The 72,089-nt window shown below is 47.3% G+C and overlaps 2 protein-coding genes across 2 annotated transcripts; both read left to right on the forward strand.

Annotated features, from left to right (window-relative positions):
• The first annotated feature begins 14,952 nt into the window (after positions 1-14,952).
• Positions 14,953-27,087, forward strand: LOC119315125 (probable histone acetyltransferase HAC-like 1). The gene is made up of 16 exons (XM_037589803.1): positions 14,953-15,722; positions 16,207-16,312; positions 16,407-16,683; positions 17,069-17,569; positions 18,016-19,805; positions 20,301-20,597; positions 20,690-20,968; positions 21,786-21,914; positions 21,997-22,197; positions 22,353-22,495; positions 22,577-22,889; positions 23,017-23,156; positions 25,079-25,157; positions 25,228-25,617; positions 26,012-26,229; positions 26,348-27,087. The coding sequence occupies exons 1-16, from the start codon at positions 15,514-15,516 to the stop codon at positions 26,454-26,456; spliced, it is 5,181 nt and encodes a 1,726-aa protein (XP_037445700.1). The 5' UTR covers positions 14,953-15,513; the 3' UTR covers positions 26,457-27,087.
• Positions 27,088-28,705: 1,618 nt separating this feature from the next.
• LOC119315127 (ribosomal RNA small subunit methyltransferase H-like) lies at positions 28,706-31,647 on the forward strand. The gene is made up of 5 exons (XM_037589805.1): positions 28,706-29,092; positions 29,252-29,527; positions 29,616-29,684; positions 30,408-30,600; positions 30,920-31,647. Exons 1-5 carry the CDS (start codon positions 28,721-28,723, stop codon positions 31,312-31,314), a joined length of 1,305 nt encoding a protein of 434 aa, XP_037445702.1. The 5' UTR covers positions 28,706-28,720; the 3' UTR covers positions 31,315-31,647.
• The last annotated feature ends 40,442 nt before the right edge of the window (positions 31,648-72,089 follow it).

Raw genomic sequence — 72,089 nt, forward strand, 5'->3', positions numbered from 1 at the left:
GTCTATGTTGTTGTAGATAAATGGCCCATGCTACCGTTCCTTTGAATTTTAATGCGTTCCTAGAGAAAGCTAAGTTGAAAGATGAAGGTAGCAACTACACAGACTGGGTTCGTAACTTGAGGATTATCCTCATTGATGCACAAAAGAATTACGTCCTGGAAGCACCGGTGGGTGCCAAACCCACTGCAGGAGCAACTCCGGACGTTATGAACGTCTGGCAGAGCAAAGCTGATGACTACTCGATAGTTCAGTGTGCCATGCTTTACGGCTTAGAACCGGGACTTCAACGTCGTTTTGAACATCATGGAGCATATGAGATGTTCCAAGAGTTGAAGTTAATATTTCAAGCAAATGCCTGGATTGAGAGATATGAAGTCTCCAATAAGTTCTACAGCTGCAAAATGGAGGAGAATAGTTCTGTCAGTGAACATATACCCAGAATGTCTGGGTACCACAATCACTTGACTCAACTGGGAGTTAATCTTCATGTTGATAGTGTCATCGACAGAGTTCTTCAATCACTGCCACCAAGCTACAAAAGCTTCGTGATGAACTATAATATGCAAGGGATGGACAAGACAATTCCCGAGCTCTTCACGATGCTAAAGGCTGCGGAGGTAGAAATCAAGAAGGAGCATCAAGTGTTGATGGTTAACAAGACCACTAGTTTCAAGAAGAAGGGCAAAGGGAAGAAGGGGAACTTCAAGAAGAATGGAAAGCAAGTTGCTGCTCAAGTGAAGAAGCCCAAGTCTGGACCTAAGCCTGAGACTGAGTGCTTCTACTGCAAAGGGACTAGTCACTGGAAGCGGAACTGCCCCAAGTATTTGGCGGATAAGAAGGATGGCAAAGTGAAAGGTATATTTGATATACATGTTATTGATGTGTACCTAACTAATGCTCGTAGTAGCTCCTGGGTATTTGATACTGATTTTGTTGCTCATATTTGCAACTCGAAACAGGGGCTACGGATTAAGTGAAGATTGGCTAAGGACGAGGTGACGATGCCCATGGGAAATGGTTCCAAAGTCGATGTGATCGTGGTCGGCACGCTACCTCTACATCTACCTGCGGGATTAGTTTTAGACCTGAATAATTGTTATTTGGTGCCAGCGAACATTATATTTGGATCTTGTTTGATGCGAGACGGTTATTCACTCAAACCAGAGAATAATGGTTGTTCTATTTATATGAGTAATATCTTTCATGGTCATGCACCCTTGATGAGTGATCTATTTTTATTGAATCTCGATAGTTGTGATACACATATTCATAGTATTGAAGCCAAAAGATACAAGTTTAATAATGATAGTGCAACTTATTTGTGGCACTGTCGTTTAGGTCATATCGGTGTAAAGCGCATGAAGAAACTCCATGCTGATGGGCTTTTGGAATCACTTGATTATGAATCACTTGATGCTTGCGAACCATGCCTCATGGGCAAGATGACTAAGATCCCATTCTCCGGAACAATGGAGCTAACAATAGACTTATTGGAAATAATACATACTGATGTATGCGGTCCAATGAGTGTTGATGCTCGCGGCGGGTATCATTATTTTCTGACCTTCACAGATGATTTGAGCAGATATGGGTATATCTACTTAATGAAACATAAGTCTGAAACATTTGAAAAGTTCAAAGAATTTCAGAGTGAAGTGGAAAATCATCGTAACAAGAAAATAAAGTTTCTACGATCTGATCGTGGAGGTGAATATTTGAGTTATGAGTTTGGTCTTCATTTGAAACAATGCGGAATAGTTTCGCAACTCACGCCACTTGGAACACAACGGCGTAATGGTGTGTCCGAACATTGTAACCGCACTTTATCAGATATGGTGCGATCTATGATGTCTCTTACTGATTTACCGCTATCGTTCTAGGGTTATGCTTTAGAGACGGTTGCATTCACGTTAAATAGGGCACCATCTAAACCCGTTGAGACGACACCATATGAACTGTGGTTTGGCAAGAAACCCAAGTTGTCGTTTCTTAAAGTTTGGGGCTGCGATGCTTATGTGAAAAAGCTTCAACCTGATAAGCTCGAACCCAAATCAGAGAAATGTGTCTTCATAGGATACCCAAAGGAAATTGTTGGGTACACCTTCTATCACAGATCCGAAGGCAAGATATTCATTGCTAAGAATGGATCCTTTCTAGAGAAGGAGTTTCTCTCGAAAGAGGGAGGAAAGTAGAACTTGATGAGGTAATTGTACCTTCTCCCGAATTGGAAAGTAGTCCATCACAGAAATTAGTTCCAGTGATCCCTACACCAATTAGTGAGGAAGCTGATGATGATGATCATGAAACTTCAGATCAAGTTACTACTAAACCTCGTAGGTCAACCAGAGTAAGATCCGCACTAGAGTGGTACGGTAATCCTGTTCTGGAAGTCATGTTGCTTGACCATGACGAACCTACGAACTATGAGGAAGCGATGATGAGCCAAGATTCCACGAAATGGCTTGAGGCCATGAAATCTGAGACGGGATCCATGTATGAGAACAAAATATGGACTTTGGTTGACTTGCCTGATGATTGGCAAGCAATAGAGAATAAATGGATCTTCAAGAAGAAGACTGACGCTGACGGTAATGTTGCTGTCTACAAAGTTGCGAAAGGTTTTTGACAAGTTCAAGGAGTTGACTACATGAGATTTCTCACCCGTAGTGATGCTTAAGTCTGTCCGAATCATGTTAGCAATTGCCGCATTTTATGATTATGAAATTTGGCAAATGGATGCAAAACTGCATTCCTTAATGGACATCTTAAAGAAGAGTTGTATATGATGCAACCAGAAGGTTTTGTCGATCCAAAAGGTGCTAACAAAGTGTGCAAGCTCCAGCGATCCATTTATGGACTGGTGCAAGCCTCTCGGAGTTGGAATATACGCTTTGATAGTGTGATCAAAGCATATGGTTTTATACAGACTTTTGGAGAAGCTTGTATTTACAATAAAGTGAGTGGGAGCTCTGTAGCATTTCTGATATTATATGTGGATGACATATTCTTGATCGGAAATGATACTGAATTTCTGAATAACATAAAAGGGTACTTGAATAAGAATTTTTCAATGAAAGACATTGGTGATTATATATTGGGCATCAAGATCTATAGAGATAGATCAAGACGCTTAATTGGACTTTCACAAAGCACATACCTTGATAAAGTTTTGAAGAAGTTCAAAATGGATCAAGCAAAGAAAGGGTTCTTGCCTGTGTTACAAGGTGTGAAGTTGAGTCAGATTCAATGCCCGATCACTGCAGAAGATAGAGAGAAAATGAAATTTATTCCCTATGTTTCAGCCATAGGTTCTATCATGTATGCAATGTTGTGTACCAGACCTGATGTGTGCCTTGCTATTAGTTTAGCAGGGAGGTACTAAAGTAATCCAGGAGTGGATCACTGGATGGTGGTCAAGAACATCCTGAAATACCTGAAAAGGACTAAGGATATGTTTCTCGTTTACGGAGGTGACAAAGAGCGTCGTAAACGGTTACGTCGATGCAAGCTTTGGCACTGATCCGGATCACTCTATGTCACAAACCGGATATGTATTTATATTGAATGGTGGAGCTGTTAGTTGGTGTAGTTCCAAGCAGAGCGTCGTGGCGGGATTTATGTGTGAAGCGGAATACATAGCTACTTCGGAAGCAGCAAATGAAGGAGTCTGGATGAAGGAGTTCATATCCAATCTAGGCGTAATACCTAGTGCATCGGGTCCAATGAAAATCTTTTGTGACAATACTGGTGCAATTGCCTTGGCAAAGGAATCCAGATTTCACAAGAGAACCAAGCACATCAAGAGATGCTTCAATTCCATCCGCGATCAAGTCAAGGAGGGAGACATAGAGATTTGTACATACAGATCTGAATGTCGCAGACCCGTTGACTAAGCCTCTCTCACGAGCAAAACATGATCAGCACCAAGACTCCATGGGTGTTAGAATAATTATTGTGTAATATATATTATTGACTCTAGTGCAAGTGGGAGACTGAAAGGAAATATGCCCTATAGGCAATAATAAAGTTGTTATTTATATTTCCTTATATCATGATAAATGTTTATTATTCATGCTAGAATTGTATTAACCGGAAACTTAGTACTGTGTGGATACATAGACAAACAGAGTGTCCCTAGTATGCCTCTACTTGACTAGCTCGTTAATCAAAGATGGTTAAGTTTCCTAGCCATAGACATGTGTTGTTGCTACCTCTTGAGCATGCATTGGTTTTTCCCTTGAAGAGGAAAGGGTGATGCAACAAAGTAGCGTAAGTATTTCCCTAAGTTTTCGAGAACCAAGGTATCAATCCAGTAGGAGGCCACACGCAAGTCCCTCGTACCTACACAAACAAATAAGAACCTTGCAACCAACGCGATAAAGGGTTGTCAATCCCTTCACGGCCACTTGCAAAAATGAGATCTGATAGAGATGATAATATTTTTGGTATTTTTATGATAAAGGTTAAAAGTAAATATTGCAAAGTAAAAATAGATTGGAAACTTATATGATGGAAAATAGACCCGGGGGCCATAGGTTTCACTAGTGGCTTCTCTCAAGATAGCATAAGTATTACGGTGGGTGAACAAATTACTGTCGAGCAATTGATAGAAAAGTGCATATTTATGAGAATATCTAGGCATGATCATGTATATAGGCATCACGTCCGTGACAAGTAGACCGACTCCTGCCTGCATCTACTACTATTACTCCACACATCGACCGCTATCCAGCATGCATCTAGAGTATTAAGTTCAAAAGAATAGAGTAACGCATTAAGCAAGATGACATGATGTAGAGGGATAAACTCAACCAATATGATATAAACCCCATCTTTTTATCCTTGATGGCAACAATACAATACGTGCCTTGCTGCCCCTGCTGTCACTGGGAAAGGACACCGCAAGATTCAACCCAAAGCTAAGCACTTCTCCCATTGCAAGAAAGATCAATCTAGTAGGCCAAACCAAACTGATAATTCGAAGAGACTTGCAAAGATAACCAATCATACATAAAAGAATTCAGAGAAGATTCAAATATTGTTCATAGATAATCTTGATCATAAACCCACAATTCATCAGATCTCGACAAACAAATCGCAAAAAGAGTTACATCGAATATATCTCCAAGAAGATCGAGGAGAACTTTGTATTGAGATCCAAAGAGAGAGAAGCCATATAGCTAATAACTATGGACCCGAAGGTCTGTGGTAAACTACTCACACATCATCGGAGAGGCTATGGTGTTGATGTAGAAGCCCTCCGTGATCGATTCCCCCTTCGACGGAGCGCCGAAAAAGGCCCCAAGATGGGATCTCACGGGTATAGAAGGTTGTGGCAGTGGAAATAGGTTTTCGTGGTGCTCTTCGATGGTTTCGGGGTACATAGGTATATATAGGAGGAAGAAGTAGGTCGGTGGAGCCACGAGGGACCCATGAGGGTGGGGGCGCGCCCAGGGGGGCAGGCGCGCCTCCCTGCCTCGTGGCCTCCTCGTTGATTTCTTGACGTCCACTCCAAGTTCTTTGGATCACGTTTGTTCCAAAAATCACGCTCCCGAAGGTTTCATTCCGTTTGGACTTCGTTTGATATTCCTTTTCTGCGAAACACTGAAATAGGCCAAAAAACAGCAATTTGCACCGGGCCTTGGGTTAGTCCCAAAAATAATATAAAAGTGTATAGTAAAGCCCATTAAACATCCAAAACGGATAATATAATAGCATGGAACAATAAAATATTATAGATATGTTGGAGACGTATCAAGCATCCCCAAGCTTAATTCCTGCTCGTCCTCGAGTAGGTAAATGATAAAAACATAATTTTTGATGTGGAATGCTACCTAACATATTTCTCAATGTAATTTTCTTTATTGTGGCATGAATGTTCTGATTCGAAAGATTCAAGATAAAAGTTTAATATTGACATGAAAATAATAATACTTCAAGCATACTAACAAAGCAATCATGTCTTCTCAAAATAACATGGACAAAGAAAGTTATCCCTACAAAATCATATAGTCTGGCTATGCTCTATCTTCATCACACAAAGTATTTAATCATGCACGACCCCCGATGACAAGCCAAGCAATTGTTTCATACTTTTGATGTTCTCAAACTTTTTCAATCTTCACGCAATACATGAGTATGAGCCATGGACATAGCACTATGGGTGGAATAGAACGGTGGTTGTGGAGAAGACAAAAAAGGAGAACATAGTCTCACATCAACTAGGCGTATCAACGGGCTATGTAGATGCCCATTAATAGATATCAATGTGAGTGAGTAGGTATTTCCATGCAACGGATGCACTAGAGCTATAAGTGTATGAAAGCTCAACGAAAGAAACTAAGTGGGTGTGCATCCAACTCGCTTGCTCACAAAGACCAAGGGCATTTTGAGGAAGCCCGTCATTGGAATATACAAGCCAAGTTCTATAATGTAAAATTCCCACTAGTATATGAAAGTGACAACATAGGAGACTCTCTATCATGAAGATCATGGTGCTATTTTGAATCACAAGTGTAGTAAAAGGATAATAACATTATCCCTTCTCTCTTTTTCTCTCATTTCTTATTTGGGCCTTTTTTGGCCTCTTTCCTTTCTTTCTTTTTTATTTTCTTTTTTCTTTCGTCCGGAGTCTCATCCTGACTTATGGGGGAATCATAGTCTCCATCATCCTTTCCTCACTTGGGACAATGCTCTAATAATGATGATCATCACACTTTTATTTACTTACAACTCAAAGATTACAACTCAATACTTAGACCAAAATATGACTCTACGTGAATGCCTCCGGCGGTGTACCGGGATATGCAATGAATGAAGAGTGACATGTATGAAAGAATTATAAAGGTGGCTTAGCTACAAATACGATGTCAACTACATGAGCATGCAAAGCAATATGACAATGATGAAACGTGTCATAATAAATGGAACGGTGGTAGGTTGCATGGCAATATATCTCGGAATGGCTATGGAAATGCCATAATAGGTAGGTATGGTGGCTGTTTTGAGGAAGGTATATGGTGGGTGTAAGATACCGGCGAAAGGTGCGCGGTATTAGAGAGGCTAACAATGATGGAAGGATGAGAGTGTGTATAATCCATGGAGTCAACATTAGTCATAAAGAACTCACATACTTATTGCAAAAATCTATTAGTTATCGAAACGAAGTACTACACACATGCTCCTAGGGGGATAGATTGGTAGGAAGAGACCATCGCTCGTCGCCGACCACCACTCATAAGGAAGACAATCAATAAATAAATCATGCTCCGACTTCATCACATAACGGTTCACCATACGTGCATGCTACGGGAATCACAAACTTTAGAACAAGTATTTCTTAAATTCACAACTACTCAACTAGCATGACTCTAATATCACCATCTTCATATCTCAAAACAATTATCAAGTATCAAACTTTTCTTAGTATTCAATGCACTTATATGAAAGTTTTTATTATACCCATCTTGAATGTCTATCATATTAGGACTAAATTTATAGCCAAGGCAAACTACCATGCTGTTCTAAAATACTCTCAAAATAATATAAGTGAAGCATGAGAGATCAACAATTTCTATAAAATATAATCACCACCATGCTCTAAAAGATATAAGTGAAGCACTAGAGCAAATTTGTTTAGCTCACAAGATATAAGTGAAGCACGTAGAGTATTCTAATAAATTTCGATAGATGTGTGTCTCTCCAAAAGGTGTGTACAGTAAGGATGATTGTGGTGAACTAAAAATCAAAGACTCAAATCATACAAGATGCTCCAAGCAAAACACATATCATGTGGTGAATAAAAATATAGCTCCAAGTAAAGTTACCGATGGACGAAGACGAAAGAGGGGAGGCCTTCCGGGGCATCCCCAAGCTTAGGATTTTTGGTTGTCCTTGGATTTTACCTTGGGATTCCTTGGGCATCCCCAAGCTTAGGCTCTTGCCACTCCTTGTTCCACAATCCATCAAATCTTTACCCAAAACTTGAAAACTTCACAACACAAAACTTAACAGAAAATCTCGTGAGCTTCGTTAGCGAAAGAAAACAAAAACCACTTCAAGGTACTGTAATGAACTCATTCTTTATTTATATCGGTGTTAAACCTACTGTATTCCAACTTCTCTATGGTTCATAACCTCCGATACTAGCCATAGTTTCATCAAAATAAGCAAACAACACATGAAAAACAAAATCTGTCAAAAACAGAATGGTCTGTAGTAATCTGTATCAAACACATATTTCTGGAACTCCAAAAATTCTAAAATAAATTTCTGGACGTGATGAATTTATCTATTAATCATCTGCAAAAAGAATCAACTAAATATCACTCTCCAGTAAAATGTTGTAGCTAATCTCGTGAGCGCTAAAGTTTCTGTTTTTTACAGCAAGATCAAAAAGACTTCACCCAAGTCTTCCCAAAGGTTCTACTTGGCACAAACACTAATTAAAACATAAAACCACATCTAAATAGAAGCTAGATAAAATATTTATTCCTAAACAGAACCAAAAATAAAAGTGGGTTGCCTCCCAACAAGCGCTATCGTTTAACGCCCCTAGCTAGGCATAAAGGCAAGGATAGTTCTAGGTATTGCCATCTTTGGCATGCAATTCTTCAATAAGACACCTATAACCCTGAGGAGTTTCCTTCTTTTTATTACTTGTCAAACTCCTAGGCAATAAATTGAGAAAAATCATTTGTAGCAAAAGGTTCCTTAATGATAGCGAGAAAGTTGGGGTGAACACTTATGGATTTGAGATCCGCATTTCCCTTACTAGAAGTTTCACCCTTATTTTTAGGAACATACATTAATTTGGCAATTTTAGCATTAGAAGGTTTTGGACTATTTTTCACAGAAGAAAAGGCAGACCCTATGTTGGTAATAATATCCTCAGTTTTATCAATTCTAGTGGAATCTTGATCTATCTTTTCGTTAACCATAGGTTCCTTTTCTTTAAAATTTTTAAGAGCAACTCCTACCTTAGATCCGTATTGGGCAATTTGGTTGTGGATCTTTTTATCCAGATTTTCAATCAACTCTACGATGGCAACTTTATTTTCAATAATTTCAAGCCTTTGCATCACATGTTCCAAAGTTAAAATAGTTCCATTAACCAAGAGAGGTGGTGGGCCAAACAAATCTATCATAGCATTATAAGAATCAAAAGTATGGCTACCCAAGAAATTTCCTCTGGTAATGGTATCAAGAATATATCTATTCCAAGGAGTGATGCCTAAATAAAAATTGCGAAGAAGAATGGAAGTAGATTGCTTCCTAGTAGATCTATTTTGCGCATTGCAAATTCTGTACCAAGCATCTTTTAGATTTTCCCCCTCCCTTTGTTTAAAATTAAGAACTTCATTCTCGGGAGACAAAGGAGTAGATAAGGGACTGGCCATGACGGCACACGGGACACAAGAGGCAAAAAAAGGGGCGAACGGAAAGAGAGGGCGAATAAAACGACAAGGGTGAAGTGGGGGAGAGGAAAACGAGAGGCAAATAGCAAATAATATAATGCGAGGGATAAGAGTTTGTGATGGGTACTTGGTATGTCTTGACTTGTGCGTAGACTCCCCGGCAATGGCGCCAGAAATCCTTCTTGCTACCTCTTGAGCATGCGTTGGTTTTCCCTTGAAGAGGAAAGGGTGATACAACAAAGTAGCGTAAGTATTCCCCTCAGTTTTTGAGAACCAAGGTATCAGTCCAGTAGGAGGCCACACGCAAGTCCCTCGTACCTACACAAACAAATAAGAACCTCGCAACCAACGTGATAAAGGGGTTGTCAATCCCTTCACGACCACTTGCAAAAGTGAGATCTGATAGAGATGATAATATTTTTGGTATTTTTATGATAAAGGTTAAAAGTAAAGATTGCAAAGTAAAAAATAGATTGGAAACTTATATGATGGAAAATAGACCCGGGGGCCATAGGTTTCACCAGTGGCCTCTCTCAAGATAGCATAAGTATTACGGTGGGTGAGCAAATTACTGTCGAGCAATTGATAGAAAAGTACATAATTATGAGAATATCTAGGCATGATCATGTATATAGGCATCACGTGCGTGACAAGTAGACCGACTCTCGCCTACATCTACTACTATTACTCCACACATCGACCGCTATCCAACATGCATCTAGAGTATTAAGTTCATAAGAACAGAGTAACACATTAAGCAAGATGACATGATGTAGAGGGATAAACTCAACCATTATGATATAAACCCCATCTTTTTATCCTCGATGGCGACAATACAATACGTGCCTTGCTGCCCCTGCTGTCACTGGGAAAGGACACCGCAAGATTCAACCCAAAGCTAAGCACTTCTCCCATTGCAAGAAAGATCAATCTAGTAGGCCAAACCAAATTGATAATTCGAAGAGACTTGCAAAGATAACCAATCATACATAAAAGAATTCAGAGAAGATTCAAATATTGTTCATAGACAATCTTGATCATAAACCCACAATTCATCGGATCTCGACAAACACACCGCAAAAAGAGTTACATCGAAAAGATCTCCAAGAAGATCGAGGAGAACTTTGTATTGAGATCCAAAGAGAGAGAAGAAGCCATCTAGCTAATAACTATGGACCCGAAGGTCTGTGGTAAACTACTCACACATCATCGGAGAGGCTATGGTGTTGATGTAGAAGCCCTCCGTGATTGATTCCCCCTCCGACGGAGCGCCGAAAAAGGCCCCAAGATGGGATCTCATGGGTACAAGGTTGCGGCGGTGGAAATAGGTTTTCGTGGTGTTCCTCGATGGTTTCGGGGTACGTAGGTATATATAGGAGGAAGAAGTAGGTCGGTGGAGCCACGAGGGGCCCACGAGGGTGGGGGCGCGCCCAGGGGGGCAGTCGCGCCTCCCTGCCTCGTGGCCTCCTTGTTGATTTCTTGACGTCCACTCCAAGTCCTCTGGATCACGTTTGTTCCAAAAATCACGCTCCCAAAGGTTTCATTCCGTTTGGACTCCGTTTGATATTCCTTTTCTGCGAAACACTGAAATAGGCAAAAAACAGCAATTTGCACTGGGCCTTGGGTTAGTAGGTTAGTCCCAAAAATAATATAAAAGTGTATAGTAAAGCCCATTAAACATCCAAAACAGATAATATAATAGCATGGAACAATAAAAAATTATAGATATGTTGGAGACGTATCAGTTGTCATTTGATGAACGGGATCACATCATTAGAGAATGATGTGATGGACAAGACCCATCCGTTAGCTTAGCATAATGATCGTTTAGTTTTTTTGCTATTGCTTTCTTCATGACTTATACATGCTCCTCAGACTATGAGATTATGCAACTCCCGAATACCGGAGGAACACCTTGTGTGCTATCAAATGTCACAACGTAACTGGGTGATTATAAAGATTCTCTATAGGTGTCTCTGATGGTGTTTGTTGAGTTGGCATAAATCGAGATTAGGATTTGTCACTCCATGTATCGGAGAGGTATCTCCGGGCCCTCTTGGTAATGCACATCACTATAAGCCTTGCAAGCATTGTGACTAATGAGTTAGTTGCGGGATGATGCATTAGGGAACTAGTAAAGAGACTTGCCGGTAACGAAATTGAACTAGGTATGATGATACCGACGATCGAATCTCGGGCAAGTAACATACCGATGACAAAGGGAACAACATATGTTGTTATGCGGTTTGACCGATAAAGATCCTCGTAGAATATGTAGGAGCCAGTATGAGCATCTAGGTTCTGCTATTGGTTATTGACCGGAGATGTGTCTCGGTCATGTCTACATAGTTCTCGAACCCGTAGGGTCCGCACGCTTAACATTCGATGACGATTTGTATTATGAGTTATGTGATTTGATGACCGAAGGTTGTTCGGAGTCCCGGATGAGATCACGGACATGACAAGGAGTCTCGAAATGGCCGAGACATAAAGATTCATATATTGTAAGGTTACATTCGCACACCGGAATGGTTCGGGTCGTTTCGAGTGAGTTTCGTAGTACCGGGGGTTGCCGGAACCCCCCGGGAAGTTATTGGGCCTCTTGGGCCTAGTGGTGGAAGAGAGGAGGCCAGCCAGGGAGTGGTGCGCGCCCCCCTAGCCCAAACCGAATAGGACTAGGGTTGGGGGGGGGGGCGACCCCCTTTCCTTCTCTCCTCCTCCTCCTTCCCTCCTTCTCCTACTAGAAATAGGAAAGAGGAGGGGAATCCTACTTGGACTGGGGAGTCCTAGTAGGATTCCCCACACCTGGCGCCCCCCCTTGGGCCGGCCACCTCTTCCCTCCCCTCCTTTATATACGTGGCCAGGGGGCACCCCATAGACACACAAGTTGATCTTTTAGCCGTTTGCGGTGCCCCCTCCACAGTTACACACCTCGGTCATATCGTCGTAATGCTTAGGCGAAGCCCTGCGCCGGTAAACTTCATCATCACTGTCGCCACGCTGTCGTGCTGATGGAACTCTCCCTCGACCTCAACTGGATCAAGAGTTCGAGGGACGTCACCGAGCTGAAAGTGTGCAAATCGCGGAGGTGCCGTACGTTCGGTACTTGGATCGGTTGGATCATGAAGACGTTCGACTACATCAACCACGTTACTAAATGCTTCCGCTTTCGGTCTACGAGGGTACATAGACACACTCTCCTTACTCGTTGCTATGCTTCTCCTAGGTAGATCTTGCGTGATCGTAGGCAATTTTTTGAAATACTACGTTCCCTAACACTAATCCCATATTAAATTGAAAAGATACAACTTCTACACACTAAAATTCACTTCAATCCATGTTGCCATCGCTTCCACAAATAGTCCCCCTACAGAAGTCCACACCTTTTCGGCCAGAGAGAGAGAGAGGTAGACATATGTGATTGATAGTGAACCTGCTAAACGCTAAACCGCGGCTTCTTTCGGCAAAAAGTTACAAAAGGGGACGGTTTCTCCCCGGCACGCATCCTTGACGCCACGATACACGACAACCTCCTTGTCCATACTAGCACAAAACGTAACAGACACGAAAACAAATCACATGATATGCATTGCATATTACGTTGACAATGCAACCACGTCTAGTAAGATCCTGATGCCTGTGTCTTCACATATCCTGTTGTAAACTCACATTCGTCCAATTTATTATCTTCTTTCCTCATTGAAGATCTAAATCCCATATTAAATTTAAAAGATACAACATCTACACACCAACATTCACTTCGGTCCACGCGGCCACACTTCCGAAAAAAAGGACCCCCCCTACAGAAGTCCACGCCTTTTCGACCAGGGAGAGAGAGAGGTAGACATATGGGATTGATAGTGAACCCGCTAAACGCAAAACCACGGCTTCTTTTGGCAGATTGTTACAAAAAGGGGAGGTTTCTTTCCCCCCTTGCATGCATCCTTGACACGACAATACACGGCAATCTTCTTTTCCATACCAGCACGAAACCTAACCGGACACGAAAAGAATCTCATGATATGCATTGCACATCACGTTGACAATGCAACCACATCTAATAAGATCCCGATGCCCATGTTTTTACATATCCTGTTGTTAACTCACATTCGTCCAATTTATTATCCTTTTTCTGTGTTGAAGATCTAATTCCATATTAAATTGAAAAGATACAACTTCTACACACTAAAATTCACCTCACTCCATGTTGCCATCGCTCCCACAAATAGGACCCCCCCCTAAAAAAGTCCACACCTTTTCGGCGCGCGCGAGAGAGGTAGACATATGGGATTGATAGTGAACCCGCTAAACGCTAAACCGCGACTTTTTTCGGCAGAAAGTTACAAAAAGGGGATGGTTTCTCCCCCTCGGCACGCATCCTTAACACCACGATACACGGCAGCCTCCTTGTCCATACTAGCACGAAACGTAACCGGACACGAAAGGAATCACACAATATGCATTGCACATCACGTTGACAATGCAACCACGTCTAGTAAGATCTTGATGCCCATGTCTTCACATATCTTGCTGTGAACTCGCATTCGTCCAATTTATTATCTTTTTTCCTCATTGAAGATCTAATCCCATATTAAATTGAAAGATACAACTTCTACACACCAACATTCACTTCGGTCCACGCTGTCATCACTTCCGCAAATAGGACCCCCTACAGAAGTCAACGCCTTTTCAGTCAGGGAGAGAAAGAGATAGAGATAGACATACATGATTGATAGTGAACCAGCTAAACGCTAAACCGCGGCTTCTTGGGCAGAAAATACAAAAAACGCGGGGCGGTTTCATTCCCCCTACACGCATGCTTGACATCACGATACACGACAGTCTCCTTTTCCATACTAACACGAAACATAACCGGACACGAAAGGAACCGCATGATCTGTATCGCACATAACTTTGGCAACACAATCACGTCTAACAAGACCTCGACGTCTACGCCTCCGCAAACTCGCATCCGCCCAATCAACCGTTTTTGTTTTGCACCCGAGATCCAATCCCACGATAAAATAAATAAATTTAAAGAGACACAACTCATCAACACAACCAAAATCCACTTCACCCCAACCCTAGCGCCACGTCCCCAAACCGGGGCTCCTGCAAAAAGACCCCCGTCTTTCCAGCCCAAATGCAAGAACCGGGAGCGCCCCCTTCCCATTTCCCAATAGGGGCCTGTGTGCTGGTCTCTCGCTCGCCAGCATCAGCATTGGCGCACGTGCGGCAAGAAAAAAACCCGCTCGACCCGCTGCGCTGCCGCTGCAGCTGCTGACTGGACTGGGCCTGCCCTCCCTCACTCACGCCGCACGCACGCGCACCAGCAGCATATACCGGTGCGCCTTGCCGTTTTCGCCACACCACACCACACCAGACCAGATCATCCGCCCTGCGCCGCCGCGGCCCGGGCCCACCCCGCAGCGACCGCCCTCCCTCCCCACGAGTCCGCGCAGATCCGCGATTGGTCGACGTCCCACTCCTCCCTCCCCTTCCCTTCCTCCTCCTCGAGCCCTCCCCCTGCGTCGACAATTCCCCGTCCCCCGTCCCCCGCTAATCCCAAATCCCCAATCCCCCGCGCCGCCGCCCCGCTCGCCGTCGTACGGATTCCGCCCCCGCGGCCCCGGCCGGCCCCCAATCGCCGTTTGCCGTGGAGGCGGGGTCCCCTCGCGGCGTCGGCAGCCCGCCCCGCGATTCTAGGGTTTCGGGCGGGGTTGCCCCAATTTGCCGGCCCGGCCCCGTGCCTCGTTCCCGCGGGTGCTTCCGTCCGCCCCGCGCGGGTCCTGATCGCTCGCGCTCGCGCTCGCGCCTGCTGCTCGCTGCCGCTCTGTCCACTGCTGCCGTCTGGTATACAGTGCGCTCCGTATGCTGAAAAATTGGGCTGGGTTTTGTGCCTGATTCAGAGAGGGCTGTCTGGTTAAATTCTCGCTGACCGACCCTCCAGCAGGAAGAAATATTGCAGCTTTCGAAGGGTTTCCGGCGCGTGGTGCCCGCCTCGGTAGGGGCTGCCGCTTCTTTCAGCTTGCTCCGCGCCACGCCGCACCTGGAATGACGTCGCCCGCGCTTGTCTGAGGCGCGGCTGCCAGCGACAATGAATGTGGGGCAGGCGGCGCACCTGTCCGGGCAGATGTCCGGGCAGGGGGCGCAGATGAATCAGGTTGTTGGCGGTGGCAGCGGTGTCGTCGGCGCTGACGGCATGCCCCTGCCCCAGCACCAGCAGATGCAGGATGGCGTGGGCCTTGTTGCCCCGGGGGTCGATCAACAGTTTGCGCTCATGCGCTCCAATATGCGCGACAAGATGTAAGCACTCCACACTGCAAACTTATTTCAGCGCCTGCTCTAAGGAAAGAAAAAAAACTTCTTTTGGTGGCTCGGCTACTTATATTTAGTAGGCGCTAGCGCGGGTGTTAATTAATTGTACTGCGTTAATGCGGCCTATCCTTATCATCAACGTTTATACGGTGAATATTTATTTTGTTCCCAAAATTATAGAGGTGATCACGCTTACTCACGCAACCAAAGTTTATGACTTTCCTTAATTAACAAGAGCCCGCATATAAATTTTGGCACTGGGGCGCAGTTGAATCACCTTCCCAACTAAAATTTTAGGTTCGCCGCCATGGCTGATGGTTCGAATCTGGTAGAAAGTATTGACATGTTTTTTTAAGCCTGATACTTGTTCGTAAATTGGCAGATATGAGTATATAGGAAGGAAGCAGACATCGAATCTGATAGAAAGTATTAACATGTTTTTTAAGCCTGATACTTGTTCGTAAATTGGCAGATATGAGTATATAGGAAGGAAGCAGACATCTGCTGACTGGAGGCGGAGGCTGCCGGAACTCGCAAAGCGGCTAGAGGAAATCTTGTTTAGAAAATTCCCAAGCAGGGTATATTTCTCTATTTCCTTTTTTCTTATTTACTTCTTGTTTGGATCTAGCAAAATTTGATCTCACAGTTCCATCATTTTGGCTGTTTGAGCAGAATGAGTACTACAATATGATGAGGCAACCAGTGGAGCCACAATTGCAGTTTGCTATCAAGGCCTTGAGTGCTCAGAACCAACTAAATCAACAAAACCAACAAATGTCAAGGCAGATGGCATCTTCCTCTGGTTATAGCACAATGATTCCAACACCTGGTATCACACAAGGTGCAAGTGGAAATTCTAGAATGTCTTATGGAACAGACAATATGGGTCTTTCGTCATCTGGTGCAGGCATGGTTCCTCAGAATGCCAACATGGGTACCTCGATGCCTGGTATGGATAGATTAACTTAGCTTCTGCTCATATCATTAGGGCTGTGTTGTACCTTAACTTGAAATTCCCTTTTGGCCATGCTGTAGGGTTTCTAGCCTAAGTAACCAATGCCCAGCAGTATATTCGGCAAAATTCAATCTATGTGGTAGAAAAACACCACATCTTTCGGAGTCTTGCTTAATAGCTTTTTTAAAAAAAAAACATCCACTAAATAGCTTATATATCCATGACCCAATTGGGGCACTTCTTTCGAGGTCTCTGTTGTTTATAACTGGAAGATTATTTGTGAGAAGCTGAAGCATATATGGTTGCCTGCCACTGTTTGTTCTTATTTTTTGCTGGTCCATTTTACATGGCTCTACTTATTCTTAATTGCTCCTTACAGGTACAATGTCTAATGGCTACCAGCATCTAACTACCAGTGCCCCACTAAATTCGACCACAAGTAGTGTCCCATCTACGATGGGTCCAGTGGGTATTCAGCGACAAGTAACTCATATGATCCCAACTCCTGGATTCAGTAATCAACAAAATGTACCTACTAATTCTGACTATTCAAATGGAACTGGATATTTCAATGGTGAGTCAGCTATGACACCACATATGCAGCAGCAGAAGCAATTTCAAAGCAACCAGAGCAGCCATCAAATACATCATATTGGGGGGCACAGTAATTCTGGAATACATTCAAGCATGCTGGAGAATTCTTCTGCATTTGGTTTATCAGATGGACATGTGAATGGTGGAATGGGATTGCATGGGTCAAACACGCAAATTACAAATAGAAATGCAGCACCAGAAGGATATATGAACATATCCTCTTTTGGAAGTTCGCCCAGACCTTTGCAGCAACAGTTCAATCAGCATCCAACACAGAGAATATCAAGTATGTGTGCTGACGTGTCCTATCTTTTATTGCCTTATCATCGTGACTTGTGCCATAATCTTGAAATCATGTTCATGAAGGGTGTATAACAGAAGCTAGTGATGGGTTTATTATTCGTTTGCAATATGTTCAATTTCTAGTTATCCAAGTCATTTGTACAAGCTAACTTTGTTAGAGGATTGTTGTTAGGGAACAGCTAAAAAAGTAAACACAAAGCCTTACTTTAGTTCCTTGCTGTTGGAGTCACTGGCTTCATAATTAATGTGTTTGCTAGAGTCCTTGAACCTATGGAGGTTGAAAGTGTTATTGTTTCCACCGTAGTACCAATGATGTGAGTTTCCATATCGACAGACACACATGCACAGTCATGCATAGCGAAAATGCAAAAGTCATATCTTACCCTCTTTACGATGGCAAACTAAATTGTGTCGTTTTTTGTTGTGCAGCATCAGTTGACATGGGTGGCTCAGGAAGTTTCTACGGTACTGGTTCTTCTGCTTTAGCAACAGCAAATAATCAGAACATGGGTGCTGCAAACTTGCAGTCTAGATCAAGAATGAATTCCATGCTGCTTAGCAATCAGCTAAACATGCAATCCATTCAAGGGCAGCCACAGATAAAAACTGAGGTTTTGGATCAGTCAGAAAAACTCAATTTCCAGCCATCTCAGTTGTCTCATGAACAACTACTCCGACAGCAGCTTTCAATGCAGCAACATCAGGTGCAGCCAAGTTCCCAGTTTGTGCAAAACCAATATCATCTCAATCAACAGATACCAAATTCACAGCATCAGCAGGCTATGCTGAGGAGCAATTCCTTTAAACAGTCTCAACTGAATTCCAGCCATTCTATGCAAGTGTCAGAACAGGGAACTTTGCCACACACCGAACTAACATCTTCACAAGCTACTGAACCTCCTGCACTTCCAAATTTCCAGGGTCAATACCAGCAAAGAAGTGCTCACGATAACGTCAAAGGTGCGCAGGTGTTTGGACATCTTTCTGGATCTCAAAATTTCAGTGCTTCTGGTTCTCACGATTCTCAGCCATTGTTGCACCCTAATCAGCAGCTTGATGTTAGCTCGAATGATGTCAGTTATGTTTTGAAAGGAACACAGACAGAGCAAATGCAGCAGCACCAATGGCGGCCTCAAACAATGGAAAAGGTTCCTATCAGTAGCAATTTATCTCTTGAAAAGCAAATACAGGATGACTTTTGTCAGAGAACAATGGCCCAGGACGGAGCACAACAGCCATTTTCATCTGACTGGCGTGTTTCTGGTTGCACTGTGACCTCAGTTGACCCTGCACTGCCAAAGCTCCCCGCTGGAGGATTGGAACAGCCCACTGGAAATATCAATTACCTCCGTCAGATGAGGTGGTTACTGTTGCTGTTTCATGCAAAAGGATGTTCTTCTCCTCTTGGTAGTTGTAAATTACCTCGTTGTGTTCAGCTGCAGGATTTTGTGAAGCATTTGGACAACTGCCAAAGAAAAGATTGTCCACAGAAGAAGTGCAGTAAGTCAAGAATGTTAATTGAGCATTATAAGACTTGTGTTGATGAGCAGTGTCCTGTATGTAGTAATGTAAAGAAATTTTTGCGCCTCTCAGCTGAACATGCAAGTAAGCAAAAAGTCCCTGAGCCTAGAAAAGTTGCTCAACAGAATATGACTCAAAGAATCATGAATGGGGTAGACAGTGATATAATGGACATTGACCCAGTGTCTGTTGAATCCTTTGATGGTCAGCCATCTGTTCCAAAACGTTTGAAGATGCAGCCTGCGTCACCCAATGTTCCAGAGCATGAAATACTTAGAGCCTCCAATCCTCAGGTGAACCCAGGGTTTGTACTACAGGAATCACATCCCGAGCTGCTTGAGCAGAATAAAAAGACGGCATACATGAAAAGAGAGTTGGACGTAAAGGCTGACATGCGACCTCTGCAGAAGCCCGTAAAGATGGGTTATGGTGCTGATGGAAGTGTGCCTACAGCGAGGCACAATGTCATTCCTACTGTTTCAAATGAGATGAAGTCTCATGTCAAGCAAGAAATCTTGCCGGTTGACAAAGGGACAAGTGAAAATGTTCATGAGGTTAAGAATGAAACAAATGATTCAACAGAGGCCACAGCATTGAAATCAGGAAAACCAAAAATAAAAGGTGTTTCATTGACTGAGTTGTTCACTCCAGAACAAATCAATGCACATATAGAGAGTCTAAGGCTGTGGGTGGGCCAGGTATGTCTTTTACTTGGAATAAACTGCTTTCACATTGGGTATTTTCCCCCCCGGAATTACAAGATCAGTTGTCAAGTAAATATAGGAGATGGGTAGAAAGCCTTTAATTTTCTTGAAATGTGTAATATGTGCTTTAATGTCCTCATTTACACAAGCAAACATCAGAAAGCTTACTGTTTGTTTGTATTTCAAATGGGTGAAAAAATATTTCCCTCCACTTCTGCACATAATGTCTAACTACTACGGAAGCTTGCACAAAAATTACTGCGCTGTTGCTTTACCAATTTTTAATTACTAGAAGTTGAACTATGTCGTACCAAAAGAAAAAAAAAACCTTATCTTCATGAGATAAATGTTGCATGTTCTTTTTTGTGTACATGTGTTTTTGTGCAAGTACTCTTAATCTCATCATGCAGTTGTCATGATGAAACTTGTACTGTAACCCTAATATGTGTTTTTAGAAGGAACAGTTTTACATGTCTTGCCATTTGACAGAGCAAGGCTAAAGCTGAAAAGAATCAACTGCTGGTGTCTTCCGAAAATGAAAATTCATGCCAGCTCTGCAAAGTGGAAAAACTCACTTTTGAACCTCCACCCATATATTGCTCCCCTTGTGGTGCTCGGATAAAGCGAAATGCACCATACTATACTGTTGGTTCTGGTGACACCCGCCACTTTTTCTGTATTCCATGTTACAATGAGTCCCGTGGTGACACCATTGAGGTTGAAGGACAGAATTTTTTGAAGGCCCGATTTGAGAAGAAAAGAAATGATGAGGAAACTGAAGAATGGGTAAGTTCCCTATCTCTGTTCTGGTGGTTGTATAACTATAATTTTGGTTATGCGTGATTTGTACTAATCTTTCTGAATGGTGCGTTCCACAGTGGGTTCAGTGTGACAAATGTGAATGCTGGCAGCATCAGATATGTGCTCTGTTTAATGGCAGAAGAAATGATGGAGGACAAGCAGAGTATACTTGCCCGAATTGCTATAGTAATGAAGTGAAGTGTGGGCTGCGCATGCCTCTACCACAGAGTGCTGTTCTTGGAGCAAGTGATCTGCCAAGAACTGTTCTTAGCGATCATATAGAAGAGCGGCTTTTTAAACGGCTTAAGTGGGAGAGACAGAATCGGGCGAATAATTTAAATTGTAGTGTTGATGAGGTTAGTGAAACTAAGTCTTGTTGGAAGTGCATGCGTACTTGAAGTATGTTATATGGGACCTCAACGTACTTTGGTAGTATATTACCTTATGTCACAAAAATATGCTACCTGAAAGTGTTATCTAAGTGCCTACCCACCATGTAAATCCTTATAAAAATAGCATGCAAATAATTGCAGCCTATTATAATGATTGCCTGGAAAAACAGAAAACAAAATGCCTGTTTAATTTTTTTCAGACCCCATTGCAACCTTTTCCATCAACCAGGATGAACTAGCAGTTTATTTAATTAATAATTTTCCATCAACCTGGTATGTAATGAGGTGTGCCATTTTGGAGAATCGATTAATAGTATGAAATTGCCCATTAATTGCTCGGAAGCTTCAACTATATATTAAAGGCTTACATGGAAAATATACCAAATTGTATTTATATTGAAAGTTTCAAATGCGGTCACATAGTGCAAACTTGTTGCTGATTGTTTACGACCCAATGAAAAGCACAGCAACAAAAAAATGGGCTACAAAATGATGGATGGCTTGAAAAATCAACTAGGATTGATCTTTTTGGCAGTTCAGAGACCCGAAGTGTATATGCGCTTTACTTAACTTTTTTTACTTGAAGTATGTTCTATATCTTGATAATTTATGTGCTACTTTTTTTGACAATGGCTGGAAAAATCAACAAGGAAGTGGTTTAACTTCACTTCCTGTAATTTGGACTACACCAGATACCATTCATTTTGGCATCATTATGAACTATTTTGATAGAAATGTTCCCTCCATCACTTTTAAAGTCTAACTGTTCCATATTTGTTAGGTCGCCGGAGCAGAAGGTCTTGTGGTCAGAGTTGTTTCATCGGTGGATAAGAAGGTTGAAGTTAAACCACGCTTTTTGGAAATTTTTCAAGAAGATAATTACCCGACAGAGTTCCCTTACAAGTCCAAGGTAGGAAGTTGTACCTAAAGTATAAATTATGCTGACAACCGACTCTGATATCCATGATTCTGTTCCTGTGATTGTTTGGCAGGCTGTTCTTTTGTTCCAGAAAATAGAAGGCGTAGAAGTGTGCTTATTTGGAATGTATGTTCAAGAATTTGGTGCTGACTGCGCTTACCCGAACCAACGTCGAGTTTATTTGTCATACCTGGATTCTGTGAAATACTTCAGACCTGAGATTAAAGCAGCCACTGGAGAGGCCTTGCGTACATTCGTCTACCATGAAATTCTGGTAAGTTGCTGTATTTGCTGAATTTTAATCACAGTTGTAAATATTTTCTCTTGCCAGTCTGGTCAGAAAATTCCTGTATGAAACTATTAGATGTGATGCCTTCCTCTTTAAGCTAGCATTTTCTACAATCTTACTCCAGTTATCTATGTGTACAGATAGGATATCTTGAATACTGCAAGCAGCGTGGATTCACAAGCTGTTATATATGGGCTTGCCCACCTTTGAAAGGTGAAGATTACATTTTATATTGCCATCCTGAGATTCAGAAGACTCCAAAATCTGACAAACTGCGGGAGTGGTAAGACCTTTGATTGACACATATGTTACTCTGCTTGCATTGAGCTCCTGGTTGCATGATTTCTGATATCTTCACACTCAGGTACTTAGCCATGCTTCGGAAAGCTACTAAGGAGGAGATTGTTGTTGAGCTTACAAATCTGTATGACCATTTCTTCATTACCATGGGAGAGTGCAAGGCTAAAGTTACCGCTTCCCGTTTGCCTTACTTCGATGGAGATTATTGGCCTGGAGCTGCGGAAGATATGATTAATCAACTGCGTCAAGAAGAAGATGACCGAAAGCTTCAGAAGAAGAGTAAGACAAAGAAAATTATTACAAAAAGAGCTCTTAAAGCTGCTGGCCACACTGATCTCAGTGGAAATGCTTCTAAGGACGCTATGCTGATGCAGAAGGTAAGCTTATGCTCTGGTAATTGTAATACTAGATCTCTCGGAGCCCCCTCTTTTGTGTTTGTGAAATTGCACTTGTTTGTTTCAGTTGGATGACATCTTTCTCATGAATTCGATTTTGATATTGCAGCTTGGGGAAACCATTTATCCAATGAAGGAAGATTTTATTATGGTCCATTTGCAGTATTCTTGTAGCCACTGTTGTCTCCTTATGTCGTCTGGAAAACGCTGGGTCTGCCATCAATGCAGAAGTTTTTACATCTGTGACAAGTAAGTCAATTTCATAAACAATATGACACCTGTGCTATAGAGGCCACGTGTACTTATATACTATTCCCTCCGTTCCTAAGTATAAGTTTTTTTGAGATTCCAATAGACTACGTACGAAGCAAAATGAGTGAATCTACACTCGAAAATACGTCTATATACATCCGTATGTAGTCCGTATTGAAATTTCTAAAAAGACTTATACTCCCTCCGTCCCAAAATAAGTGTCTCAGCTTTGTACTAACTTTAGTACAAAGTTGTACTAAGCTTGAGACACTTATTTTGAGACAGGGAATATTTAGGAATGGAAGGAGTATATGTGATCACAGTTGAAATGAAAGCATGGATTTCGAGTCGCTCGACTAGTCGCGACTAGTCGTCGACTAGTCGACGAGTCGCAGTTCCAGAGCCGACTCAGCCTCTCGACTCGACTCCTGGGATGAGTCGAGTGACTCGCGCGACTAGTCTCGACTAGTCACGACTAGTCGCGGTTTTGGGGTCGAACGACTCGAGGCAGCGCTGGATCCGGAGCACTCTCCCGCCGCCGTGCTGCTGATGCTGCTGCTGTGCTGCCTCGCTGCTGCTGCTGCGCCCTTGCCGCCGCGCTGCTGCTGCTGCTGCTGAAGCTGAAGCGGCAAGAGGAGTGGGCTGGGAGGAGGAGCGGTGGCAAGAGAGCTGCTGCGGGGGAGTTGAGAGATCCATCGCTGGGAGGAGTGGTGGACTGGTGGCAAGAGAGTGGCAGCGAATGTGTGGCGGCTGTGGTGAGGGAGGAGGGAGTGTGGATGGTGGATTAGGTCACGGGAGGAGTATATAGCTACTAGATGGGCTTTTGGGCCACAGGGAAGTGCATAACTAGTGGCCCATCTCTGAGTTGGCCCTGGTTACTGCTGCTGGTGGTGTGCTCCTCCCCTCCTCCCCTGGTTGCTGCTGCTGCTGTGCACTTGTGCTCCTCCCCTGACTGCCTGCTGCTTAACTCACGTCGACTCGTCGCCATGTCGACTCATCGACCGTGAGTCTAGACTAGTCACGACTAGTCTAGAGTCGTCCTCCCCGAGCGACCCGTCGACTCATCGACTCGAAAACATTGAATGAATGCGATCTGTATGAACCAACAAGTTTTGCATTATTGCCCTTTCTCAGGGCCAGGTGCCTCAAATCAAGGCACTTGCATGAAAATTATATTTATATTTTATAAAGCAGCAGTTTAAGTTGTAACATTTAACAAATATGTGCTTAAGGACGCTTTGTTTACCACACAAACTACTGTATCCCTAGTCCCTACACATCTCGTTGTTGACGCCATGCATGATCCCTGTTCTTTCTGTTGCAACAAATTGTATCCATATCATCAAGATACCCAACAAACCAGGAAACGAGAAAACAAGGCAGATCTGCAAATCTGTTTCTCTTGGCACCCACAAAAACTTTCCACGGCCATTGGCTTCTACTCCTTGCCAATCCCCGGTGGCAATATCTCCTCCCCCCACCCTCCTTGATCCTATCAGGCCTCTCATGGAGAGGGGCCGTCTCATCAAACGTGTGGCTTAGGAGCAAAGGCTTAGCAGCGGTCATTGTGCAAGCTATGAAACCAGGACCCTGAAGGAGTCAATCTCTCCAGACCCAAGGTGACTTGCAATGAACCGGGGTGACTCCTGGGAACCCCAGATGACCGCTTAATCTTCCCCTGGAAAAGCAAGGGGGCCTGGTATCCACCCCAACCATGGCATCACCGGCCTAGGTCGGGGTGAGGTGACACCTTAATAACCCAGCTGACTGCCGAGATTGTTATGAAAATAACTACATGTGCTTGAAAATTGTGTATATAAGAGTTATCCTTGGGATGAATTGTTTGTAATTACACAGCTTGCCATGTTAGACAAACCTTTTAAAGTTCTCTTCGTGAATTTAGTATTTTCCTGTTGCAGGTGTTACAGTGCAGAACAACAGCTTGAAGATAGGGAGAGGCATCCAAGTAATAGTAGAGACACACATAAGCTCCATCCAGTAAGTAAACAAGACTCATTTTTCTCTTTAGAGAAAGAGAAAGTTAGTAACATATAACTTGATGTCTTAGGTTGACATTGTTGGGGTGCCTGAAGAGACAAAGGATAGAGACGATATTCTGGAAAGTGAGTTTTTTGACACCAGGCAGGCATTTCTCAGTCTTTGTCAAGGGAACCATTACCAATATGACACCCTTCGCCGTGCTAAGCATTCGTCAATGATGGTGTTGTATCACCTACATAATCCCACTGCACCAGCGTTTGTCACTACATGCAATGTCTGTAGCCATGATATTGAAACTGGTCAAGGCTGGCGGTGTGAAATTTGTCCAGATTTTGACGTGTGCAATGGTTGTTACCAAAAAGGAGCAGTCAATCATCCTCACAAGTTGACAAACCATCCATCAGTTGCCGACCGTGATGCCCAAAACAAGGAAGCCCGGCAAATGCGTGTTCAACAGGTAAGCCCCTTCAGACGATTTCCGCTAGTAAAATTGTTCCTAACCTGCGATTGTTGAAGTTGTGACTTTCTGTTTATTTTCATTAAATAAACTTGACAGCAGTCTAGCTTAAATACCATTCTTTTTTATATTTACGAACGGAGGGAGTAATTGGCAGGCATTTAATTACTGTAATAATTGAGTTAAGCCGGAGCTTTACAAATTGGAAGACATAAATATTCTTCCAGCATTCTCATTTGTTCATCATAATATTGTGGAAACAGTCAACATGTGCATCTTTACTTTTCGAGGCTGCAATTTGTAAAGTAGTTATTGTGCATAAGTCATGTGCTCCACTACAATCCTTTTGTTAAATAGTTCCACCATTGATTTTCCTTTTACCATCATCCTGCAGCTAAGGAAAATGCTCGATCTTCTGGTACATGCCTCTACATGCCGCTCTGGCAGCTGCCAATATCCTAACTGCCGTAAAGTCAAGGGACTATTTCGGCATGGGATGCAGTGCAAGACGCGTGCTTCAGGAGGGTGTGCCCTGTGCAAGAAAATGTGGTACATGCTTCAGCTCCATGCCCGAGCTTGCAGAGATTCAGGATGCAGTGTACCGCGGTGCAGGTGTGTTGGCGCATCTCTCATTTGTCCCGCTAACCTCCCACCACCCCTGTGCTTGTGCATACAGTATTTCAATCGTCTCTGGAGTAACATCTGACCTCCACCTCTGGTAACCATACAGGGATCTCAAAGAGCATCTTAGAAGGCTGCAACAGCAGTCTGATTCCCGGAGGAGGGCTGCTGTTAATGAGATGATGAGACAGAGAGCAGCAGAGGTTGCTACAACATGATTAGTTGCATCTGTACAGGTATACCGTCGTCGAAAGAAGATTAGGAAAGTGCGCAGGGTCTCAGTCCTCTCATCCCCCACACCAAGTTGAAACTTGGGGTCGTTGAATTAGAGGATCCAGGTCGACCGATTGTCCTGGAAGATGGAAGAAGACGCTGGCCATTCTTCGCCGACGATTAACATAGGGGCTTGAAAGCCTGCCATTCTCCGAAGGAAGGGTGAAGGGCGCAGTGCACCACAGTAGGTGGTAACTGTTTGCGCCCTGCTGACTGTGCCGCTGATGTTGTCGATAGGAACCGGCCTGGCCCCTTGGGTGTGGTGATTCTTTCGTTTGACCTGTACTAGTTGGACTAATCTTGTTTTTGCTGCTTGCCTGCTCCGTCGTCGACGTTCATGTATAATAGGTCTCTGGATCCTCTATTGTTGAAAAACAATGGTTGTAGCTGCTGCTGTTTTGTTCCCTCTGTTCTGGTTTCTTGTCACCTCGGTCAGGGGGGGTATAGTAGGGAGAAAGAAGGTAGAGGGATGGGCACTGGACATGGTTCTGTTTATTTATGTCCCCCTCCCATTTTGTAGGACAAGTCTTTATTTTGAAAGTATAAAGGAAAGTAAATCCTGCGTCTTTCTTTGCCCCTCCTTTCTTGCAAGGTAATGCATGATCTTGATTTGTCCAGTCAGATCATCACATTGGAAATTTTGAATGTGGGGATTATTGTGCCATGACGAAAATTAGAGCTGTGCAGAAATCTGTACGGCCATTTGTCTGAAATTTTGCCATCCCAAGCATCCAAATTGTTTTCAAATTGGTTTTACAAATATTTGCAAATTGCGTCGTGCTTGTTTTTTTTTCTAGTGAAGTGCCGTGCTTGGTTAGCTATATGCAGTTATGTAGAGTGCATTGTTTTGGTGCTCAACATGTAGCCCTTTGTTTGAAACATTCAAAAGTTATATTTCAAAGTTTAAAAAATTCTTAAACAAAATCCACATTGACATATGGATATACACTACATGTGTAAAATTTCATGAGAAAACACATGTGTAGAATTTTTGAATCAGTGAAACATTATTTTTGATCTTTTTCTAAAAAGAAGCTTCATGTAGCCTGAGCACGAAAACAAGTTTATGAGTTGCAAAATAGGGCACTCAAAAGCAGTTTTAAGGTAAAAAAGAAGAATTTTAAGAGCATTGGAAATTATGTTTCTTCAACAGATGTAAAATATGGCACCAAAAATCTTCTTCTTCAACCGGGATGATGTATAATACTCCCCCGTTTCTAAATATAAGTCTTTTTTAGAGATTTCAATATATAGTTCATACATAGTAAGATGTCTATATACATCCGTATGTACTTCATATTGATATACTCCCCGTCTTAAAATTCTTGTCTTAGATTTATCTAAATACGGATGTATCTAATACTAAAATGTGACTTGATACATCCGTATTTGGACAAATCTAAGACAAGAATTTTGGGACGGAGGGAGTACATCCGTATGCACTTCGTATTGAAATCTCTAAAAGACATGTATTTAGGAACAAAGGGAGTAGAAAATTATACCAAAACCGGCCCGGATCGGCGCAACGGGGACCCCGAATAGGTGCGTTGGTGGGGCTGTCGCGACCGTCCAAAGCGGCGGGTCGGTGGCGGCAGTGGACCGGTAACGGTGCCATTGGCGGCTGAAATTGAGTTGGCGACGGTCGGGGTGAGAGCCGGAGTGCGGCGAGAGGAAGTTTCACTTGGCGGTTTGGTGTTTGCATCACACAACTTTGGTTTTGCGCAACTGCTTGCGTGCTATATATTTACAGCGCAGGGGGTTGAAGTTCAGGTCTGCCTCAAATTAAGACCACAGAAACATAGAGATATAACAACTGCTGGAGTATTATTTTGGATTGAAATGTTCTAAAAACAGTTTTCTGGGCGGCTGACCTGGAGATGCCATTATATATAGGATTGTGGCAAGATCTCGGTCGAACGAGACTCTCAGTCAAGTGACAGAACATATAAAAAAGAAGAAAGAAAAATTTTAAATTTTTTTTACATGGAGTTTTGTATAATATCTAACGACTATAGCATGGACTGACTTTGATTCAGTAATCCCGTTATATGTATGCATAGACTACGAATTCGAACCAGCTGAGTTTGTTGTATCTGAAAGCTCTGACTAGGCACCGAACCGATCTGAGCCGTCCATCCGTGATCAGACGACGGACGGTCACCCTGCGGCGCACGCTATTTATCCGTTCCTCGCGCGCTCGCGACTCCTGATGGCGACGGCAGCGCGGCGCCTCGTCCCCTTCCACCTCCGGCCGCCCGGCGCGCGCCCGCTCGCCGCCGTTGCGGCGGCTCCCCACAGCCGCAAGCGCGATGCCGTCTCGTGCAAATCCACCGGCAAGACCAGGGCGAAGAACAAGGCCAAGGACACCACCATGTGGCGGCCGCAGCGGCGGGAGCTGGAGGAGCACCTCAAGCGGCGCACCCGCTCCGCCGGCGCCTTCGACCCCGGCCTCTACCGCCGCCACTCCCACTCCCACCACGTCCCCGTCTTGCTCGGGGAGGTCCTCGCCGCGTTCCGCCGCCCGCTCCCGCTCCGCTCCTTCGTCGACTGCACCCTCGGTGCCGCCGGCCACTCCCTCGCCGTCCGTAATCCCTTTCCTTTCGCATCTACCTTTATGTTGTCGTGGGAACAATCTGTTCGTGCTCAGTAGAATCGAATGCCTCTACTCGTTGTGGCTTCAATTTTACGTGCTCATTTGTGCCCATAAGCTGTTTGATGGAATGCGTCTTGGGGGTGACAGATGATGGAGGCGCACCCGGAGATGGAGCTGCACGTTGGCATGGACGTCGACCCCTCTGCGCTGGCGATTGGCCAGCGCCACATCGAGGCTTTCCTTGTTAGTAGGGCAACTGGGGAAGGGGGAGAAGATGCTCTGCAAGGGACACTACGCGCCTATACTCACGTCAAGAATTTCAAGTACATCAAGCATGTTGTTGGTGGCGTTGACGAGAGCCTGGCAGATGGCTCGTCTGGAGTTGACGGTATCCTCATCGACCTTGGCATGTCATCCATGCAGGTAAAAAATAAGTAAAATGTGAGGAAACTGATGCTAAGACTGCTAAGTTTCCCATTGGCTGACCAAATTTTTTTGGTCTGCTGCGCAGGTTAACAGGTCAGATAGAGGATTTAGTGTGCTCAATGATGGTCCACTTGACATGCGCATGGACCCTAAGGTCAGTGTTGATTTAGTCTTTTTTTTCGAGGGTACGCCTTTGGCGTACCTTAGCTTTATAGAAGAGAGAAATATATGTACAAGAGACTACAATTGTGCTAGTTAGGAGTCACAAGCCGACCCTAACTGAGCCTCCACCCCACTCCCACACGCTACTCGACTACTCGGATACTAGTTGTCCTCCAAACGCTCCTGCCATGGCCCAAGTCCTCAAGTCAGTGTTGATTTAGTCTTACTTACAGCCTTACTGGTCATTTCTTTGTTCACTTATTATCAGAATGCACCATGTATGGATGCAATATACTTTTTGCTACTTACTACAATCACGCAGTGTTGCAAACTTGCATGACTAAAGATTAAAACAACTTATATCCAATATTAGTTTGTCTTACTAAAAGATCATTTTATTGGCAGATAGCATGAGCTGCAATTATTTAGATGCGCTCGTAGTCATAATGCCAATCACAGTCTATCTAGGAATTTGTAAAACACAGTTGCACTTAGTTCATTTCTGTTGTGTTTCATTTTGTCTGTATTTACATGCACGAGTTCCATATATTGACCTTGCCATGTCCAAAATATCCAGGAATATTTTTTTGTGTGTTACTTCATGTTTGAGTCAATCTTGGTGAATTAGTAATGTCCAAATGGTACAACTCCACCTTGATATATGTTTTGTGTTACAGTTGTGTACTGCTTCTAACCTATAGCTGAAACTAGACAGGCAACTTTAACAGCAGAAGATATCTTGAACTCTTGGCCCGAGCTTGAAGTTGGGCGTATCCTCCGTGATTATGGGGAGGAAAGCAATTGGCAATCCCTTCAGAGGCGAATTGTTAAAGAACGGAAAACAGGGGGTTTACACTCTACTGGCGAGCTTGTCAAACTTATCCAAAGAACGTGCACCATTTCAGGAGGTATGTATGAAGCTATGATTATGATAATACTTTGAGGTTTCCTTCTATTATTGTGATAACACCATGCAAGTTTATATATATATATATATATATATATATATATATATATATTGTTTTGCTCGATAAACTCTTGTGGAATTTACAAGAAAATAATGATTTCTTATTGACCATTTGATCCTTTGATTTATGCAAATTTCTTCTTGCTACTTTGTAAATGTCCTGTAGTTTATACATAACTTCTCTACAAAAAAAAAGAAGATTGCTATTTTTGCAAGCCGGAGATAATTAAATAAGAATCTCACAACAAGTTTATCTACAGGACGGCAAGGCTGGATTAAAACTGCAACAAGGGTATTCCAAGCCCTTAGGATTGCAGTTAATGATGAGCTCCAAACTTTAGAAGACGCACTCCATTCGTGTTTTGACTGCCTAGCACCAGATGGCCGTCTTGCTGTAATCTCATTCCACAGTTTAGAGGACAGAATTGTCAAGCAGACATTCCTGGAGCTTATTCGTGGGGATGAAGCAGAGGATGATGAGGAAGACTTGGTATGCGCTGACATCGACGACGAAGATGAGCCATGGTTTAAGCAGAGAGTGCAAGGGACCAACGGCACTGTCCTGACAAAAAGACCGACAACCCCTTCACAAGAGGAAGAGAAACTAAATCAAAGGTGTAGAAGTGCAAAGCTCAGAGTTATTCAGAAGGCCTAAACGGAATAACACTGGATACAAATTTGTGAATGATTGCTGAGGAGATTATCGAGGCCGCAAAACATGCGACTGTCAGTTTCTCATCTGCTCACCAGGAAGCAAACACTTTGAAATCGCCTGAAACTTGGTTCAGGGAGGTGAATAGGAGGTCTTTGCTCCCCCCAAAGATGGGAACATGGAAGGTAGAGGGTTAGGTTAGTCCAGAAGTAATAATCTCACCGTGTTTGTACTTTGTACCATTTTTCCAACTTCACTCGTGTATATTGTACTCTGTTTGCCACCTTCTCTTGCAAGATGCGACCAATTTTATGCCATCTGCAATTCTGCATTCGACATCTGAATTCTTCGTCATGTTCCCAGCGACCTGGGTGCTTGTTGTGTTGCTTCGTTTCATATGAGAGTTCTGTACCACTCGGGGGCTAGGTACCCGCGTGTGCCACGGGACACTGTCACGCTGGTGGAAGTGCGTGGCTGGTCCGGCTGGAGCACCTTGGCGAGCCTGAAGTCGGCGATTTTCACCGTGCCGCCCCATCTACAAGGATGTTCTGCGGATTGACGTCGCAGTGGATCCCAACCCGTCCGAGTACTACAACTTTTCCAGAGTGTTAGGAATCGTGTGTCTCATAAGTGGCCAACCAACTCATTACATATGGCTTAAAATGGTAACCTGGGTGGTGGAATTTGCGTATAAACCACATGGATAAACCACACACTCATGAATTTGGTGTAGGGCGTATTGCAATCATCTAGAATGAATGGCTTGAGAAGAACCGATGCAATTTTCAGGGACAGTCCATGGAAGGTTCGATATCTGGTGTATAGTGTTGGAGTATAATGTCCGGCGTATAATGTCCGGCCCTCTCTCTCAGATCGATCAGATGGATGAACTGGTTAGGTGCATAAACTTACAAGCAACAGGTTCAGGGTTCAAAATCCAGTAAAACGCAATAAATAATTGCGGCCTGCCCCCGCTTCCGCTGCCCACGTCATATAGCTTCAAAGGAGCATAGACGTGAGGGGGAGTGTTGGAGTATAATGTCCGGCCCTCTCTCTTGTTGAGGACCTCCTAGAGGAGGTTAAGCTTTTGTGTGCCGGTGTATTTTTTTCTTTGGCTCTTTATCATTTCGGTTCTGGTGCATAAACTGTACATTGTTCGATATTCAGTACCTACACAAAAATACTTTCATACATGTTGATTCTGGCAAACTTTGGATTGAAAATGTACTAATTATTGTAAAAGTTTCCTAAAAATTGAGCAGACGAATTACTACCCAAGTATCAGAATATGGCTGCATTTCTTGCCTAGGGAAATCAAATAAGATTTTATCTGTAAATGTTTGTTGAGAAACCTGACTCAACCTCTTATCCTATCACGTTTAATCTTCATTTTGTCAATAACTGCAGTGAAAGGAAAGATACACTCTAAGAACATCATTCTCAAAACACATATCTTTATTCGTTATGGGAAGAAACACAAAAAAGCTATGGTCTAAGCATATGCAAATTAACCCGGTTAGTATTTTCAAAAGAACTGTAACTGATCAGAATTGCTTTCTTACCTAGGAGTATTTCGTACAAGACTACAAGGATATGCTTTTACACGAACAATGCCATTATGGGGTTTCTTTTCCAAAAGGAATAAGATATTCACCAGGTTATATGTGTGTCGGAGTAAATAGCCATGGGTAGCCTAGCCGGCTTCCCCTGGCCCTTCTGAAAAAATTACGAGCCCGTCTGGCTCTCAAGAATCCAAGACCTGGGGCCGCCCTCCCCTTGCCGGCTGTTGTCCAGGCCGGCTTTCGGGAGGCGGCCCGACTTTAGCCCTCATGAAGAAAGCCACGGGAGGGCCGGCTTTGAGAAGCCGGCCATGAGAAGGCCGACTCCAAGAAGCCGACTCCCGCAAATTGGTCAAGACCATGCCCTCGAAGTTTGCATCCACTTAACGGTGACGAGATGGGACGTGGCTACAGTGAAGCCTGCCGCCCCCAAATCCCGGGGCATGACCGGCACAGTGCGCCGTACGGGTGGCCACGACCCGCCCGGCGCAACACTGTTGCCATGACGACCCTGACGCCATCCACGACGGACTACCGGCGCGGTCCACGGGCGGTGGGTCCCTTCGGGCAGAGAGCCACCTGAAGGCGGCCGCGCCTCCCCCCAGTCGGCTCAAGAGATAGCCGGCTCCCCGTAGTCGGCTTGCCACCCTCCTCGAAGGAGACGCCTCATTAAGGAGACAAGACACGGTGAGGCTACAGTAATCGCCCACCAGGCGGCGGTACTGTAGCCACTCCTGCCCCGACAAAGCCCACGCTATCAATGTGGAGCAACAGTAACCAGCCATCGACCGGGCCCTGGACGGTGGGGCCTGCCTGTCGACCAAGGAGCCGGCAGCCGGCGGGTCCCACCAGTCGGCGGGCCCCAGCGGCCGGGGCAGAAGCCGGCGAGCGCAGTCACAGACGGCTGGGCCCCGCGCCCAGTCGGATTACCATTGTACCCCCGGGGGGTAGGCCTATATAAACCCACCGGGGCACCCATGCAAACGGTTCGAGCCCTAGCTAATTCTAGACACCATACGAGGAGAAGAAGCAAGCTAGCCGTGCCCTTCTTCCTCCTCCCACCAAAAACAGCTGAAGGAGCATTGTGTAGCCACCTGTGCATTTTTAGTGATCATGCGGAGACCCCGCAGAGCAGCAGTAGGGGTGTTATCTCCACGGAGAGCCCCGAAGCTGGGTAAGATCCGCCGGCGTGCATGTCTTCGCCTCATCCCGTTTCCAGGCACCGGCGATGTCTTACTGGCTCCCACAATGATAAGCCACCCGTTGGCATATGTCGCACCTACCACCCGACATTTGGCGCCTACCGTGGGGCCAGGTGCACCATCGTCCGGAGACCTGTTCTGGACGGGAACCCTCTTCCTCCCCAGCGAGCATAGCCAGCCCGGCACACCCGATGGCGCTTGCCACGACGCGCTGCAAGGCGTCACCAGCATCTGCGCGGCGAGCAGCCTCGCCGATCTCCTCGACGAAACCCTCATCTCCGACGAGCTCGCCTCCGATGCGGGCACCGACCACCTCGCCAACCTCCTCGGCCAGCTCCACGTCTCCAGCGAGCCCGCTGCGGATCTGGAGTCGGTTGGCTCCACCGACCCGATGCCTGTCGATTCGACACGGCCTCCTTCGACACCTTCCCCACCAACGTCGCGATCTACAACGACCCGCTTCCTCAGACCGACGTCCGCGATACTGTCACCACCGAGGTGATGGTCATCGGCCACGGCGGTCCGGCTGACGAGAGCGCCCACGACGCCCCGCACGCGGCGGCCCACGACCTGTCCATCCCCCTCCCGGCTGATGCCGACGATGAAGCACTGGAGGCACGCCGCCTCGCCCTCCTCGCAGAGGGCCGGAGGCTGGCTTCCGTGAGACGCCTCGCTGAGGCCTACCAGCGTGAAGCTGACCGCGCCGCCTTCGACACGCCGGCCCCGGGCGGGCCAAGCCGGGCTGGCGCTGTCAAGCAACGCGGCGCCGTCATCGCCGACACGCTGGGAGTCGACCGCCCGGTCTATGCCACTCCGCTCGAGAACTTGCGTGCCACCCAAGCGGCCGTGGACGAGTTGGACGGCTTGGAGGCCGAAGACCTCCCCCACATGACCCGGCGCATCCAGCAGCTGATTGACGCGGCCGCACAGCGGCACGAAGCTGACGCCCGCGCGGGAAGCCCTCCCCCGCGCCGAGATCACGGCGCAACGTCCCGGACGCCGACTACGAGCAACACCCGCGTGCGGCGCGAGAGAGAACCGGCTGCCAGCCGGAGCCGGACCCGAATCTCCATCGAGCGAGACGCGGATGGCCATCCCCAAGCCATGGAATGGCGGGGAAACCCGCCTCCGCCTCGACCCCGTGGAGAGAGATATCCCACCCCGCCGCCAGTGGCGCACCCGACTCTCAGCGGCCAACTAGGTCGCCGCGAAGGAGTCGGCGAGAGCGATGCCCGCCATCGGATCGACCGCCTGGCGTGATCCCTGGCGCTGGAAGAAGAAGCCGATGTCGGCCCGCCTTGTTTCGGCCCCCGCATCCGTGACGAGCCTTTCCCCAAAGGGTTCTCGCTCCCCAGAGACACGCCCAAGTACAACGGCTCCGTGAAGCCGGAAGATTGGCTGATCGACTACTCCACGGCAGTCAGCATAGCCAACGGCAACTGGCGCGTTGCCGTGAAGTACGTGCCCCTCATGCTGCAAGGCATGGCGCGGACTTGGCTCAACAGCCTCAAGCCTCTCAGCATCAACAGCTGGCTAGATTTCACTGAAGCTTTCGTCCGCAACTTCACCAGCACCTACAAGCGGGCTCCCAAGCCCAGGCAGCTCTCCCTGTGCGTGCAGGGCCCAGCCGTGTCCACCCGCGACTACCTCACGCGTTGGGCCGAGCTCCGCAATTCCTACGAGGGGGTGCACGAGGTGCAAGCCATCGAATACTTCACTGCCGGGTGCCGAGAAGGTACCCTCCTCAAGCACAAGCTCCTCTGCGACGAGCCGGCTACCCTCGACGAGCTTTTGGACATAGCCGACAAATACGCCACCGCCGACTCTTCAATGAAGACCGAGCTCCGGGTAGACGCAACCGAGAAAGTACTCAACCCGGCGCCCAAGACGCCGGCAGGGGATTCCGACCGACGCCCACACCCGAACGATCACAAGCGCAAGGGCCCTGCGCCGCCTCCCGCCAGTCAGCAGGTGGCCGCGGTCGAAGACGCGCCGCCTGAAGGGCAGCCCGCGCCCAAGAAGCCCAAGGGCGGCCGGCCGGCTTGGCAGCCGGCTTTCTCCTACGAGCAAACCCTTGACGCACCGTGCAAATTCCATAGCGGCGCGAAGCCGTCCAACCACATGACCCGGAAGTGCCATTGGCTCGCCTGAATCTCCAAAGGCGAAGGGCTCGCGCCACCTCCGCCTGCCGGCCCGCCGCCTCCGCCTCCGCCGCCCCCGGCCGCTCGGCCCGCAGTCGGAGCCGTGCACGACGAGTTCCCCGACGAGCAAGCAACCTACATTGTCTTTACAAGCCAGCTCAAAGACCGGCGCGGCAAACGCCGAGAACACTAGGAAGTCAGCGTGGTCGCTGCCAACCCCGCCGGACACATGCATTGGTCAGAAAAGCCCATCAGCTGGAGCCGGGCCGACCACCCAGAGGTGATGCCGTCTCCCGGCTCTTACGCGTTGGTCCTGGAAGCCACCCTCGCGACGGATAGGCGCGCTGCCCGCTTCTCCCGCGTGCTGATAGACGGAGGAAGCAGCATCAACATCCTGTACCGTGACACCCTGGAGAAGCTAAATGTCAAGACGAAGCAGCTCACGCCAACCCGGACAGTTTTTCATGGCATCGTACCCGGCTTGTCCTGCGCCCCCATTGGCAAGATCAAGATTGATGTACTCTTTGGGGACAAGGAGCATTTCCGCCGGGAAGCAATCTGGTTCGAAGTGGTGGACCTGGAGAGCCCCTACCACGCGTTGCTTGGCCGACCCGCCTTGGCCAGGTTCATGGCGGTCCTCCACTATGCATACCTCAAGATGAAGATACAGAATTCCAAGGGCATTATCACCGTAGCCGGCGATTACAAGAAGTCTTCTGAGTGCGCTGCCGCCAGCAGCCGGCTGGCCGAGTCCCTTGTGATTGCCGAAGAGAAGAAGATATTGGACCGGGTCGTGGCCCTGGCCGGCAAGCAGCTGAACCAGTCCCCCGACCCCAAGGAGTATGATGCCCATGGATCTTTCCAGCCGGCCAAAGAAACCAAGAAGGTACCCCTTGACCCCGAGCACCCCGAGAGGTTCGCTGTCATTGGGGCGAGCCTGAACAGCAAATAGGAAGGCGAGCTCGCCGATTTCCTCCGTGAGAATCGGGACATCTTTGCATGGTCCCCCAAGGACATGCCGGGTGTTCCGAAGGATTTCACCGAGCACAAACTGCACGTCAGAGAAGACGCGAAACCGGTCAAGCAGCCCCTCCGCCGACTATCAGATGAGAAGAGAAGGATTTTAGGGGAGGAGATAGCCCGGCTTCTGGCAGCCGGCTTCATCATGGAAGTCTTCTTTCCAGAGTGGCTTGCCAACCCGGTCCTCGTGTTAAAGAAGAACAACAAGTGGCGCATGTGTATAGACTACACAAGCCTCAACAAGGCCTGCCCTAAAGACCCCTTTTCCCTGCCAAGGATTGACCAAGTGATAGACTCCACAGCCGGATGCAAGCTGTTGAGTTTCTTGGATGCTTACTCAGGATATCACCAGATAAAGCTAGACCCGGCCGACCGCCTGAAGACCGCCTTCATCACGCCATTTGGAGCCTTCTGCTACCTGACTATGACATTCGGCTTGAGAAATGCCAGTGCCACTTTTCAGCGTTGCATGCAGAAGTGCCTCCTCACGCAACTCGGCAAAAACGCTCACGTCTACGTAGACGACATTATGGTGAAGACGGAGAAGTGCGGCACCTTGCTGGAAGACCTGAAAGAAACATTTGAGAACCTGCGCCGGTTCCAAATCAAGCTCAACCCCGAGAAATGCGTGTTCGGAGTGCCAGCCGGCCAGCTCCTAGGCTTCCTGGTCTCCGAACGCGGCATCGAATGCAACTCGGTGAAGATCAAGGCCATCGAGAGAATGGCGATCCCCACCAAGCTTCGAGAAATCCAGAAGTTCACCGGATGCCTGGCCTCCTTGAACCGCTTCATCAGCCGGCTTGGAGAGAAAGCTCTCCCTCTCTACCGCCTCATGAAGAAGAGCACTCACTTCGAGTGGAACGACCAGTCCGACCAAGCTTTTCGCGAGCTAAAGAAGATGCTGGCTACGCTGCCCGTCCTAGCGGCGCCGACTGAGAAAGAGCCCATGCTCCTTTACATTGCCGCAACCAGGCGGGTGGTCAGCACCGTCATCGTAGTCCAACGCCCAGAAGAAGGCCGAGCCCAGCCGGTCCAGAGGCCGGTGTATTATTTGAGCGAGGTGCTGTCCGCCTCAAAGCAGAACTACCCGCACTACCAGAAGATGTGTTACGGCGTGTACTTCACCGCCAAGAAGCTGAAGCCCTACTTTCAAGAGCATCCCGTCACGGTCGTATGCACTGCCCCGCTGGCCGATATCATAGGCAGCCGGGACGCATCCGGCCGGGTGGCGAAATGGGCCACCGAGCTGGCCCCTTACACAATCTTCTACCAGCCCCGCACTGCCATCAAGTCCCAAGCACTGGCCGACTTCCTCGTCGACTAGGCCGAGACCCAGTACCTGCCGCCGGCTCCCGACTCCACCCATTGGCGCATGCACTTTGACGGGTCCAAGATGCGCACCGGCTTGGGAGCCAGCGTCGTCCTTACCTCTCCCAAAGGCGACAAGCTCAGATACACGCTGCAGATTCACTTTGCCGCTTCCAACAATGTAGCCGAGTACGAGGCGCTCATACACGGGCTCTGGCTTGCCAAAGAACTCGGCATTCGCTGGATCCTATGTTATGGCGACTCAGACTTGGTGGTCCAGCAATCATCCGGCGACTGGGACGCCAAGGACGCAAATATGGCAAGCTACCGCTTCCTGGTTCAACAGCTCAGCGGATACTTCGAAGGATGCGAGTTCCTCCACGTACCACGAGCCGACAACGAGCCAGCCGATGCCCTGGCTCGAATTGGCTCCACTCGGCAAGCAATACCAACCGGCGTCGCTCTACAACGCCTCCTCAAGCCGTCCGTCAAGCCGTCTCCAGAGTCCGACTCCATCTTCGTACCGCCCAACCCCGACGCGGCCGGGTCCAGCTCGAAGAACCAAGCAGGCGACCCCGGGACTCCAGTAGTTGGTCCGGGGACTTCGGCAACCAGCTTGGGGACTGCCACACCTGGCTCGGGGACTGCAGTAGCCGGCTCAGGGACTGCAGTAGCCGGCCCGGTGACTACACCAACACAACAGCCGGCGGCCGACTCTAGCATTTCATCACCCAGCCCGCCCACCCTGGTGGCAGTAGCCACATTGGCAGTAGGAGAAGTCACAGCTCCATCATGGGCTTAGTCCATCCTCAACTTCCTAGTAAACCAAGATCTGCCAGCTGACGAAACAGAGGCAAGACAAGCCCAACATCGAGCCGGAGCATACACGATCGTCAACAGAGAACTCGTCAAGCGCAGTGTCACCGGAGTCCTCCAACGGTGCGTCGAGCAAGAGAAGGGCATTGCAATCCTCAGAGATATTCATCAAGGAGAATGAGGCCACCATGCGGCTTTAAGATCACTCGCCGCCAAAGCTTTCTGCCATGGTTTCTTCTGGCCGACTGCTTTGGATAACGCCAAAGAATTAGTCAAAAATTGCAAAGGGTGCCAACTCTTCAGCTTCAAGCAACACATGCCGGCTTCGGCACTCAAGACCATTCCCATCACCTGGCCCTTCGCCGTTTGGGGACTGGACATGGTGGGCCCATTCAAGACGGCGCGCGGCGGCATGACGCATCTGCTAGTCGCCGTGGACAAATTCACCAAGTGGATTGAGGCAAAGCCGATCAAGAAGCTGAATGGGCCGACTGCCGTGACATTCATCGCGGACATAACGACTCGGTATGGCATGCCACACAGCATCATCATCGACAATGGCACGAATTTCGCCAAGGGAGCCTTGGCACGTTTCTGCGCAACGCAAGGTATCCGGCTGGACTTAGCGTCCGTCGCCCACCCGCAGTCAAACGGCCAGGTCGAGCGAGCTAACGGCCTCATCCTCTCCGGCATCAAGCCCCGACTGGTCGTACCTCTGGAGCGTTCAGCCGGCTGTTGGCTCGATGAGCTGCCGGCTGTCCTCTGGAGTCTGCGCACTACCCCAAACAAGTCAACCGGCTTCACTCCTTTCTTCCTCATGTACGATGCCGAGGCGATCATCCCAACCGACATAGAGTTCGACTCGCCCCGGGTAACCATGTACACGGAGGCGGAGGCCAAGGAAGCACGAGAAGACGGCGTCGACCTGCTGGAAGAAGGCCGGCTGTTAGCCCTCAGCCGGTCTGCCATCTACCAGCAGGGGTTGCGCCGCTACCACAGTCGGAAGGTCAGGCCAAGATCCTTCCAAGAGGGCGATCCTGTGCTCCGGCTGATCCAGCGAACAGCCGGCCAGCACAAGCTCTCGGCCCCTTGGGAGGGCCCCTTCGTCATCAGCAGAGCTCTGGGCAACGACTCCTACTACCTAATCGACGCGCAGAAGCCCAAGGCACGCAAGAGAAACGACTCCGGCAAGGAGTCGGAACAACCATGGAACGCCAACCTCCTTCGAAGATTTTACAGTTGAAATGCAGTATGTATCACGCTAACTTTTGTACTAAGTACGAGACAATAGGCCCCCCGAGGAGGACTCGGGGACTGCCACCTTTTATCTATGTACGAAAAGTATCATGCTTATGACCTTGTCATTTCATTTACTCGTTTTGTCCGGCACCGAGTTCGACCAATCGACCCGGGGACTGGCCGACTGGAGTTATATTAGAAGCCTTACCCGCGGTCAGACAAGTAGTGTGCCGGCACCCAGGCTTAGCTCTTGCCAAAGCCGCAGTTCGAAGAACCGACTGCTCGGCTGGCAAGGGTCAAAAGCAGGAAAGGATGCGCAGACGAAAAATGGCTAGGGACCAACGGACTAATATAACGAAGGCTGGTTTGCCGCCTACCACCGACCGGCCGGCCGGCCGGTTTCCATTCACTTCACTTCAATCCAAGAAAGCTCGAGTACTTGCCTTCCCAAAGAGGGAAGGCGGCAAAGGAAAAAAGCCTAAGGATAAAAAGCATACGCGAATGGAAACCAAACATGCACATAATAATATTTACATAAGAGACCTCCAAGAGGCCAGCATTCAACATAGTTTGGATACACCCCCAGTGGGTGGAACTGCGAAAGCTTAAAGATTGTTCAAAAGAGAACTAGCAGGAAAAAAAAGAACGGCAGGTCAAGCTGGCGGAGCGACTGACGAGCTGGGCTGGTCGGTGGAGACGGTTGTGCCGGCTGAAGGAGTGGCCGGCTGGCGAACCTCGGCTTGATCACCGCCTCCCGCAGAGGGCGCGCTTCCACGCGCCTCGTTGCTGGAGGCACGGTCAGCCTGAGGCCGGCCGGTTGTTCCACTAGCCGGCTCGACGTCTTCACCGTCTTCTTCCTCGTCATCTTCGCCCTCGTTGCTGGAGGCAATCTCTTCCGCTGAGTCCTCGCCCACCGCCGGGTTCAGACCGAACCACTCCTCCGGCTGGGCAACGCCACCATCATTGATCTTAGGCGCGAAGACGCTGATGTCGGTGCACTCGGCGATTGTTGAGGCACACTGGGCGATAGCCGACCGCACCTCCTCCAGCTCTGCGTCAGCCTCCAACCGCCAAGTGCGCAGCTGGTCCAGGTTCAGCCCCGGGTACCAAGCGCGGACGAACTCCAACGCCCGCCCAGCTCCAAGACGGGCCGCCGACACCTTCCAAGCTTCAAACCGACCAACTGCGACTTCTAGCCAGTCGGCGGTCCGGCTTGGGGTGCGGGGGATCGATTCGCCAGGCCAGAGGGCAGCCAGCACCTGCGCCCCGGCACGTTGGAGCCGGCGAAGCATCCGGTGAGCCGGCTGCAGCCGCACCTGGACAGCCAAGAGCTGCTCCTCCAGCGTTCGATTTGCGTCTGGCGCGATGCTGACCCCCGCCTGACGGCGCGCCTCGCGATGGGCCTCGATGGTCCGGGCGGCGAAGGCGGAGTAGCCGGGAAAGTAGTCTGCATAAGAAAGCAGGCAGCAGCACAAGTCAGGCTAAAACCCCAGATGGCAAGGGGCAGGAGAGAAGCGAGGAAGGTGGCTTACCGTCAATCAAGTCTTCGATGCGGCCGAAGCCTTCACCCAACGCTTGCCGGGTCTCAGCCCAGCTCGCCGCCTCGGTCTCGAACTCCGCCTTCAGGGCGGCCTCGCTGTCCTGTGCTTTCTGAAGGGCCGCCTTGTGGCTCTCCTCCTGGTCAGCCAACTTCTTGGCCAGGCGGTCGCGCTCCTGGACCAAGGCGGCGTACTCGTCGTCCTTGGTGCGAAAAGTGGCCTGCGCTTCGCCAAGCTCCCTCCTCAAGTCGGCATTGGCCCCTGAAAGCACGAAGGACAAAAGAGAAAACCAATAAGGAAAAAGTCGTCAAGGAAGATTCGACCCGATTGCTCAGCAGTCGGCCCGAATCTCGGGGACTACACCCAGTGGGTGCGCTGACGCGCCCCCACAGGAGATAGACAAGTTCAGGCACTTACTTCGGCTGTTGGCTAGGTCGTCGGTCCTCCGACTCAACTCCTGAGCCTGGGAGTTGAAGGCGATAGCACGGGAGTTATGATATTCCTGAAAGTTCAGACAGGAAGCAAAAATGAGGTTGTCGTCAAGAAAGATCCGGCCCGATTGCTCAGCAGTCGGCCCGAATCTCGGGGACTACACCCAGTGGGTGCGCTGACGCGCCCCCATGGAAGAAACCAAGAAACTAAAGTGGACAAGAATAAAATACTCACCCGAATGGCGGCCCGCGTCGACAGGAACTCCTGCGTGTATTGCTACAGCAGGGCGGCCTGCGCCTGGAGCCGACTCCGGACCCCCTGGGCCGCCACGTTCAGCTCGCCAGTTCCCCCGCTGGGAGTCCACCCGGACGTAGCGGAGCTGGCCGCCTCCAGGGCCTCCGCCGACTGGCCGGCGCCCGTAACTTGGCGCGGCTCCGGCGGAGCCGCGTCTCCCCCCGCACGCCGACGCGTCACCGGCTGCACCTCGAGGCCGGCTCCGCCACCCGGCTCACCCCCGGCCGGCTCTTCCGGCACCGCTGACGACTGGTCGCCTTGGCCCGCTCCAGTCGGCGCTGTCGCTGGCGCCCTCTTCGCGAAGACCACGAGGTCCTCCCCCCTCTCCATTAGCGGCAGGTCTTGGACGATCTCCTCCGCCAGGGGCAATGGGGTGTCCGGGGCCATGGATCGGAGGGGGATGGCAAGCAGCGGAGGCTGGTTACGTGAACCCTCCGCCTCCGTCTCCGCGATCGCCGCCTCCGCCTGGGCCTTGGCTGCCGCATCGGCCCGCTCCTTCGCTGCCTGGGCGGCTGCCCGTTCCGCCGCCTCCCGCTCCTCCCGCGCCTCACGGGCGTTCCGCTCCGTGGCCTCCCTGAGGTCGGCGAGGGGGTCCACACGGCGGGGGCCTGAAGACCCTCCAGTCGGCCCCACCACGGAGCCGCCTGGGCCTCGCTCAAGGGAAAGTGGCGCCCTGCTCAGCAAGCAGAGAAGGGTCGGGAAGAATGTTCAAAACAAAAGGAAACTACGAAAAACATGCGTCCAAGTAATCAACAACTTACGCGGAGACTGCTTGAGGCTGCTTCACCACTTTGCGGAAACGGGCCGCCTTCGCGGCCGCCTCATCTCGTTTTGTCGCTGCGGCGGAGGCCTTGGGCTTCTTCGGCCGGCTGCCGAAGAGGGTTGACGCGGCCCAGCGCTTCTGTGCGCCGCTGCTGGCAGCCAGCGCAGTGGATGAACCCGCGCCTTGATGGTCGGCCGCCGGCTGGCGACGCGGGGCGACTTCTGCTTCGGCATCATCCGGCCAGTCCTCGAAGCTGGCGGTGAGCCCTGTGCCTCCGGGCTTGGTGCTGTCCCCCACAACGGCGTCTTCCATGGCGGCCGCCCCCAGATCCGGGTCGTCGACGTCGTCCACCGTGTGGTCGGGGGCGTACTGGCGTTTGATCCCTGCCGCCCCGGCCGGCGGCGGAAGAAGGGGGTTCTGCAAAAAGAGCCGACTGATCAGAGGCCGGCCGTCGTGAAGCCGGCTACCCACAAAAGGAGAAAGAAAGGAAAGCTTACCACAGGCGGAGGATTGGCGCGAGAGTACGGCGCCTTGCCGTACTGCTAGTCGGCGGCGAGCTTGCAATTGGCGATGTAGTTCACCATGAGCGACACCTCCGCGTGAGGCATCTCCCAGGTGCTCAGCCGGCTTGGGTCGAAGCGGCCGCTCATCTGGCACATCATATGGGGCCAGTTCTGGAGAGGAAGAATCCGGCGCTCCACGAAGGCGGCCACCAAGTCGGCCCCGCGCAGACCTTCCGACTGGATCATCACCCGAAGCCGGGAGACGGCAGCGTTCCCGGCCTGAGACAAGGACCTAGACTGGAAGCTCCATGAGGGCTGCCTCCCAGCCGGCGCGCCGGCTACGTAAGCCGGCAGATTGACGTGATCTCCTTGCGAGGCGGCGTTCTTCACGTAGAAATATGATTTCTGCCAGATCTTCACCGACTGGATTAGGGGGATGAAGGGAAACGGATTGTTCTCGCCTGACCTCCTCATGGCGATGTAGGCTCCGCAGGGGGCGGGCACGCCGGCGACGACGGTGCCGAGCTTGCTCTGGAAGAACTCTCCCCAAAGCTCCAGCGTGGGGAGCACGCCCAAGAAGCCTTCGCAGAGGGAGATGAAGGCCGACAACAGCATCACCGCGTTGGGCGTGAGGTGATACGGCTGTAGGTTGTAGAACTCGAGGAAGGAACGCAGGAAGCCGCTCGCCGGAAGGCCGAAGCCGCGCAGGAAGTGGGAGCGGAAGACGACCCGCTCGCCCTCCTCCGGCGCCGGCGAGATCTCCATTTCCGGCGCCAGGCGAACCCGCACGAGGTTGGCGTCGGGCAGGCGCCGGGTCTGGCGGAGGAACTCCACATGGTCTTCATGGACGTTGGAGCCGTCCCACGAGCTCGACAGCGCCATGAGAGCAAGGTGGTGCGGCGGCGCTGAGATGGGAAGCTACGGCGGCAGCAAGGAGAAGAAGGAAGATGAGAAGGGGATGGAGTGAGGGAGAGCGTGCGAACCTCTGCCTCTCTCCCTCCTTCCCCTACTTATAGGTTCACACGGCGGAGCCGAGGAGGCGCGGCGTGGGGGAACGTGGGGATCAATCGTGCCCACCCCCCCACGACCCGCGTTTATTACGCCGTAACGGCAAAATAAAGTCGCCACAGGAAGGAGAGCGGTCCACCTGGGCCGCAGAAGATCAGCGCCCGGGCCGAGGCCAAGGAGTGGCGGGCCTGGGCCTGCGGCGGCGTCCCGTCGCGCGCGTGCGTTGGCAGGTTTCCGCTGCCGCGTGGCCCACGGAGAGGCCCGCGGTCAGCACGCGGGTCAACCACCGTCCCGCCTACAAGACACAGGAGCCCCTTGAAGTCGGCCTACACCAGCCAAGCTGGCTCCTCAGGGTAAGAAGCTGGCCAAGCTTCTCGTCCTTCTGTCCGCCTCGAAGCTCGATCAGCTTCAGGGACTACTGTCGGAGTAAATAGCCATGGGTAGCCTAGCCGGCTTCCCCTGGCCCTTCTGAAAAAATTACGAGCCCGTCCGGCTCTCAAGAACCCAAGACCTGGGGCCGCCCTCCCCTTGCCGGCTGTTGTCCAGGCCGGCTTTCGGGAGGCGGCCCGACTTTAGCCCTCATGAAGAAAGCCACGGGAGGGCCGGTTTTGAGAAGCCGGCCACGAGAAGGCCGACTCCAAGAAGCCGACTCCCGCAAATTGGTCAAGACCATGCCCTTGAAGTTTGCATCCACTTAACGGCGACGAGATGGGGCGTGGCTACAGTGAAGCCTGTCGTCCCCAAATCCCGGGGCACGACCGGCACAGTGCGCCGTACGGGTGGCCATGACCCGCCCGACACAACACTGTTGCCATGACGACCCTGACGCCATCCACGATGGACTACCGGCGCGGTCCATGGGCGATGGGTCCCTTCGGGCAGAGAGCCACCTAAAGGCGGCCGCGCCTCCCCCAGTCGGCTCAAGAGATAGCCGGCTCCCCGTAGTCGGCTTGCCACCCTCCTCGAAGGAGACGCCCCATTAAGGAGACAAGACACGGTGAGGCTACAGTAATCGCCCACCAGGCGGCGGTACTGTAGCCACTCCTGCCCCGACAAAGCCCACGCTATCAAAGTGGAGCAACAGTAACCAGCCACCGACCGGGCCCTGGACGGTGGGGCCTGCCTGTCGACCAAGGAGCCGGCAGCCGGCGGGTCCCACCAGTCGGCGGGCCCCAGCGGCCGGGGCAGAAGCCAGTGAGCGCAGTCACAGACGGCTGGGCCCCGCGCCCAGTCAGATTACCATTGTACCCCCGGGGGATAGGCCTATATAAACCCACTGGGGCACCCATGCAAACGGTTCGAGCCCTAGCTAATTCTAGACACCATACGAGGAGAAGAAGCAAGCTAGCCGTGCCCTTCTTCCTCCTCCCACCAAAACAGCTGAAGGAGCATTGTGTAGCCACCTGTGCATTTTTAGTGATCATGCGGAGACCCCGCAGAGCAGCAGTAGGGGTGTTATCTCCACGGAGAGCGCCGAAGCTGGGTAAGATCCGCCGGCGTGCATGTCTTCACCTCATCCCGTTTCCAGGCACCGGCGATGTCTTACTGGCTCCCACAATGATAAGCCACCCGTTGGCATATGTCGCACCTACCACCCAACAATGTGTCAATTAGTCGTTACCTTTCATGCATCTCTTAATCTGAGCACGACCACAAAATAGAACTGGCACGTGAAATCTATAAGTATATATATCCCAGTGAGTATCCCGTCCAAACATCCATCGTGCAAGCAAAGGGTTATCTCATCTTACACTAGGTATCCCATCCTACCACCACAGCACATCCAACAACTTTGCAACCTCTTGTTTTTGCCACGGAGAATGTCACAATGTTGATTTTTGGTGCTGGGCCGGTAGGCCTCGCCACAGCAGTGAGCCTTAGCCAATTCTCCATTCCCTATGTCATCATCGAGCGTGAGAACTGCAGTGCGTCACTCTGGCGGCATCATGCCTACAATCGCCTCAAGCTGTATCTTGCAAAGGAATTCTGTGAATTACTACACATGTCATACCCAGCAGATGCACCAACATACATACCAAAAAACATGTTTGTCAAGTACTTGGATGACTATATTGAGCATTTCAATATCCAACCAAAGTATCTCACTAGTGTGGAGTCATGTACATATGACAATGATAAGAAGTGTTGGTCTATCAAGGCTCTGGACATGGTAAAATGCATGACAACCGATTTCACAGCAAAGTTTCTTGTTATGGCTAGTGGTGAAAATAACGCAGTAATGGGGTGGAGGGTAAGCAAGAAGCTAAGTCATTGTGATGTAATCTACATCAAACCTACAAAAGAAAAAAAAATACCACAATATGTACATATAACCATATGACTTAGGTACACGTTGATGGTTATATGTACATATGAACAAATTACATACCCGCATATGCCAAAAAAAGAGAGAGGAAGAAGTAGATCTTTTGGAATGCAAATTGAAATATCTCCTTTGCAAATTTGCCATTGCCAACATACCCTCAGTTCTTGTGTCACAGAAATGAAACATAGTTGGTATGATATCTATGAAAATAGCAGATGGACTAATTAATTCAATAAAAATGTATCCAACAACAGAGTAAAATAGTTGTTTTTGAGAAATGCCATGCGAATATACCACTTTTAGTATTCTCTGTGCTTTGCACTAAACACTAACAATTAAAATTTTAATAGCTAAGAAATCTGGAGATGCTAATCAGATATCGACAATATTAAGTGGGATCCATCATTTAGCCAGTAATTTAATACAACTGTTGTTACTGAAAAGCCAATTGTCATGATATTCTAAATAATTACCAATTGACAGAAAAAAGTAAATATGAAATTGGCTTAATATGATTGGAAATCTTATCTTGCGACCATTCCTTGTGATATGGTGGTAGTTTGAACATTTTTGCTAGCAGTTATAGTTGTTAGGGGGTGGCAGTGTCTTCAGAGTGACTTGACATTTTATGGGATGAAGGCTCAAAACTGCCATGGTCCCAGAAAATGTCATGTCACTCTGAACAAGCTGCCATCCCACACACAACTAAAATTGCCATCAAAACGTTCACAAATGCCATCCCTCCCAGCGAATGGTCGCCAAATGAGAGGGTTCTAATATGTGTTGGGGAACGTAGTAATTTCAAAATATTTCCTACGCACACGCAAGATCATGGTGATGCATAGCAACGAGAGGGGAGAGTGTTGTCTACGTACCCTTGTAGACCGAAGCGGAAGCGTTGACACAACATAGAGGAAGTAGTCGTACGTCTTCCCGGTCCAACCGATCCAAGCACCGTTACTCCGGCACCTCCGAGTTCTTGGCACACGTTCAGCTCGATGACGCTCCCCGGGCTCCGATCCAGCAAAGCTTCGGGGAGGAGTTCCATCAGCACGACGGCGTGGTGACGATCTTGATGTTCAACCGTCGCAGGGCTTCGCCTAAGCACCGCTACAATATGATCGAGGTGTAATATCGTGGAGGGGGGCACCGCACACGGCTAAGGAACGATCACGAAGATCAACTTGTGTGTTCTAGGGTGCCCCCCTGCCCCCATATATAAAGGAGCAAGGGGGAGGCCGGCCGGCCCTTGGGTGCGCCAAGGAGAGAGGGGGGAGTCCTTCTCCTAGTGGGAGTAGGACTCCCCTTTCCTAGTCGAACTAGGAATAGGGAGGGGGAAGGAAAGAGACGGAGAGGGAGAGGGAAAGGGGGGCCGCGCCCCCCCTCCTAGTCCTATTCGGACTCCCCATGAGGGGAGGGGGGGCGCCACCTCCTGGGCTGCTGCCCTCTCTCTCCCCTCAGGCCCAATAAGGCCCATTACTTCCCCGGGGGGTTCCGGTAACCCCTCCGGCACTCCGGTTTTATCCGAAATCACCCGGAACAATTCCGGTGTCCGAATATAGTCGTCTAATATATCGATCTTTATGTCTCGACCATTTCGAGACTCCTCGTCATGTCCATGATCACATCCGGGACTCCGAACAACCTTCGGTACATCAAAATACATAAACCTATAATAACTGTCATCGTAACGTTAAGCGTGCAGACCCTACGGTTCGAGAACAATGTAGACATGACCGAGATACGCCTCCGGTCAATAACCAATAGCGGGACCTGGATGCCCATATTGGCTCCTACATATTCTACGAAGATCTTTATCGGTCAGACCGCATAACAACATACGTTGTTCCCTTTGTCATCGGTATGTTACTTGCCCGAGATTCGATCGTCGGTATCCAATACCTAGTTCAATCTCGTTATCGGCAAGTCTCTTTACTCGTTCCGTAATACATCATCTCACAACTAACACATTAGTTGTAATGCTTGCAAGGCTTATGTGATGTGCATTACCGAGAGGGCCCAGAGATACCTCTCTGACATTCGGAGTGACAAATCCTAATCTCGAAATACGCCAACCCAACAAGTACCTTTGGAGACACCTGTAGAGCACCTTTATGATCACCCAGTTACGTTGTGATGTTTGGTAGCACACAAAGTGTTCCTCCGGTAAACGGGAGTTGCATAATCTCATAGTCATAGGAACATGTATAAGTCATGAAGAAAGCAATAGCAACATACTAAACGATCGGGTGCTAAGCTAATGGAATGGGTCATGTCAATCAGATCATTCAACTAATGATGTGACCTCGTTAATCAAATAACAACTCTTTGTTCATGGTTAGGAAACATAACCATCTTTGATTAACGAGCTAGTCAAGTAGAGGCATACTAGTGACACTCTGTTTGTTTATATATTCACACATGTATTATGTTTCCGGTTAATACAATTCTAGCATGAATAATAAACATTTATCATGATATATGAGGATATAAATAATAACTTTATTATTGCCTCTAGGGCATATTTCCTTCAATATGATACCCTAGCATCATTATCCAAATAATACCTTCTCTTAGTTCTCTAGACTCCATACAAGAAATGCACAATCTGACACCTCCAAGACTCAAAACCTCCATCCACGCCACAACAAAACCACCGAGACAAAGAAAAAGCACGACCAATCCAGCGGCAATGCTACATTCACGGATTAATACGGGGGGTTTACGGAGTGTTTGTGATTTGTGAAGTGTTGATTGGATTAAGGGAGTGGAACTGTGGAAGGGGCCCCACCCACCTGAAAATCAGGTGGGGGCGAAGGGGGGGGGAGTTGAATAGAATAGAAGGAAGGGCCCGTAATGAGCCCGTGCGTTTAGCATTTTTGCCCAATCCAGTGTGGCAAACAACATGAACTCACTGTAAAACTACATGGCTCCCAGCTCTCTAGTCCTAGGGAGTTTTTAGGGATATATGATTTTTCATCAACATAGATTCAGCTACAGCAGGCTATGCGTGTGTTCGCACACGAACACGTCACCATGTACCTCTAACACCGGGGGTGATGCACCGCAGCTCACGTCGAAGGAGACCCACTGGAAGTGCGGCACGCAAGCAATCCGGTGGGCGCTTTTGTAGACCCGAAACCCCACGCGCTCGGGAGGGACCCCGTCTAGACCGCGGCGGCTATGGGCTGCCCTAGGTCGGCCTGACCGCCCCTAGAGCCTCGAGGTTCGCCGCCCTACAATGAAGAAGAACGAACGAAGAACGCGGAAGAAGAAGAACAAGGGAGAAGGAAAAGTAAAGATAAAAGAAGTAGATAGATTTGTTCGATTGTGTGTTGTTTCAATCGGCCGTCATCCCCAACATATATAAGAGGCGGCTAGACTTCCCGTACAAGCAAAGGATTTATCTAGGCTTTCCTTACAAGAAAATTACATCAACTCACGTCCAAAACCCTAGTCAAATTCGGACTGGTTTTATCCAAACTTTCCAAAACTGTTCGGTTTAAACTGGCTGTACTTTGAGGGTCCTTTTTGTGGTGACAAACAACCTCGGATGGGAACGAGCCCAAAAGCAATCTTAGCCATTTCGACGAGATGAACAACTTTCATGTTGAACATTTTTTCATCAGAGGTCATCTCAAGGGTCAAATCGCTCGTGCAAGACAGCTAATTATTCACGCAGCACATCAGACATATCCACATATGTGTCTGGTTCCGGGTGTCATATTTTTGCTCACTGGAGGGTCGCGATGTGCAAGCTCTAACTTTTGCATATGACCTTGGATTGAGACGATATTTATATCAAAATCGATCGTTTCAACGAGACGAAGACAATTCATGTAGATCAGTTTTCAATATGAGACAGTATTGGTGGCGTAATCAGCCGAATAGTGGTCTGAATACAAAATCTGAGTACTTCGAACACAACTTCGGCCTTAGAGATGAGACCGGATGACTATGACCCAAATATGAAAGTTTTTCCTTTTGACGATACGGAACTTTCTCACTTTGAGCACTTCTCCATTTGAGGCCATCTTAATTAAGTTCTTCGCCGTGCCAAAATCTGGTGTCAACACATGCCCCCCTGTTTTTCGGCAAACTTGTGTGCCGAAAAATAACTTGCACGATGCTTTTCCTAAGGACGATGTCAACACTCCATCGTCCATTTTATGTGCTTAGGACGATAAGTATATATCGGCCATTTGGATAAGCCGATTCAAAACCCTTTTTCCATTAGGACCAATCAGAATAGACTGGTCATCCCTTGGTGTTTCAACAAATTTTAATCGTCCTTTATCAATGGCCGATTTAACTATTTGACGAAACATGTTGCAATCCTCAAAATTATGCTTGAACGAATCATGCAACTTGCAATACATTCGTCCTTGGATTGATGGCTTCACATGGTGATCAAGAACTTTAATGTAATTATTTTTCAGCAACAAATCAAATATTTAATCACACATGCTTGAATTGAAGGTATACTTCTTATTTTGATGTGCAAACGGCTTTGGAGTTGAGCAAACAAATGGTTCAGATTTAGAATCTCCCCATTGGCTATGCATTGTGTTTTACACCCTATCTCCGATGTATTTGGATAAGATATTATATTAGCATCGGATTTTTCAAAAGAATTTGACCTTGGCTTTAAATTTCTGAAAGAAAATAGTTAGAATACACATGTCTCAATTAAGACCAAGTGCAAGCCAAGTAAGAAACAAGCAAATCTACCCAATTAGATATGAAATTTTGATAAAGCAATGGGGAAAACTTTGGCTGCAATAATAGGTCACTATCAGTGTTTATAAATGGCACAATAGACTGACCGATATGTTCTATAACAGTTTTATGCTAACAAGTAAATTTCCCTTCGTCATTGATCTTTCAAAATTACTTATAAGAATTTCTCTTATAGAAGCATCAACAATAAAGCTGCCACCAAATCGGAAGATAGGTAAATCACTTGCTAGACATATCTTTTCAAACACGTTGGGAGAGCATGATGGTTGCGTTACTTGAACGATAGGTTATTCCTCTTTCGAATAGCTCCCCAACACCTTGTCATCCTGTTTTTCTAGAATAGATTCGGCATACGTAATATTTGATTCGGTCTTTTCAATAGTTGAATTAACTTTATTATCTGAATCACCATCTTTTTTCATAATTCTATCCACACCCAATGCTTTCTCTTTTTAGCATAATCTAGCTTGGATTGCAGTAGAATCAATAGGCTTTCCCTCTTTTATTAATTCATGTAGAACAACATTGCATTCATCCCAAAAAGACGTAAAATTTTTCTTAATGACCCAATCTGGATAGAATTGCCCCCGACACTTTTAGACTCTTTCGGTAACGATATGTCACCGAAATTCTGTAATTGTGTTGGGGGGACATGATATGCCACGGTAGTAGGTGAAGGCATTTGTGCTCCTGTAGAAGTTTCACTTATTCGGCCATGACCATGAAGGTGGGGAGCCGAATTATGGACATCAACAGTTGCGTATGGTGCCAGAAAATTAGTAGCACAAGGTGTAGCATATGATGTTTGAGGGTAATTGGCCAAATAACTAGTAGTAGCATGACCAATTCCCCTATCCACCGGCACGTTTGGATTAACAAACTGCAAGTTATTTGCCGATGAATAAAAAGTTGAAACACTTTGTTGCATCCTATTGGAAGTTCCTACATGGGGTATCTCAACTTGATTAACCGAACTCATCATGTTGTTCATTGGCATATAGATTTGTGGGGTTGCCGATGTATGTGAGTTGGGATACATATGTTGCATGTTGCTGAAATTATATGAAGTTGAAGCATGAAGATTATTCTGAATCGGCTGTTGCACATAATTAGATACATTATTGATAAAACTAGGGCTAGCCGATACATTATGCTTATTAGACGATCTAGCAACAACATATGCATTATTTACATCTACATAAGTGAAGTGGGTATTCATATTACCTTTGTAGATGTCAAACCCTAGATGACGATCTCTTCGTAGCAAGAACGGGCCGGAGACCGTTCAACGCTTCGTCCCCAGTGGAGTCGCCAAAAAGTGTGTTCGCACACGAACACGTCACTGTGTACCTCCAACACCGGGGGTGATGCACCGCAGCTCACGTCGAAGGAGGCCCACCGGAAGTGCGGTACGCAAGCAATTCGGCGGGCGCTTTTGTAGATCCGAAACCCCACGCGCCCGGGAGGGACCCTGTCTGGACGCGCCGCGGCTATGGGCTGCCCTAGGTTGGCCTGACCGCCCCTAGAGCCTCGAGGTTCGCCGCCCTGCAATGAAGAAGAACGAACGAAGAACGAGGAAGAAGAAGAACAAGGGAGAAGGAAAAGTAAAGGTAAAAGATGTAGATAGATTTGTTCGATTGTGTGTTGTTTCAATCGGTCGTCACCCCCAACATATATAAGAGGCGGCTAGACTTCCCGTACAAGCAAAGGATTTATCTAGACTTTCCTTACAAGAAAATTACATCAATTCACGTTCAAAACCCTAGTCAAATTTGGACTGGTTTTATCCGAACTTTCCAAAACTGTTCGGTTTAAACTAGCTGTACTTTGAGAGTCCTTTTTGTGGTGACAAACGACCTCGAATGGAAACGAGCCCAAAAGCAATCTTAACCGTTTCGATGAGATGAACAACTTTCATATTGAATGGTTTTTCATTAGAGATCATCTCGAGGGTCAAATCACTCGTGCAAGACAGCTAATTATTCAGGCAGCACATCAGATATATCCACATATGTGTCTGGTTCCGGGCGTCATATTTTTGCTCACTGGAGGGTCGCGCTGTGCGGGCTCTAACTTTTGCATATGACCTCGGATTGAGACGATCTTTATATCAAAATCGATCATTTCGACGAGACGAAGACAATTTATGTAGATCTGTTTTCAAAATGGGGCAGTCTTGGGGGCGTAATCAGCCGAATAGTGTTCTGAATACAAAATCTGAGTACTTCGAACACAACTTCGGCCTTAGAGATGAGACCAGATGACTATGGCCCAAATATCAAAGTTTTTCCTTTTGATGATACGGAACTTTCTCACTTTGAGCACTTCTCCATTTAGGCCATCTTAATTAAGTTCTTCGCCATGCCAAAATCTGGTGTCAACTGTGTGCACACTGCTGTACGCTCACATGCAAATATACTGATATTTCTTTCGTAAGCATAGATTCAGTTGTAGCAGCTCACGCGCGTGCATACTGATGTATTTCTTGTATATGCATTTTTTTTCAAATTAAGACCTCAGCTATGGGCCGCGGCAACCCTACTGCTCCAAAGAAGTCAGGCGGCCAGAACAAAAGCATCCCCAATTTCAAGATCCAAATCCTAGCCATGTTGGGGTCCTCACGAGCGTCCGAAAGTAGGAGCGACCGGCGGGCTAGTCACGGCGACGGGTCATAAGGGACTCATCTCCCCTGCCGTGGCCTGCGGCGAGCGGCGAGAAGTCCAAGTAGGTGGTGTACCATCGGTCACCATCACCACTGTTGAGCCATCTGACAAAGAACGATTGAAGCCACGAGCGGGTTGCCGCCGTTGCTCCATCTTAGGCATCTTTAGCCGCACCTCTAAGAAGGTCCTCCAGTCGTCTTTTCGTCTACCGCCGTCAAAAAATCAGTCCAGTCGCGCCTTCAAGAATCCAGTTTTTGCCGGCTCGGGCCGAAATTGGCGTCGGCGGACCCAATCTGAACCCGGCGCGCTGGAGTCGCTCGGGGGCGCCGGACGAATTGTTTTTGACGCGAAAAGCCGTGGGCCCGCCGCGTCAGCGACTCTACCCTCTTCTCGCCCCTTCGTCGTCCTCATCGCCTCGTTTCCCGCGGCAAATCAATGACAAAGCTGCCGCGCGCTACCGCGCCGGTCAGCCTCCATTGATGCCTCACGGGCGGCGCAGTGAAGGCTGGGCGGCACGTCCCTCGGCCGCCACGCAATCACGCCACGCGTAACGCGCCGGCCAAGCCTACCACGCGGCGTCTCCGCCTATAAAAGCCGACTGCAAGCGCGCCGGAGAGACTCACCCGATCATCCACCGACGACGTGCTCATTTCCCCCCTTTCCTCCTTTCGCCGTCACCAGTTGAGAAAGCATGGCCGAGCGTTTCCCAGGCGACGGCGCGGCGGCGAACGGATCCGGGCGCCGTCATCTGCACGAGGACGAGGCTCGCCTCCTTTTTGAGGCTGAGTAGCCGGTCCCGCCGGACATGCGGTTGCCCGGGGCTTGGAGGATCAGCGCCGGCGGCGTGCCGGTGCCACCACCACCCACCGGGGCGACGCGGTGTGCGGAGATCGCACGCATCCACGCGTCCCTACCGCGGTCGGCGAGGGAGGGGCCACGGTACGTCCTCGACAGCCCGCTCTGGGAGCCCTACTTCCGCCGCCGTCACGCCGAGCAGCTCGAGGCCACCAACGGCGTCGTGCCCTCCGGCAGGCTCAACTCCGATGGCCGGCGCCGGTGGTGGGGCGTGCCCGGCCGCACGTTGGAGGCCGTCCTCGAGTACATCGAGGGTGGCAACACGCCGCGCCTTGAGTACCCCGCTCCCCCGTCCTTCTCACGCCGCCGGGGAAGCTCCTGGACGCCGAGGCGCATGGAGACCGGGGCGTCCTCCTCCTCGTCCGGCGGCTCTCCCTGCCTCCACCTCCGCCCCGTCAAGCCGGAGCCTCAGGACACGCCTGTCAGCGCGCGTACCCGCAGCTTCGGCGGCTCTCCCTGCCTCCACCTCCGCCCCGTCAAGCCGGAGCCCCAGGACACGCCTGTCAGCGCGCGTACCCGCAGCTCCGGCGCCCTTGTCGAGCCCAAGGTGGAGTCCAGCCTCCCCCCGGAGTACGAGGAGATAGCCCGGCGCGGCTTCTCCGACGAGGACGCCATGCGGTGGTCGCACGACGACTACGTGCATGAGGAGATGGTCCGGCAGCGCCGAGCCCTGGAGGAGATCGCCGCCCGCAAACGTGGGCGCAAGGACGAGGACGGTGTCATCGTCCTCGATAGCAACGACGACGACGCCCCCGGACCGTCCAACCCGCCGCGCCAACCGAAGGAGGGATGCAGCAGGGACGGCGGAGGCGTAGGCGGGGGCGACGACGACGGTGGTGACTACACGTGGTTCTACAGCCTCCTCGGCATGTAGAACCGCGTGGGCGGGCGGCGAGGGAGACGGCGGGGGTAGCCCGCGGTAGTTTTTTTTTTGTGTAAAATATGTTTAAATTTGAACGAACTCGCCCGTGTTTGCGTTGTGTTTGCGCCGAATTTGAATATTTTAAAAACCGTGGAGGGCCGCGACTGGGGAGCATCACACCCGGGAACTCCTATGTGACGCATTCTGTATCAACTAGGTGCGGCTTCGCACAGGAGCAGCTGACTGGCGGGCTTTGTGGGCCGCGAGGGGCGCGTTTCCCTGGTTTTGAACTATTTCTACCGCTTCGTTGATTCTGCTTCGCAAAGCTGTTCCACTGATTGTTGTCCCTGCTGTTTTCCACTGTTTCTTCTATTTCTACTGTTTCTTCTGTTTTCCTTGTATAAACTAAACAATGGTACAGTTTCAACTGTTTCCCAAAGAAACATGAAAGACAAAAACCTTGAATTTACTAAACAATGGTTGTAGGTTCCATTTTTATGAAACCAGGTGCTGTTCCTATTGATTCAACTAGTTTTTAATTATAAAAAAAACATGAAATTTCATTTTACATTTATTACAAAGTGGTACTTCTAAAACTGTCATAAAAGTGGTAAGCTTACATCTTGATGAAATTGAGTGATGATAGTATCACCAAGGCGTCATGAAAGACAAAAAAAATGTACATGTCTTACTGCTCGTTTTCATAACTGTTTCAGCTATTTTCGGACATTGTTTATAGTTGAAGGTCTTGGAAGAAACTATCACTAGATCAGCAAGAGAAAAAAAAGATAGCTCTATCGGTAAGGAAACATTTTTCCCATGGAAGTATTCCTTTGAGTTGAATCTTGCAGTGCACTTCCCTTGAAGGTGACAGTATTAATGAGACCCTTGAGAATAGAAAGAAGAATTAGAAGAAACATATACGCGATTAGAAGAAATTAATTTCACTGTTCGGTATGAAAGAACAGGCTCTAAGAAAATAACATCTCTTTTGTTTCCATAAGAGAGAAAAAAAATAGAAAACTTACATGTCTCTGCAGGAAAGAAGTTACTAACGGCAGCTGAATTTCATTGTCCTTGCATGTTACAATCTCAAAAAGAAATTTCGGACGTAGAGCTTGTAAATCATCCTACAGTATTTTAACATGTGAACAAATTTTTGGAATATTTTTTGACATAGAGCTTGTAAATTTCATTGTTCACATATTTTTTGGAATATGTGATCAAATTTCTGAAACAGGAACAATTTTTTGAATTAGTAAAAAAAATAAACATGTGGACAATTTTTTGAATTTGTAAACAAATTTGGAAACATGAACATTTTTTGAACATGTGAACAAATTTTATGAAAACCGAAAAGTTTGAATTTCCCAAACTTTTTTCGGAAATTGAACATTTTTGGAGTTTGTGAACATTTTTATGAAGCATGAACGATTTTTGAATCTTGAGAACAAATCTGGAAGCGCGGATTATTTTTTGAAGCACGGACATTATTTGAACCTTGAGAACAAATTTTGAAACGAAGAACAATTTTGAAAAATCCTGAACAAATTTGGAAGTATGAACAATTTTGTAAAGCACGAACATTTTTTGTTTCTTGAGAACATATTTTAAAATAGAGAACAATTTTGAAAAATTCCAAACAAATTTGGAAGTGCGAACATTTTTGAGAAACGCTATTTTTGAGAAAAAAATACATGAAGGTTGTATGAAACATCGAACACTTTTAGAAATTGAGAACAAAATTTGTAAAAGCTCAACAATTCAAAAAATGCAAACAATTTTTGGAAATGGGAACATTTTTGTAAAGTCTCCCAAAACCCGAACATTTTTCAAATTCGAAAACAAATTTTGGATACTTGACCATTTTTTAAAATTTGGAACATTTTTTGAAACTCCCGAACAAAACTTGAACACATGAACAGTTTTTAAAACTTGCGTACATTTTTTCGAAACTCCCGAACAAAAATTGAAGCATGAACATTTTTTGCAATTTGCGAACAATTTTTTAAATGGAAACATTTATGGAAACTCGCAGCAAAATTTGAAAACATGAACATTTTTTGAATTGGGTGAACAAATTTTGAAATTGGATTATTTTTTGAAACTCCCAAACATAACTTGAACCATGAACAAAAAGAAAATAAAAAGAAAAGAAAAAGGAATTGAAAGATGAAATAAAGAAACAGAAAAACGAAGAAAGAAAAAGAAAAGAAAGAAAAAACTATAAAGAAAAAGCAAACAGAAAAAACCAGTGAAAACCCGGTTCAATAACCTTCCAGAAGGTTCCCAAAACCGTTCAGGAACCCTCCAGAAGGTTCCCAAAACCGGGACGCTGTAGCGCCTGTGCTATCTCGTGACTGGGCCGGCCCATCTTGATCGCTAGTCGCTCGCTTCTCTGTGCGAAGCCTCGACAACTGGACGCAGCGAGCGTCCAATAGGGTTTTCCATCACGCCCCCAGTGCGCGGTTTAGCGCCGGTGCGCCCCAGGGGGCGATTTTTTGCCCCTCCTGGAGGGCCGACGGCTGGAGATGCTCTTAGGCAGGTGCAAAGGGGAAGACGAAGGATAGTGTGGCTGTGTGGCCCTCGGAGAACAGGCCCTTGGATGAAACAAGATGAACGTTCGATAGGCTAGTAGAGAACCCAGGATAGATAGGTAAGTAAGTGTCTTCCGTTAATGTTTCCTCTAATTGCGTGCTTCATAACTACTCTCTCCGTTTTTTTTTACTTCGCATATAAAATTTGGTCAAAGTCAAACTACCCAAAATTTGACCAAATTTTTATAAAAAAATATGAACATTTACAATACTAAAACTATACAGTATGAAAATACGTTTTTAATAGTACATCCGATAATATTGATTTCATATTGTGAATGTTTATATTTTTTAATATAAAGGTAGTCAAACTCTATAAAGCTTGACTTTGATCAAACCTTGTATGCGGACTAAAAAGAAACGGAGGGAGTACTAAGAGGCCATTACGTGTTTCCTTTATTTAACAAAAATCCCTTTAATTACACATCTATTCTGGCTAACTACTCCCGAAATTTACTCAAGATTCGTTGGTTCATTCAACCAGGTCGTAACACTCTTGTATATCTATGTAGGGGACTTAAATTGAAACGTGTGAAGCATGGTACATTTAATTTTTTTTGACGTATACGTGTGAAGCATAGTAGACTAAACGTGAGATGCATACTAAAATAATGTTAGATACAGAGTTGCCTGATGCATAACGAAACCTTTACTAGGTTGCGTTTGAAGCATAATGCAGTAATATTGGAAGCATGATTAGTAAGTAACAAAAACAATTCTCTAGCTGTGTACGAAGCATATTAGTTTTGTGAAAGTATACAAATGCTTATTCATCCGTGTCTATGTATGAAGCATTAGACAGTAACGTTGGAAGCATGATTTATATTGGTTCTGCAAAACTTGCATCGTTTGGTTGTTCACTTGTTGTGTGACATAAGTATTGTATTTATGCATATGAAGCAAAATATAGCAATTTTGGGTACGCAATTCTTAGATAATTGAAATATAATACATCTGGGAAGCAGAGAGCACACTTGCTTCAACCAGGGTGCAAATATGGGTCTAAAACAGCGGGAATTTATTTCCAGCTGCAGTTATATGTATAGACTTGCTACTACCTCTCTCTCAGTTTACAGGGCGTGCACGTGTCTCTAGGTCGTCAATTTGACCAACCTAATACAAGTTATATATTACAAAAAGTATATCAATATAAACTTCAGATGTTCTATTTTCAAACCGTATAATTTCTATGTTATATAGTTTATACTAAGGTGATAAAATTCGCAACCTAGGTATACGCGTAGGACTTGTAAATTGAAACGGAGGTAGTAAGAAAAATTTGTTTCCATAGTAATTCAATTTTGCTTCCACGAAATTGAATGTTTCCTCAATTTGAAAAAATTATTTACAACAATAAATTTATGCTTCGATCGACAGGAGAATTAGCTTCCATTGTTTATGATGTTTGCTTACAAGGAATATATTATTGCTTGCAACATTATATTGTCTAGAAATCATCAGGATATTGCTTCCATCGAAAACAAAAATATGCAAGCCGCATTTTTGCTTCCATTGGCGAGTGAGATTGTTTCCAAGATAACTAAGATTGTTTCCAGCTTATTTTGTTTCCAACATAGAAAATGTGTGAGTCGAACAATTAGAGAATTATAATGATGTAGTTTTAATTTTTTGAATGAAACGAATATTTCTTTCAATCAACATGGCTTCCAAAAGATTAAAATATTACTCTTGAAGAAAATAGTGTTCGCGTCTAAAGAGTAGCTTGCAAAAATAGAATGCATTTGCTTTCAGAATCTGCTTTCAGATACAACAAGAATGGGATGCACGGTTAGGTTCTGCCATTTGAGCATGAAGCCACCATGATCTACCTCGATGGTGACGGTGCGGCCGGGCGTGGGGGACTCGTCGATGCGATCATGGAAGCATTGGTCTACCTGGTCACAATGATGTTGCTAGCCTCGAGACACTTCCTATCTATAGTCTCACGGGGTCTGCTCCTTTTTTTTTGAAAGTTCAAAACCCCTTTATTAAGTGGTAATCAAAGTAGCATCATTTACAAGCACAGAGGCAATGGCACTAGGCGCCTCATCAAACCAAGTACCAGGTGGAGAAAATCTAGCAATCCTCACCAGTTCACGCGCTACAAAATTCCCTTAACTATGATAGTGCTCGTAATGGACTTGTGATAAATCGCGAGCCATGTGATAACAATCGTCGAAAATAGCAGCAGCCGATCCTGAGAAAATACCATCATCTTACATTGCAGCGATCACATTAGAATTGTCAGAATTTATGATTAACCTGGAGCATCCGAATGACTGAGCAAGGTTCAGACCAAAGCGAAGAGCTGTAGCTTCATCCATACACTATAAAAAAAAATACACTTCCGTGATGATACATGTTTGTCACAGTAGGTCGCTTTCTTTGTCATGCATGTACATCCATGATAAATTTATGACAGAATCAAGATAGTCATACCTGTGCTATCGTAGAAGTGTTCCATGACATTACCAAAATTATCATCACGGAAGTGTCCACTTCCATGACGATAAATCGCGCGTCACAGAAGTGCTTTCCTCAAGGGTGACCGACACGTGGCATCCACCGTAACGGAATGCCGTTAAGCTACCGGGTCGGGTTTTGGATCCGATAACCCGTTAACAGCCCCGACCAATGGGGATTTTCCATGTGTAAAATCATAATTGACTGGAGGAAACACGTCTCGGCTCATCGTCGGGACAGATGTCATCCACTCATTGGACAAAAAGCGCCTACGATACGTCGACACGTGACACGACCCAACAGAGGCCCATTCCTGTGAAAAAGCCGGCCCGTTTGACTTGGTCAAAAGGTGGCGGGCCGGTCCATGGAAAGCCTGTTAACGGCCTGTTCGCATATAGCCCATTTACAGCCCGCTAACCCAAGACCCGTTACGCCTTATCCGAATTAGGCCCAGTAGCGTCATCTGGGCCATCCAATATGATTCCAGCCCATTTTCACTTCTGGCCCATGACGTATTTCGGCCCATATGAAGCCCTATGTAATTCTTGGCTTATTAACGGCCCGTGGTGAAACTGGCTCGTAATGAACAGTGTATCACTTTACACCCATTAATGACCTGTGGTGAAACTGGCCCGTAATGAACAGTGTATCACTTTATACCCATTAACGGCCCGTTATTCCGTTGGGCCGTTTCCAGCCCATGTTATCTTTCGGCCTTCTCAGAGCCCATTTATTCTTGGGCTCATTTCCAACATTCGTTTACTTACGGCTCGTTACTGTCATTTTCTGCTTGTGGGCCAAATTCAGCCCGTGGTTACAGTCGGCCCGTTTATGGTCCGTTAATACGTTGGGCCGTTTTCATAGCATCATCAAATACAGCCTATTAACAATGACCCGTTATGGTTGGCCCATGAACGGACGACTCCAACTCTAGCCCATTTACGACCATAATGCGGCCTGTTATTGGCCCATGTTTGGCCATCGATCATACTGCCCGTATAAGGCCCATTGATGATACGACCCGTAGAAGGCCCATTGTTTCTACGGCCCATAGAAGGCCCACTGTTTCTACGGTCCGTAGGAGGCCCAGTGTCACTACAGTAAATATTAGCCCATGGTTATTGTGGCCTAGTTTTAAAAAGTAGGTTATTGCAGCCACTGGCAAACCGCGGAAAAAGAACTGCAATGACTAGAAGCAAACAAATAAACAAGACAACAAGGAAATAGATAAGCAAGCAACTTACGCTAGGCTATCACGACTATCACACATATTACATCCATTGGGCATCAAAGTTCGCCATCAGTGCAAATAAACGCGCCGACAAAAGAATATACAAAACTGAGAGCACTTCAGAAGGCACTAGGCCTGGCCAGGTCGCACCCCCCAAACAGCTGAAGAAGCTGAGTAGACCTCAGTTGTGTCAACGATAGATGCATCAACACTAGATTAAAGGCATGATGGTGCGCACGGCAGTTCTCTGACATCTTCATTGCATCTTTGACTTCAAGTCGGAGTTGAGCTGAAGCAAGCCTTTCCGCTTTAAGTCAAGACTGAAGAAGTCGAACTGATTGAGGCAACGACTGCACAGAGGTTGTCTCACACCTGCTGGTGAGTAGCTTCAACTCACTGTCTTCATCAAGACAGGACCTTGGGGTCATCTCGCTATCCTCAAGATGGTTTGGCTCACTATCTTCCCTAAAGTTCTGCCTGGCGTAAGAGATATGAGCCTGAAAGAGAAACAAGGAGACACGTAACAGGTTTCACAATTATATAAGCAAATAAATGGATCTGTTCTGCATAAGGAACATGTTTTTGCAACTATAATTTAAAACTGGTAGTTGTTGCAAAAATCCAATCAGATGTAAAAAGCAAAGCAAACAACAGTGGAGGAAATGACGCCTATCCAAATCTATACTAGAACAAAGTTTGAAGGCTTGAGAAGGATGAACTTACATTACATGTTAACACGGGCTGGACAAAGCCCTTCTCCATGTTGATGGAAGGATAATTCAATAAATTCCCCAAAGAAAATTCTTTATAAGCGTTGCCATTATTCTACATTTTGCAAAGAGTAAATATAGATAAAATAATATTGGAAGAAACAGAGGATAATGAAGCTCAGGTGCAGATTGATGATACATAATCAAATAGCAATTAATTAAGTACATCGTTACAAGGCAAAAATGAGAGATGTACTGACAAGAGCAATGCAGAGCACATTATTGTTTTGAGATCGTATGATCCTTTGAGTAAGGATAATCATATGAAATTAGTTTTCATACAAGAGAGAAGGTAAGGCACAAGCAGAAATTTAGGAGTTCAAATTTTTAATTGATATCATAGACAGTACCTAACGCTGGGCTCCCAGCAGTTCTAATAGGGGTTTGGCCACTGGAGTAGGGGTAAAGTGTGGTACAGTTGGGCCTGTGTTTTCTGTGGCTGCTGATCTATCTGATTTAACAGGTATCACTACCTTTTCCAAATACCTAGTTTGTACTCCTTGACGACCTGCACTCACCCTCTTCCTTTTGGACACCTATTACGAAAGAACAACATTTGACTGGAAAAACATAGTGTGACGACACATGGAATAGGTACAGAAAATGGATAGGTATGGCATATACTCATATATGATGCTTAAACTAAGCAGATGGTGTAACAAAGTAGAAGTAATGCAAGAGGTCAGAAGCAAAATATGTGCGACCAATACAACTTTGCAAAGTTAGAGCAAGCACCTTAATGGGTGAATAAGATAGGCCATCCTCCACCATGCCAAGTTTGTTAGGCAGTGGATCATTCCGCAATATTCCTCTCATGCACCCATTCTCATATTCATTTTGATAATGTTCAATATCTGACATGCATGAAAACATAAAAACAAGTGAGATTTTCTTTGTAATGCAGAAGTGATTCTAATCCAATACTGCCTCCCTGTAAACCCCTTTGTGTTATCTCTGCAATTATTTTAAAAGATGCCATGCATGCTGTAATTTGTTGTGTGCATTAATATAATGTGGCCTACTACTCAAAATATGAGAGCTCCAGAAGTGATGACACTTCGCAGATGATAGCTTCAACATATAGTAAAGAAGAACAAGTCGAACTGACCTGACAGATTCAAAATATACTAAGGGAGAACAACTCGACCTAACCAGTCAACCGCAAGAGAAGAGTATCATCTTAAAGAAGAGCAGAAGAGCAAGCAGATTGAAGATATTACAAGTCTTTTAATACAATGTCGGTTGGCCACCCATGATGAACCAGAGCGCACAGAGAAATACTATTCTTTCCGGTCTCTCCATATGTGGCTCACATGCATTTCGAAACTAAAGTAGGAACATTTAGCTAACCAATTAAACATCTCTTAGTTTTACTAATATCAGCAATAATATCATATATGAATTTGTACAACTAAGCTTGTTTAGCTCGATGGGTGGAGCAGTGCTATTACGACACTAACCACGTAGGATGATTGTGGTCATCATAAAATGGGGGAAAACATAAGCATGATGAATACAGTGTTGACCGTGGCAGTGGGATGGCAGATCTGAAGCTGCAAATCGCACAAAGGGTAGTTAGCAACCGATGTTTGCTTTGAAATAATAACTAAGATTTGGTATGGACAAGAAAGTACGGTTAACAAGTGACAAAGAAATGCAATTATGCTGTCTCTCTATATGTCGCGACATGCATTTGGAAACTCAAGTGGGACCTTTAGCTAACCAATTGAATGTGTCGGTTAACTAATATCAGTATCATATCACAATCATATTTGAACAACTAAGCTTTCGAATTCTGAGTGTTGTGTTGTTTAGCTTGAAGGGTGGAGTAATGCTAGTACGACAGAAAGCACCTACGCAGATCATAGTAGAGTAGATAAAAGGGGAAAACCCTAAGCATCAATAGAAAAATCAGGAAAGTGGAACTAGCTGGACTAGTGGGTGGCGCACATGCTTTTCGAAACGAATATAGGAACATTAGGTGACCAATTAAACGTTCTCTGTTTTAGTGATATGAGCATCATATCAGATTCGTATTTCAACACGTAAGCTTTGGGTTGAGGTCTTGAGGAGCAGTGCTAGCACGACACGAAGCACCTACGATGATGGTAGTGAATATAAGGGGGGGGGGGAACCATAAGCTTTACGAGTATAGTGCCCGTGCCATGGCGGATCTGAAGGTGCAAACCGGATAAAGCTACTTCACAACCAATGTTTGCTTTCAACTAGCCACTACGATTTGGTACGGACAAGAAAAGTACAGTAAACAAATTACGATCTATTTTCTGGGTGAGATCAATACCTTAAGCACATATGGAAGAGTACCACCTCTCTTGCGACGCCGTGTAGGCCTATGCTGATACGTTGAGGGTGCTGCGGGTGCGATGGCTGTCGGCGGCGGGGAAGAAGACTTTAGATGGCAGACGGCCGGGTCGGGGGATATATCCTGTTGCTGTGGACGAGGCGGTCGTAGGTGCGACAACGACAAGGTGGACGACGACGCCGATGAAGCGAGAGGAGGCGATGAAAGGATGCTGGTCCAGCGCCATGGATGAGAGACGTCCATCTCTTGCAGTGGACGACGGGGTAGGGGTAGTGGCTCCGGCAAGGTGGAGGATGGGGTGGCGGACGGAGGAGGCTGGCCGCAGTGCGGAGGTTGTCGTGCCGCCGACGGTGTATGAATGGGGAAATGGAGGGGAGGGGGGGATCTCAAACTTTGGGACGCGCTTCTCTGAAATGGGGGAAAGTTACGGACTTATCCCCCGTTTAAAATTTTGGACATCGTGTCGGTTGGGGATAGGGCAGTAATCTCGCATCTCCCAAATATTTGCTGGTAACTATTTCGGGCGAGGAGAGGGTGTTTTGCCGCCCACGGTTGGCGCCCACGGTGTATGAACGGGGCTGATAGGTAGGGCGGTTGTGTCACGTCTGATGGAAGTTACACATCTGCCCCTATTTAAAATATTAGCCTACATTGATTTCGGGCGAGGAGAGGGTGTTTTTCCGCCCACGGTTGGCGCCCATGGTGTATGAACGGGGCTGACAGGTAGGGCGGTTGTGTCACGTGTGATGGAAGTTACACATCTGCCCCTATTTAAAATATAAGCCTACATCGATTTCGGACGAGGAGAGTTTGTATTGCCGCCCACCATGTATGAATGGGGAAATGGAGGAAGAGACACATGTCTTTCGGACGAGCTTGAATCAAATGTGTTTTGCCGCCCACATTTGGCGCCCACCGTGTCTGAATGGGCTCAGAGGCCGTCGTGTCACGTCTGATTGAAGTTACTAGTCTACCCCTATCGACAACAGTGTAAATCCTGTCGATAAGGATGTCAAGTGTGAGGGGTAGACAGTAATTTCCATCTCGCAAACACTTGCTTCGAGCAGCCCACAAATTATAGTGGGTGTTTAGCCGCTTCGTTCAAAATTTGGGAGAATTAGCATTCATGTTTGCCCTGGGACCTGGCAAACTAAATTCAAATCCAATTTGTATTCGATTACGAATATCCACAGATAATTATACGTTTTGTTATTTATTTCTTTAAAATCACAACAAAGATTTATTCCACCTTTATATATGATTATGATTTAGAAATGACGTGATCTTCGAATTCAGTAGGTTGGATACACTCTGAGTCAAACAGTTATTTCATCCAATACAATATGCTCACACGACAAACATTTCACCTTATGTCAATCATACAAGTTCTGAGGATTACCTCGCCTAAAAAATTCGGATCATTACAACACATGGACAACATAGGGGGTCTTGCAACATAATCCATTCAGAGACATGACACAACATGCAAGTACAATAATCTAATAAAAATTTCAACTGGTATCTAAAGAAGAACCGAGATTATCTTGGACTTCAGATAGCAGAAACAGCAGGACCTCCTCCATCTTCAAATGTAACATTCTTACTTCCTCCAATTCTTGGATTGCTTGCATAATGCATGCCGCTAATTCCGTAATTTCCAGCCTCAAGATAAATATTACCTCATTCATGGCAGCCACACCATCTCTTTCTGTCTCTAGTAGAGCCTCAAGCACTATAATATCTGTGCTTAGACTGCTCTCCGGCGGTGTTGCCTCTGAACTGCTACCATCTGGTAACATGGATGGCACACTGCTTCCATAAATAGATTCTGGGGTTGTACATTATGTCCTAGTGTGAACGGCATCCTGAAAGGTTTCCGCTGGACATCAGTAAGAGATAGTTATCGTATGATCCAGGCAGTAAGCTTACATGGTAAACGACGGACGAATTATTGCCGAGCATGGCAAACTATATTTAAATGGTTCGAAGCAACATCAGCCAAAAAGAAATTAAAATGGTAAGATGAAACTAGGGATGTAAGTGGCAAATAAACGAAATCCGCCAGTCCCATCTAGTTAGTTTTTGCTACCTCCCTAGTTCATTTTCCTCAAAAAACAAAAACTCTTTTGAACTATCATACCACTAGTGGAATTTAATCGGGATTAAACCGGACCCAGTTGACATCCCTAGTTGAAAGGGAGTGTACAACCGCTATATTTAAGTTGCCAAGGCATCTAAGCAGTTGAAATAATCTGAGAAAGCACTTAACAGTGTGGCCTCATATAAACTACGAAGACAGTCTTGTGATGAAGTTGAGAGGAAAAGTTAAGGACTCAAATGAAATAGGCATGCATTTCTTTACGATAGTACAGCAGGCACTGCTGACATATTAGCCAACTCAGGTATAGCGTAACAGCAAATAAGCATTCGAATCAAGCAATACAGCAAAGCAGACAACTGAACTATTTGTAAATCGGTAGGATTACACGTTGAGGGCACAAGCCAAGAAAGCAGCCCACTCGCATTACATTTCACATGTACTAAAACACACTGGCTTACCATATGTTGCTGTGAAGCCTAGCTGCTGTTGCAATGTTCTTTGAAGATATCGTCAGCATCCCATGGTTGCAAATCTAGTTGTTGTAGTTTATTCTGCACCATCTATTTAGGTAAAATTAATTTTAATCGCATGCACTGGTCCGAATTGATCATCAATGGTTCATCTAAACTAATGAAAGAAGGCTGTGTGCATACACGACAATACTCCCTCTGTCGGTGTCAAAACCGGCGGATCTCGGGTAGGGGGTCCCGAACTGTGCGTCTGGGACGGATGGTAACAGGAGGCAGGGAACACGATGTTTTACCCAGGTTCGGGCCCTCTTGATGGAGGTAAAACCCTACGTCCTGCTTGATTAATATTGATGATATGGGTAGTACAAAAGTAGATCTACCACGAGATCAAGGAGGCTAAACCCTAGAAGCTAGCCTATGGTATGATTGTTGTATATGGAGTTGATTGCCTACGGACTACAACCCTCCGGTTTATATAGACACTGGATAGGGTTAGGGTTACACAGAGTCGGTTACAATGGTAGGAGATCTTGAATATCCGCATCGCCAAGCTTGCCTTCCACGCCAAGGAAAGTCCCATCCGGACACGGGACGAAGTCTTCAATCTTGTATCTTCATAGTCCTGGAGTCCGGCTGAAGGTATAGTCCGGCTACCCGGACACCCCTAATCCAGGACTCCCTCAGTAGCCCCTGAACCAGGCTTCAATGACGACGAGTCCGGCGCGCAGATTGTTCGGCATTGCAAGGCAGGTTCTTCTCCAAATCTTGTGTACCTGTAGGAATAATGTCCGGTTTTTGTAATGTAGTGCTCCTCGGCTTCCATGCCCAATAATGGCCATCTTCCACGCGTCAAACGAATGCAAAAAGCCGGGGCGTTTTTACACCCACACCCCTAGCCGTATAAACGAGCCGCCTATTTAACGGGATGGGGATTTGGGTTCAAACCACATCTTCTCCTTTCCACGAGTTATCATCAGAGCGTTTCCAGCAAAGGTCCATTCCAACATGACCAGCCGTCGCAGCTCCTCCTCTCGCCCTTCCAGTCCTAAACCTGGAGACTGGGAGAGGTGCTCCATCCCGCACAGCAAGCTAGTGTCGCTTCAGGCCAAGGGATTTCTCCCTCAGGCCTATATGGTCCCGGTCCAAGCCGGACTCGCCACCTATAATGGTGGAGAGCAAGCGGAGAGCACCCCCAATCCTTCCAAAGGAGAGCGGGTGTGCCTCGTCCCTTATCTCATAAGAGGACTTGGATTTCCAATTCATCCATTTCTCCGCGGGCTTCTGGAGTTCTACGGCCTCCAGCTGCACAATCTCACGCCCGGTTCTATATTGCATATTGCGGGCTTCGTCGCCCTTTGCAAGCTATTCCTGTGTGTTGAGGCTCATTTCGCGCTGTGGAAGAAGGTATTCTGCCTGGTGCCCCGCTCTAAGGAGGGGTCAATGTATCAAGTGGGCGGAGCCGAAGTGTGGCGCATCGCCGGGACCGGATATCTATCCGGAACCCCAAAGAAGGCGTCCGAAGACTGGCCTTCGGAATGGTTTTATATAGAGGACGTCCCGCTGCCGGACCCTGTTCGGATCGGCCTTCCTGAGTTCGACAGTCCTCCCTTAAAGAAGCGCCTGAGCTGGCGTCCATGGAGCCCTCAGGGGGAAAGTGACAGGGACATCATTTACCTGATGGGCCGAATAAGATTGTTAGCCCATTCCAGACTGACCATGATTGGGGTTATGGCCGAATGCATTATGCGGGGGGTGCAGCCACTTCAGTATAGAAGCCACCCCATGTGGGACTTCAACGGGGAGGACGACGCCACCCGCTACGGCCGTAAGGGTCCGGATTCGGCTGCCGCTCTACTAAAGATCTTGTACACTTTGTATAAGGGAGAAGAGGAGGAATTTCTCCGCGTCAACCCACAGGGTGGATTCTCTATGCATAATCCACCAAGCTGGGTAAGCGGTCGCATTTACTTGCCCATTCGTTTTGTATTCCCATTGCTAAATATTTAGTCTAACGACTTCAACGTAGGAACTGCGCCAGGCTGTTAAGGAAATAAACAGCCCTCCTCCACAACCCGAGGACCCAGGAAGGTCCCTCGACCCGGACTCCGAAGAGGATCCGGACATATTGGTGGAGCTTATCGACGGGGTGTTCCATCAGCTAAGCAAGGACAATACCTTGGTAGCCATCACGGCTGATTACCCAGGGTTAATCCCGGCCTCCCAGGTGACAGAAACCGGAGTCTCATTCCCTTGAGAGAGATTCCACTCTCATGTATTCCGGTGTTTTTGACGACAACCATGTTTTGTAGGGGAGATTTCCGAGGCAGGAGGCCGAACCTGTGGCGGCTAGCCAACGAGGGGCCGCAGGGCCCCGTGGGGCAAAAAGGAATGTAGTCCGGACTGAGATGCCGGTGCAAAGGTATAGCGCACCCTCTGTTTCCGTGGTGTTATTCTGTCAGGGCATATTAACGTTCGTGCTATCTTCAGAACGAAGAGACCTTGCCGGACTACATCCGGAGAGGTTGCCAATCGCGCCTCCACTAGCTAGGCTCCAACGTCTGGCCAGGAAGCGGAGGCGAGCACAAGGCGCGCACCGGACGCTCCTCCGACAGAGGATGCGGACAGGCTGTTTGCCACAAATTCTGAGGTGGAGAGTGCCATGAACCACATGCGTCGCCGGACAGTTTTACGTGACGCTTGTTTCTCCCAAGAGGCTTTAGATGCCTTTAATTCGGGAGATGCGTACCTCCGTGCCGCTCAAAATGGTTTAGCCAGAGCCACGGAGCAGTATGTAAAGGACATACGGGTAAGAAAATTTTGGTCATATATATATATATATATATATATATATATATATATATATATATATATATATACCAATAGCCCCCGAGACTTGAAATAGTTAGAGCAACTGATTTAAGGATCATTTAATATGCAGGTTCTTACAGATAAGAATACCGTACTGTCCCAGGAGCTGGAAAAGTGCAAGGCCCAACTAGAGGCCGCACTAGCCACAGCAGGGGAGCCCAAAGAGACCCCCTCAGGTAAGATATACTTCGAAAGATTAGTATTGTGCGGTGTGGGTGCAAATCTGACAAATCATATTGCAGATGGCGCCGGACTCGATCCGGAAAAGCAACAACTCTTACGCCGGCTAAAGGCCGATGAGAGTACATTGACAAAGGTGAGGCGAGAGAAGAATGATCTTCAGGATGCCAACACCAAGCTGGACGTCGAACTTAAAGATGTTCGTGACCAGCTGTCGGACTCCACAAAGGAGAATCAGTGGCTTCGACGCGGCATTTTTAGTAAGCGCTTGAACGAACTTTGAAAAAAGAGTTTGGCGAGGAAGTCGACTAACAGATTAATGTCTGTAGGTATGCTCACAGGTCGTCCTGCAGAGGAGATGCCCGGTTCTACGGGTGACCTTCTTCCCGAACTCTTGCAATTGCACGAGCGAATTCGGCAGGCGATGCGGGGTATTGCCCAAGCCTTATGGCCTGCCCATTCCGTGCCCGAGGGCCTTGGAGAGCTTGCAGAGAAGCTGAAGGGAG

The sequence above is a fragment of the Triticum dicoccoides genome, chromosome 6A, assembly GCF_002162155.2.
Source record: "Triticum dicoccoides isolate Atlit2015 ecotype Zavitan chromosome 6A, WEW_v2.0, whole genome shotgun sequence".
NCBI lineage: Eukaryota > Viridiplantae > Streptophyta > Magnoliopsida > Poales > Poaceae > Triticum > Triticum dicoccoides.

Excerpts from the sequence above, each read along its gene's own strand:
- LOC119315127 (XM_037589805.1), top strand. The coding sequence starts at position 28,721 with ATGGCGACGGCAGCGCGGCGCCTCGTCCCCTTCCACCTCCGGCCGCCC. Across the intron at positions 29,528-29,615 it reads TTGGCATGTCATCCATGCAG|GTTAACAGGTCAGATAGAGG; the intron begins GTAAAAAATAAG and ends TCTGCTGCGCAG. Across the intron at positions 30,601-30,919 it reads AACGTGCACCATTTCAGGAG|GACGGCAAGGCTGGATTAAA; the intron begins GTATGTATGAAG and ends GTTTATCTACAG.
- LOC119315125 (XM_037589803.1), top strand. The coding sequence starts at position 15,514 with ATGAATGTGGGGCAGGCGGCGCACCTGTCCGGGCAGATGTCCGGGCAG. Across the intron at positions 16,684-17,068 it reads CATGGGTACCTCGATGCCTG|GTACAATGTCTAATGGCTAC; the intron begins GTATGGATAGAT and ends TGCTCCTTACAG. Across the intron at positions 22,198-22,352 it reads TCGTCTACCATGAAATTCTG|ATAGGATATCTTGAATACTG; the intron begins GTAAGTTGCTGT and ends CTATGTGTACAG.